Here is a 72,089-nt window from a genome sequence, read left to right on the forward strand (position 1 = left end):
ACGCCGAACAATACGATATAGTGTCGGATATTGTGTAGCCAAAGGCGCGTCACCCAGCCACGTATCCTCCCAGAATCGCGTATCATCACCATTACCGACAATACATCTCGTTCTGTTAAAGAAAGCGGCTTTAACCCTCATAAGCCCTTTCCAGAACGGCGAATCTGTAGGTCTCAGAGTGACCTGGGATAAAGTCTTTGAGTGCAGATATTTACTACGTAGAATCTGCGCCCAAGTTGCCTCTGTCTCAGAAGACAACTTAAACAGCCACTTACTAAGCAGGCATCTGTTCTTGACTTCAAGATTTTCAATACCAAGTCCCCCTTGGTCCTTTGGTCTGCAGATAATATCCCATTTGGCCAATCTGTACTTCCTCTTAGACTCATCACTCTGCCAAAAGAAGCGAGAACGATAGAAGTCTAGCCTTTTCCTCACCCCAACTGGGTCCTCGAAGAAAGATAAGAGAAATATAGGTAAACTCGTGAGCACCGAGTTAATCAGAATCAACCGGCCTCCATAAGACATGATTTTTCCTTTCCAACAACTTAGTTTCTTCTCAAATCGATCCTCGATACACTTTCACTCACCATTTGTTAGCTTACGATGGTGTATGGGAATACCAAGATACGTGAAAGGTAAAGCCCCAACTTCACAACCAAACAATTGTGTATATGCTTCTTGTTCGTCTTTGGCTCTACCGAAGCAGAACAACTCGCTTTTATGGAAATTAATCTTCAGCCCAGACAATTGTTCGAAAAGGCATAACACTAACTTCATGTTCCTCGCTTTGGCCAAATCGTGTTCCATGAAAATGATTGTATCATCAGCGTATTGCAGGATGGACAAACCACCATCAACCAGACGAGGCACCAATCCCTCCACCTGACCGGCCTCTTTGGCCCTCCCAATCAGGATCGCTAACATATCAACCACAATATTGAACAGGATAGGCGACATAGGGTCACCCTGTCTCAGACCCTTGTGCGTTTGGAAGTAATGACCTATGTCATCATTAACTTTAATGCCAACACTGCCTTTTTGCGTGAATGTTTCCACCTGATGTCGCCAGAGCTCATCAAATCCCTTCATCCGTAAAGCCTGCTGGAGGAACGGCCATTTGACTTTATCATAAGCCTTCTCGAAATCCACTTTGAAAATAACACCATCCAGTTTTTTCGTATGAATTTCATGAAGCGTTTCATGAAGGACCACAACCCCTTCTAGGATGTTCCTATCCGGCATGAAAGCCGTTTGAGAAGGTTGTACTACAGCGTGCGCAATCTGTGTGAGCCTGATCGTCCCAACCTTGGTAAAGATTTTGAAACTGACGTTGAGAAGGCAGATAGGCCGAAATTGCTCAATTCTCACGGCATCTGTTTTCTTAGGCAACAAAGTTATCGTTCCAAAATTAAGTTGGAACAGCTGCAAATGTCCCGAGAACAAATCATGGAACATCGGCATCAGGTCCCCTTTGATAATATGCCAACACTTCTTGTAAAACTCAGCCGGGAAACCATCCGGCCCCGGTGCCTTATTACACTTCATCTTGGCAATAGCCTCGAAAACTCCTTTTCCGAGAAAGGGGCAGTTAATACATCGTTCTCCACAGCAGTAAGTTGAGGGATATCGCTAACCCTAGACTCATCCAGGGATACACAGTTCACCTCTGGTGGTCCGAACAAACGTTTGTAGTACTCAGTAATGTAGAGCTTCAGGTTATCCTGGCCGACTATTGTACCCTCATCTTGTTCTAGCTGGAAGATTCTCTTCTTCCGGTGCTTGCCATTGGCTATCATGTGGAAGAACTGAGTGTTCGCATCCCCCTGGACAACTTTTCTCACCTTTGCCCGCAATGCCCACTTTAATTCTTCTTCACGGAGTAACTCCTTCAGCCTCATCTCAGCCTCATGCTTAATATGAAGCTCGGTGGGTAACAGAATCGTAGTTTCTGCTTTTATGTCTAAGGTTTGGATAAGGGAAAGGAGTCGTTCCTTCTCCACCTTATACACTCCACCTAGATGTTTAGCCCACCCACGAAGGAAACTTCTGAGATGCCTAATCTTGTTCTGCCAGCGTTCAAGGGCATTTCTACCTCCTACATCTTTAGCCCATTCTCTGGCAACAAGATCCAAAAATCCTTCTCTTTCAAACCACGCCAGCTCAAAAGAGAATAAATTCTTGTTACCCGAGTAGGTAGCCCCACCAGAATCGAGCAACAGAGGAGTGTGATCAGAAATCCCGCGAGATAGAGCCTGAACAGTTACAAAGGGAAACTTCTGTTCCCAAGCAACACTAGCCAGAACCCGATCCAACTTCTCGAAAGTTGGATTTGGCATCGCGTTAGCCCAGGTGAACTTCCTACCTGAAAGCTCAATTTCTCTCAAATCTAAGCTTTCAATAATAGTATTAAACATAAATGACCATCTCCCATCAAAATTGTCATTATTCTTTTCATCGCGTCTTCTAATAATATTAAAATCACCCCCAACCAGAATTGGAAGCTGCTCAGACCCGCAAACTCTAACAAGATCTGCCAAAAAGTCAGGTTTGAACTCTGCCTGCGCTGCCCCGTACACCGCCACCAAAGCCCAGTCGAAACCATCATCTTTGGACCGCACCCTGAACTTAACAGCAAAATCCCCCATGACCACACTGCGAACTTCGAGAGAGTCACATCTAACACCAAGTAAGATTCCACCCGACCTTCCTCTCGGCGGAAGACAATGCCAGTCAAACTCAATACCCCCCGACAACGTATTGAGAAATTGAGGTGAGAAATTTGCTCTACCCGTTTCCGACAAGGCAATAAAGTCCAATCTATGCTCAATGGATGCCTCCGCAAGGAACCTCCTTTTAGCCAAGTCCTTAAGACCTCTGCTATTCCAAAAGATTCCTCTCATATCTCATCATGAATTTTTTTAGCCGTGCGGATCCTAGCGCTCCTACGGACCGCGGACATCGGGTATATTTTGCGCTTCCACTTGCGCTTAGGGCTGGTCGGGCCCACCCGGTCCAAAATGCCCGTAACCGGGGAAGTATCTACTTCCAACCCGACATTCTCGTCCTCCTCCTCCGGCTCCTGGAGGGGCGGTGCGAGATCATCACAAAAATTATCAAGTATTCGTACTCCCAAGGCATCAATCTCAGAATCGTTCATCGGTTTGACGGCAGCTAAGTTACGAATCACTTCTAAAGCCCTCTCGGCTTCTAGATCAAGCAAATCGTTAACAGAATTAGTAACTTCACCCTCATTACTACCAAGTGAAATTCCTAATTGGTGTGCCTTATCCACAATTTGATCGTGTGAAAAATGCATAATAGTATTGGAAGTATTTACGGACATACCAGTAGTGACCTGGACGTCACGAAGCTTTGCCGCCCTCACGGCACAGCGCCGCTGCATGTCGTCAACCTCCGGATAGCCCTGAAGCCGACAACTCATGCGTCGGCCCTCAGCTGCCTGGTCCGGGATCCCGCCAAACAGAATAACCTCCTCCCGCGAGAATTTATCCGGAGAGCGACCGCCTGTCGCTCCCTGAACATCCACCCGGTCGCCATGACCAGGTGAGATCGCCGAGTCCACCACTAGGGAGGCAAAGGCCACCTGCCTCCGCCCCCCATCCACTCCGGACCGCCTGTCCGGAGTGCACGTTGGAGTCGCGAACGGGGCGCCCCCCTCGGGCACCGAAGGAGAAGAGAGCCTTGAGGCCGCCTGCCCCAAGCCCTCCCGCAGACCCTGTCCGGCCGCCTGCAGTGTCGCCCCGGCAACAGGCGTAGAGGGTGCGGAGGCCACCTGCCCCGGCCCCCCTACCGTGGTCCCGTCGTCTCTCCTGGTTACCTCAACAGGGAGAATAGGAGGTGGGGTCTCCAAAGCACCCTGGCCCGGACCCCCAGATGGGATCGGACCACCCTCCTGCAACACAGCCACGTCACCGCAAACCGAAGTAGGCGAGACCACGATATCCAGCCTCGCAACCCCACCAGAACCCTCCACACCCGTGTCCTCAAAATCCAACGCCGGTAAAGAGTACTCGAACTCCTCAATAGACTCCACCCGCTCACTCCACAGTCTCGGAGGTGCAGACGCAGGACCGAAGGAACCAAATCTCAAAGTGGTCGACGGCACAGACACATTAGGCGCCGTCCCTCCTCCTGCTGCCTTACTAGTCGGCTCCGGTCTCTTGGCCATCTCACACACAGAATCATCGGCCGGTTTTTCCTTATCGGCCGTATCATCATCACCCTCACTCATATCATCGCCAGTGGTAGCCGGAGCCTCGGCAAAGAGGCTATCATCCTCAAATTCAATCTCAAGGTTGTATACCTGACCACGATAAGCCCACTTAACCACGTCCGGCACGAAGTCAATGTCCAGAATGCTGACCAACAGACGGGCAATCCCATGAGCTCGAGTAAAGGCCATATCCACTCGCTCGGTCTTTCCCACCATGATACCGAGACTAGCAACAACCCTGGCATCCTGCAGAAGCGCAGACGGAGCTCCCGAAAAGCGCAACCAGGCCTGGATAAGGGGTTTACCCTGAGGCTCAACCAGCTTCCACTCCTGGAACTCAAGTATGGCCTCCGTACCTGGAACCTTACACATCCCAAAGATCAGCAACCTCTGTAAATCCTCCACAGTTGGGAACTGAACCCTGAATAAGTTGGTCTCCAGCCTGACAAGCTCCCAATGGAAGTCTCCTGGTGCCAGCTCCCGGAGGCGCTGAATAATCTGAGCCTCAGACACTTGACCTCTAGTCACTTTCACCACCCCAGTTGTCGTACTGTGCACCTCTTGAGGAACCTCCCTCTCAGTCGGTGACTCAAAAAACGTGAGCTCAGAACAGAAGACACCATATGTCATAAGGCTCGGTATCTGCTCCCGCAACAGCGGACAAGCTCCAGACTCGTGTGCAGGCTTACCACAAGTATCACATAGAATAGCCACACATTCAGCAATAAAATGGCCCTTATCGCCACATCGATAACAAAGCATTCTTTCCTTTTTCTTGGCAAACTTTGCAGCCCTGTCCATCTCAGTTCTGTCAGAAGCCTCCACCGACATAGGCTGGGCCTCGACCGCAACAGGAACCTCCACTGCCGCCAGTTCCGTCACCACGTCCATAGCCTGGCAAGACATGTCTGTCTCCTCAGAAATAGCGTCGACCACCGTCTCAACAGTGGTATGATGCTGCCTTGGACGGTACCGACCCCCTCGGCCTCCTCGGCCACCACGATTGCCACGGAAACCGCCTCAGTAACGATGAGTCGGTCCAGAAGCCCCTTCGACAAAACCGCCTGTCGGCCCCAAGAAAGTCCTCTCGGCTGAACCATCGCTCTGCCAGGCATACCCCCATCCACCACCCGTAGACGAGGATCCCCGGTGGTGTCCATCTCCGTACGCATTATAACCATCGTCACCCCACTGCCCTCTAGGTGCCGAGCGAACATCCGCATTAGCCGAGACCGGAGGTGCCTGTGCCTGCTGCAAAACCGGCGTCGTCGAGTCATTGGCCTGCCTTGCCACAAAGTGCGGCGGTCTAGCTCCCGCCTGAGTTGCCACCGGGCGCTGGCCCTGAGCAGCAGGAGGAGGCGGCCTTGGGTTCGGAGCACCCCGGCCCGCGTCAGCTCCATGGGTCGGCAATGGCGGCCTAGGACCACCCCGCCCCGCAGACGGCAACATCACCGGCGCGGCAGGTCGAAGTCCAGCAGCAGCAACACCGCGGCCAACCGGAGCGGCCATATTGGCGCCACCCACTGGCGCTCTTTGGCCGCCGACGACCGCTGCCGCGCGGCCGGCACCAAACCCAGGACGCGGAGGCGGAGGCGCACCGCCCCGGCCGGCACCAAGCGGCACACCCACGCCGCCGCCTCCCGTCCCCGTGAGCGCGGCGCCTCCGCCGCGGCCACCTGCCGGCGACTGCGTTGGCCCTCCACGGCCCGCAGTGCCCGGAGCAACGTCGCTGGCAGAGGGGACTCCACGTCCTGCCATAGTACTGAGAGGAGGGATACGCGTAGCGCGCCCCCCGCCGCGATCAGAGAAGCTCGGCCGGCGTCCTCCGTTGCGAACCCTAGTCGGAACCGATCGTCTCCAGATCGAATACTCGCTGCATGGGGGTGTAGTCGTACGAGCCGGATCGCTTCGGGCCTCATACCCTGCGATAACAAGCCCAACAGCCATCTGGGCCGGTTCACTCAGAACCGGCCCACCCGCAAACACACCGACATCGCGGCCCACTAACTCATTCAAACGAGCGATCCGCTGATCACGGATCACAGCGACACGGTCGATCGCCGGCGCCGGTGCCGGCGACGACCGCCGGTTTTTCTTTCTTTTCACTAACTTCCATGAACTCTCAGTAATATAATCTGACAAAGTCGGTTTTGGAAGACTAACCTGAGGTATCGGCCCCTTCCAAGGCCGGATCGCCGCGGTCGTAGTCCGGCGATGAACTATGCGCCGAACAACCTCGATTTTGTCTTCCGATCGTAGTCCTTGCCGCGCCGGATCGTCGAGTGGCACAACTCCATCCACAATCGCAGCGACTTCCTCTTCAGAGTAACCCGGATCGAACGCCTCGCAAATAATCGGCGACGGCGTCGGCGAGTACTCCGGCGAGTCTCCGGCGCTCGCCGCATCGTCTTCGTCCTCCGCGTCTGAATCCGCTAGGGCCCAGAACCTTCCACCGACGCCCCCGCACCAGAGGCAGACGCCGGCGACAAGGCCGCGATGGGCGCCGCGGGCGCCGCCCGAGTCGCCTGGGTCGTCCGCCTCCCCATCGCCTCAAAGGGACTGCCTTCTTAAAAATGGGGAGATTTTCACTTCCCGGCCTCTGCACCAACTAAGGATGCATACGGCCATTTTAGTATGAGTACCAAGATAAACATGGTCCTCGGAATTTTTCAAATGAGTATCAAGATATTTCTTGATGAGTGGTTGCACCATACACCAAGCTTGATTCCTCAATAAACGGGAAAAAACCCCTGTGCATCACCTGTCAATTCCGGGAATTGAACTCGGGTCGTTGGGCTGCACAACCACATACCCAACCACTGAGCCAAGGCTCTCTCTGCTCTGAATATATTTCTGCTCATCTGTAGCTCATGCTCTTCTTTTTCTGCTCGTTCTGCTGGCACACGTTCCATCTGGTAAGTCGGTCGATCTTGATTTGTTCTCCTCTTCCTTTCGGTAGAAATCAAAACTCTATGACCCGCAATGACTTCATCTTTACGTACCTCTATTCTTCCAGGAAAAGATTCAAGGATTATTCGACCTTTGAGGCCTGTGAATGTATTGAGATAACTTGTTTTTTTTAACATCATACTTATTAAGATAACTTTGTTGCTTACCCATGTTGTTGTTGTATTTAGCTTTCCCTAAAAAAAACATGTACCCCTGGCTCGCCGAGGTTGTGTTTATGTTGTCGTTCCAAGGCGTCTTGCCAAATACATAAAAGTGTACGAGTCTGTGCCTGTGAGAGCCTCCACTTTGTATATGGTACTCCCTTCGTCCAAAAATTCTTGTCTTAAATTTGTCTATATACGGATGTATCTAACAAGACAAGAATTTTGGGACGGAGGGACTATATGTCGTTGCTGCTGGTGATGACCTTGGTCCTTGTTTACATTGCAATTGCAGCCACATCACTTCTATCCGCTTCGAGTGCTGTAACAAGCTAGGGCATATGACTTGGATTGTCAATCTTTTATTCCTTGGGAGTGTGTAGCTGCAATTCGTGGATTTCTCTTATTTCGATGTTGGAAGTACTGCGAAGCAAGTTAAGGAGAGAGAGATAAGAGTCAGTACTGTGGTTATTACTACTGTTGCCGAAGGATCCTCAAATTTACTCAGATTGAACATGAACTCAATGAGTGTGTGTTTTCCACTCGTTGGAGATGCACTGCTATGCCAATAGCCTATATATACAGGTAGTATAACGAGAACATGAGGTGCTACGGCTTCCCGCTCCCCGCCCCCCGCCCCCTGCGTCGCCCCCGCTCGAGCGACTCCGGCGGGATCTGAAACCCTAGCCGCCGGGGGTCCCCATCCTTCCTCCCCTCCCTCCGCCGCCGCCGAAGGACGCCGCCGGGATAGCCCGGGGCTGACGGCGGTGGCGGGGGTCTTCCCTCTTGCCTGCGCCGTGGGGGCGGTGCGGAGCCCCGCGGCGTGGGTGGCACGGCCGATCTGGCCTGGCGGCGCGGCGGGCCCGCCTTCCGGCGGCGGCGCGGCGGCTGCCTCGGCCAAGGGCCGATCTCGCCTAGCGGCGCGGCGGGCCTGCCTTCCGGCGGCGGCGCGGCGGCTGCCTCGGCCAAGGGCGGCGATGGTGGGGGTGCGGCAGCCGGCTCTGCCTCGGGCAGCGTGGCGGCGTTCGGCGGCGGCGGCCGGGTCTGCGGCGACACACCATCTGACCTCGGATCGGTGGTGGCGGCATGGAGGGCCTGGTGGTTGGGTTGGCACCATGTGGGTTGTGCCCTCCGGACAAATCTGATCTGGCCGGTGCGGCCTGCTCGATGTGCGGCAGCTCAGATCGGCGGCGACCCGTGCACACAATACGTGATGGAGGTTCTTCGAGCGGACCCGGGTGAAAACCTTGTGCTCGGCTTGATGCCAAGACCGGCGATGGTGGCACCCTTTTGTGTCATTACCTTCTTGAAGGCATCGCCGTGGAGAAGCTCTAGACCTCTATCCGCTACCTCCAGGGGAAACCCTAGATCAGTTGATCGGGTGACGGCAGCGCGGTTGGTGTCGTTTCCTCCTTGGGGGCGTCATTCTTGGAAGCGTACACGGGATCGAGGGACCAGCGGGCGCCTTTTTGGTGGAGCGGTGCTTCATCCTTCACATTGATGACGGCGGATCTCGGCGGCGTGGTGCAGTGGAGACTCGGCGCCCGATGCGCGGTGATGGACTCGCGCAGGTGGAGGTAGTTGTCTGGCGTCAAGGTGGCGTCGATGACGGAGTGACCTGACAAGGTAGAAGCCTCAATATCTGCTCTGAAGACGGACCTGTGGAAGATGGCGGCGATGACACATGTGAGTACGTCAGACCAATTTATGCCCCAGACCCGGTATGTGGCTCTGCTGGGGCTTCTGGCTTTTGATGATATGATTAGGTGAGTAGTCTGGGTATGTGGCCCAGGTAGCCCCCTGCATCATTTGGATAGTAGTAGTGGCATATGTTGCCAAGATGACGGATTCAGGCATATTGTTGTAATACTTTGTAAGGTCCTCGAGAATAATCAATAAAGTGGCCGTATGCATCTCCCAGATGCAGAGGCCGTGGGTCATCCTCCTTTTCTAAAAAAAAATAAAAAATAAAAAGATATACGCTTGACTAAATAATTGAAATTAACCTTGATCGGCACTGCACTAACTGAGTGAATAAATAAATGAACAAAGGAATGTCTGAAAACACGTACACTGTGCCCATCAGGTTTACATGGTTTACAAGAGAGCTAACAACAAGAACAACACTCAATAAACAAGAGATGTTAAATAGCGAAGGGACGAGCGAGCTCTGGAAAAAGATGATCGAAAGACTAATTGCGGCCTGCTCTTGCTGCTAATTGATGCGAATGGAGTGATGGTTCGGGTGCCCTTGCAAGGCGTCCCTGAACGCAGACTCAGCACGACGATCCACTTCATCAATATCACTGCTGCCGCGGTAGGCGAATGCTAACTTGATTTGCTTGAGAGCTAACAGGTGCTCTACGCCAACTGGGGTAGCGCCGCCCCAGTGCCTCTCAGATAAATGTAGCTCGAGCCTTTGTAGCTTGGGCATTGACCCGACCTCAAAGCACAGGTGTGCCATAACATCGTCTTCTGCAGAGTGTACCTCATGACGCTGTTCTCGAAAGTCTGCCTGAAAGTACTCCAGAGCTGGAAATAATCCTGTTCTGATTACGATAACTCCATTGGCAGCGAAATGAAACAAGTATAATCTGAATTCCATCAGGGAGCGCAGCTCTCCAAGAAGACGAATGTCATCAGTTGATGTCTCCCTAACACGCAGGTCCAGGTAACGGAGATAATGGAGATCACCAATCCACCTTGGGATTCTGAAGGTCACGATTCCATTCATTCGAAGTGTCTCGATATGGAGGGGAGGATTTGATAATGATAACAGACTGTCATTTTCAAGATTCCCGTTATGAAAAAGCCTGAGATGTCTCAGTTTACGAAGCTTTTCAATGGAGGAGGCCAAAGCATCATCAATTTCAACTGTATCTTCTATTCTGAGAAAGAGCTCTCGCAAATTTGTTAGCTCGCCCAGGCCATTGATATCCTCCGAGGAGCAACCTGTCAACTGAAACCCATTCAGAGTTCGCAATAATTTCAAGTTCCCGATCCCACTAGGCAGCCTGTGACATAGAGCAGCCAGGTGGGACAAACGGGGCAACTGAACTACATCAGACGGGATTGAACGACAAGTCATTTCCAGTGTCTCCAAATGCACTAGTCCTTTCAATTCAGACGGAAGCTTTATGTTTTCTGCTGTAACCTTCAAATACCTCAGATGTAACAATTGGTTGATATCACTGAGATCTACTGTGTGTATCTTCCAGTTTCCAATGAACAGCACCCGGAGATATCTAGCTAAAAAATACGACTCTCCAAATGATACAATCGATCTAACCTTTGACAGACTAGTATCAGTGGTCCTTGATATTGTACCATCTATTGCATCATCAGAACTCGAGCTCAGGAACAATCGGCGGACCTTGAGCTTGCGTTTATGCAGTTTTGGCATGTCATCAGAATTGTATACCACACTCATGAAATTTTCCTCTTCACACTTGCTGATAATCACTTCATGAATCATATCATGCACTGTGCAAGAAACCACATCCCCAGCGATTGTCCTTTCAGGCTGAATCAAGCTTCTATTGATAAGCTCATTGAAATAACTCCTTGCAACATCCTCCAAATCTTGCCCAGGTAAATTCCTCACAAGGCCTTCAGCTATCCATTGTCGAAGAAGATCATCCCTCATGATCTCGTGGTCCTCTGGATGCATTCCAAGACGTAAGCAACATGCCCGAAGATCAACGGGAAGATGCATGTAGCTTAGGTTTAATATATGCCTCATTCCTTCCATGGTAACGTCTATGGCAGATTGCACTCCCAAGTAACTCCTTATGCTCTCCCAATCCTGCCTTAATATTCCTGGACGACTAGCTACTATGCCAGATATTGTAATAATAGCGAGTGGCAGTCCACCACACCTCTTCAAAATTTCAGTTGAAACTTCTTCATGATGGGATGGATTGGCATCCTCAGGCCCAAGCACTCTACTAAAGAATAACCTTTTGGAGTCTTGGTCGTTGAGAGGCTTCATTTTGTAAATGCGCTGCCGGTGATTACGACATGCCAGGAAGGCCACATCTTCCACTCGTGTAGTTACTATTATTCGACTCCCATTGCTATTATCTGGAAAAGCACCACTAATTTTTTCCCATGTTGGTCGATCCCACACGTCATCGACTACAATAAAGTACCTGTCACGGTTTGAGAATGTTAGTAAGTTACATATATTACAATCTAATGTATACTTATAGATTGTAGATGAAATCATTGAATGCTTTCAAAGAGAGGATAAACTAACACAATATAAGAAACTTGGTTAAAGAAAATCTGCTTTTTTAGGCTTAATCAGGAGATTCATATGACATTCACCCCTAAGTAAGACTAACATTACATGCACAAGTTAAAATTCAATTACAATGGATTTAATGTAGCTCTGAATTCCTATGCTACAAAATCATTACTATCTCTGCCAAGATATATAGAGGGTGTATTTTTTACCATGCAAGTTCAAATTTTGACGTAAGCATCTTGTGACATATTTTGTTTCCTAATAACAAAATCACAATCATAAGAATGTCCTTTGAAATACATATTCAGTAATATTAAATGTGTGCCACACAACCCCTACATGCTTTGATTAATAATTTGTTGGTGAACCAATAGGGAAAAAGGAAGAAAAATCCACTCAAAATTTCCGAATCCCTACATTTTAATTTTAATTAGCTTTAAAAAGCAAACACAAAATCCATACATTCCATTGTGTTTCAACTTAGTTACAAGAACTACACGGTTGGCCTATACTCTCTCCTCTTCTTTCAAGGTGATGGGACAAACAAAGGTCGAGCTATCCTCTAACGGTGTCTCCCCCACAGGCATTGCAAAAATACATCGTCCTAGTGCCTGCATGCCTCCATTTTGACCGCAAATATCATGCCAGTGCTCCAGGGGCAAGGATTATTTTCCAGGCGAATATGGAGACTTATGGAGCTCCTCGAGGACTATAGAATGAAGCAATATATAGTGATGGATAAAAGATAAGAAATGATGCACTGCCAAACAGGTTATAAGATAGAAACAAAAAGGTTGCGTACACTAAAATGGAAAAGGGCTTGGGTTCAAACAGCATGTACATAAAGTCATCAACAGGTTATAATGAGGTTGAGTGTCTCTAACACGCAGTATACCACCCATTTGACTAAAGTGGCATGTTTCAGTCTCCACCATCAATTATTTTAGGAACTACTCCCTCCATCCCATATTATAAGAGCGTTTTTCACTAGTGTGAAAAACGCTCTTATAATATGGGACGGAGGGAGTATATGGAAACAACGGCCCCTTATCTTTGTCCTACAACTTCGGTCTTAATTATCTGTTTTATGAGCTCAAAAGTTTCATTTTTTTAAAAGGGGCGCTTTATTACTTAAAAGGTTTAAGCATTATACCCGGCCTCTGCATAACTATGATGCACACAACCAAACAAGTTCTCTCACACAAACGAAAATTAAGAAGGCGAAATACAAAGAAACATGTAGAGTCGTATCTCTCGCCGTATCCTGCTCAAAAGTTTCATGGCCAAAAGCTGAAATATGATTTCTCCTACGCTCAAAAGAAGTCTCTATAACAGCTGCTTAAAAAAATGTTAAATATGCCAAAGCCCCCTCTCTAATAAGGCGCGGGCCACAAATGGGCATCAATTGAATCAAAAAATTAAATCATCCACTAGCTCTAATGTGAGAGTGTATTTGAAGTAAACAAGTACCTCTTGTGTGCGAGTTGCTCTCGAAGCTTGCCGATGATGTCTTGCACATCGTGATTGCCACGAGTGTTGTTTCCCCCAAGCTTCGATTTTAGCCCAGTCAAGAGCCCTGCCATGTCAGGTCTTTGGGAAACCGACACAAATGCCTTGCAGTCGAATTGTTCGCCAATCTTGTCAAACACCTGTTTGGCAAGTGTAGTTTTACCGAGACCGCCGAATCCCACAATAGACACCACCTTGAGTTCTTGCTCACTACCCGCCAGCCAATTGACAAGCTCTTCCCTTGGGCCATCAATACCCACAACGCAGGCCGCCTCTGTGTAGAGTGCCGACACCCGAGGATCGACGGGCACAAGGGCAGAGCTAGAGCTACTGCTATCATCAAGCTTGTACCTTTTGCGTCGATGATTCGCCTCTATAGCACGATCCTTGAGCTCCTGGATCTGGATTGTAAACTGATGACGCGCCCACAGGTCCTTGACAAGTTGAGTGGTCTTCTCAATAAAACCTGCATTGGCATTGGCACTTCCAACATTGAGCAGGAAGTCGCCGATGCAATCTTCCATGTCGTAGGCCATGTCCCTGACATGGTCCCGCCAGTCCTTGGTCAAGGGGTCGAGTTTATCCCTGAGATCCAGCGCCTCCAGGAGAGCTTTCATGGAGCTGAGCTCATCCCCGAGGTGCTGCACATGACGCTCCACCCCTTTGAGCTTCTGACACTCGTCGCTCAGCAGGTCGGCGAGTTTGCCGAGGAGGTTGTTGACGATTTCTGACATCTGGATCTTGGTCTCTCGTTTCTCTCTTGGCTGATAGCTAGTAGCTACGCTTGTGTGCTGCGAGTAAGCGCGGCGGCGCTGGCTCACAGGGAGCGACGGATCTGCGGCCGGAGGTGGATTGAGCGGTGGTGCGGCAGGACGGGAGCGCGGGGTTGAGAATGTGGTGCAGAGGAGAGGAGATGTGAATATGTGATGGGGATTTGGGGCCTCCGAGAGGGATGATAAATAGTGAAGAGGGGAGGGTGGAGTCAAGGTCAAGCCGCGTTTCCGCGTCTGGGACAGGAAATGGGAAGGAAACTCACGTGACTTTGCTATAGTTGTTTAGTAGCTGAGCTGGGCCGATCCTTTGTGTGCTTCTATGAAATTAACCTTCATTTTCACCATCCTTCTAAGAACTTTCTTGTCATCTCCATGTGTGATGAAATTGAAAAAAATAAATGTGACTTATAATCATTCACAAACAGGAAGAGGTATTTAGACTTTAGAATATATCACCCTTCCTCCCTTAAAATCCTTTAACTACATATCTTGGCGTCCATCCTTGCCGCTGCCGCACACCCGCCTCGAGTCGCGGCTCATGCGACACATCCTTCTCCATGCCAGCCGACTGGTCGCGGGCTCATGCCGACACCGCATCAAGACTTCGTGAACATCGAGCGGCACGCTGCGTTGAACGACTTCCGCCGCGCCGCTTGCCTGGCCACCTATCCTCCTTCGTGACGGTGGTCCACGACGATGAGGAGCCGTCGCCACTGTGGCCACTGAGGTAGTGGAGGAGGTGCCCGATCACGCCAGACGTGGAGCAACGGGGTTACCGGCTCCGCCTTGACTGGTCGGCTAGGCGGCATGCCGACTCCTCCTTTCACGTAGGCTGGCGGCGTCGAGGGTGGTGTTGGGCCACAGTCCCACAACTACAGTTTGATCATAAGCTCGATTTGCTGCTGGTACTCCTCGTCCGTCCTCGTCGGCTCCATGAGGAGGCGCGACTGCTACATTGGTTGCTCCTCCTCATCACTAGATGAGATCTTCACGAAGGAGCCGGTCACGGTGGATGTTAAGGGCACCAGAGAGCGACGGCGGCAGCGGCAAGTTCCGAACCCGGAAAGAGATCTGGAGCCGCTGCTTGTCGGCGCGGAGAACAACGATTTTGGCATCGTCCTGTGAGCGGAGATGACAGAATGTGCCGTGAGGGAAGATGGGGGATGGGCGGTGTAGTGTAGACGGCACCAGAGCAGTGCATAAATACGCACGACCAGGCGAATGGATGGGAAACCTTCTTCAATGTGGCTCACTGGCCGGAGTAGGCTTCTCGATCGCCGTGTCGGCATTAAAGTGGCGTCGCCCGCTCGTCCGGTCGCATCTGACTGGCATCAATGTCGTGGAGTCACATTCGCTCTGAAGCGGCGCTAACCGTCATGAATGTTGCGGCAACTGCTTTGTGTGAAGAGGGTCTTTTCGGCACGGACCAAGGCGTCGGGCGCGTACGCGGCTGCTGTCCGAATGCCTGCAAAGCTCCCATTGATTTACATCCAGTTTGCGGGGTTTCGGAGAACCCGACGAGTCCACGGACCGATGAGTGCAAAGTACTACCAGACACGTTGGAAATGCCCACAGAACATTATTGCATTTAGACAAAGCTGCTAGGTTGTCGGAAACAAGCAAGAAAATACATCATGCTCAGACCATTATTTTACTCTCCACCTGTGGAAAGCCCAATGGAGCCAGAGACGGCACATTCGAGGAAAATCAGTTCGTCCTATGGTCATTGGATTCCTGGAGAATCCATTTGATGCCCCAGCATCCTTTTCAGACCATCATTATCGACTCCACCTCTCCAAGCTCTCTGTGCTAGAGTTTTCTACTCTCTCCGGTCTTAAATATTTGTCTTTCTAGAGATTTCAACAAGTGACTATATACAGAGTAAAATAAATGAATTTATACTTTAAAATATGTTTATATACATTCGTATGTGATAGTCCATTTAAAATCTCTAAAAGGACAAATATTTAGGAACGGAGGGAGTAGCTTAATAGTACAGTCAGTACCTATGCTCAGAAGATGAACAGTGTTAAGCAACGTATCTTGTGTTAGCTATTCAGCTAGTGCTGTCTATCATGAGTTGTAACGTCTAGCATTATAGCTTAGTGCTAGAATGTACTAGAAGGTTTAGAGACCTTACTCTTAATTATCACCATCCATTGATCTGTAATTGAACATGTACGTGGTGTACATAAACTGAGCAATACTAGTGTAAACTAGCACAGCAATTTAACCTATATCTGACTATACTGAATGCTATGGCACATGTTTTAAGGACACACTAGTTAGTCCTCTGGTCATTGGACCTGTCCCTAAGCACCGTTAGGAGTTTCCGACCGTTGTCTGCTCATTTGCTTCCACATGTACTCCCTCCGTCCGGAAATACTTGTCATCAAAATGGATAAAAGGGATGTATCTAGATGGGATGTATCTAGATGTATTTTAGTTCTAGATACATCCCTTTTTGTCCATTTTGATGACAAGTATTTTCGGACGGAGGGAGTAAGTACTAGGCATTATTTCCCTCCGTGTTCCTCACAAGCAAGCCAACATATCTCTGCGCACACCATTATTGTCCTCTCCACCTTGTGCTTCTCCTTGTTCTTGTGACTTGCGAATACTTTAAAATTTTATTCCTGTCTTTTACATGCGTGCAAAATTTCACAAAGAAAAGACTGATTTTGTGCTCTAGGAGAAAACTAGAAGCATAAACCGATGCTCCAAAAAGGAATCTAGAGGAAAATAATCTGCATCCTATGTCTAGAGACATAGTCGATCCCCACACCCCCACAGGGCGCTGGAATATGGTTACAGGTAGCAAGCAGGCACATCCTGCTCAGATCATCATTGTACTCTCCACCTCTTCAAATTCAAATGGAGGCAGAAAAAAATACATTTGGGGGAGAAAGAGTTCGTCCTGTGGGGACAATGCTTCGGTGTCTTAAGGCACCTACCTTTGTGTCTATGACATGTGGGTCCAACAGGTGGCTGGCCCACATGTCAGTGACCCAAAGGCATGTGCCTTTAAGGCACCGAAGCTGTGTCCGTCCTGTGGTCATTGGATTCTTGGAGCTCAGACCATTATTGTCCTCTCCACCTTTGCATGTTGCCTGCACTGCAGTTATCCACCTTAATAATGTAGTTAGCACGGATAGCTTCTCCACCTCTCTCTCTCTCTCTCTCTCTCTCTCTAGAAGATGAACAGTGCTGACGACACATGTTATCACTTTGGGGGGAAAATGATAGTTGTGTGCCATTGGATTCCTGGGGATGCCATCTGCTGGAAGGCCCAGCTGAATTGATATTTCTCTGCGGAAGTCGGCCCAGCTGAATCGATATTTCTCTGCAAAAGTCAATAATAGTAGGCGTCTTTTTTGCTTCCGTTTTCCTCACGAGCAATCACATCCTGCTCAGAACATTATTGCATTTGAGACATATATAGCTGATGGCACAGGTTAAGGGTCCGGTTCTAATTGAGCACATTTGCGAAAAATGTAGGCCGCCTTTGGTTTATAGAAATTCTGTAGGAATCTAAAAGATAGAAATTTTGTAGAAAAAATTTCTTTGGAACCCTTTGGTTTATATGAATGGCTCCTACTACCATGTAGAATATGAACCAATCCTTCACATTTCAGAGGAAAAAAGTAGCATAGACACAATGAAAAAATTCCTATCATATGCAACAAACGACATCTCTTTTCCTATAGGAACTCAGATACATGTCATCTCACTCCAAACCCAAGAACAAAAAATTTGCATAAACGTCGGCGTAAAATTGTACAGCATCAATCAAGATTTAATTATTCCTCAATGGGCTGAGAATTAATGAATCTTTCTGGAAATAATTTTGCTAGTCCGGCAGTGTCAATAGATATAGCCTATTTTCTTTTTTGGATTTGGTGGATAGCCGATGCAATTAGCGCTCCTGACTGATGCTACTACAAAAAAAAATTGTGAACGTGCTACTACTACATTTTCTTAAGAAACACCTGTAACTTTATTCATACTCGTAACAATTACAGGGTACATTGATTTGGACATAAGATCCAAGAAAATACAAAGTAACTCCGATGACTAAGAATTACAATGAAATCTCTTGAAAACGCCTTCCTCGTGGTATCAATCTTTGCTCGAAGAAATACTCCAAAGACTTCGGTAAAGATGCTGTAATTGGACCGGGGCGACAATTTTGTCACCCTTTCACAGGTTTTTTTAAAGCATGTTGAGTCGCCCATCCAAAAAGATGGGAAGCCTTGATCGATGAATGTACTTGGGCAAAATTTTGAAAACAGGAACATTTCTTGAATTCTTGAACAAATTTCGAAAACAGAAACATTTTTTTGAAATTCCATTATTTTTGAAAACATGAGCATTTTTGTAAATTCCTGAACTTTTTATATTTTTTGAACAAAAAACAGGATTTTTTTTGCAATTCTGAATAATTATTTATGAAGGAAACAATTTTTGGAAACCGGAACATTTCTTGAATTCTTGAACAAATTTCGAAAACCGGAACATTTTTTGAAATTCCATTATTTTTGCAAACATGAGCATTGTTTGAAATTCCTGAACTTTTTAGAATTTTTGAAATAATTTAGGAAACAAGATATTTTTTGAAATCTCTTAATAATTTCTTATGATGGGAACAATTTTAAATTCAAAAGAAACAGAAATTTTGTTGAAAAATCTCTAACAAATTTGGAAAACGTGAATATTATTAGCACTTTGGAGAAAAAAAATGATAAAGGGAACATTTTGTGAAATTCTAAACAATTTGTGAAAACATAATTTTTTAAAATTTCCAAATATTTTTTGGAAAGCACAAGCATTTTGAGTTTATGAACAAAATATGTCAAACAAGAACGTTTATTAAGAAATTTCGCTCATTCTCTTGTAGTTTTTTTTGCGGGGTCATTTTGTTGTAGTTATGAGTAGCTGAGTGGGTGTTTCAAGTGATGGATATCTTTCTGAACATTCTCGTGATTACCGAAATAGGCTTTCGCCCCGCTTTATATATAAAGCAAACCGCCAGAGCACGACATCGAAACAAGGTTCAACCCACGCACACACAAACAGACACACACACAAGGTAGCACACGACACAAGTACGGGGGTACTGCTGAGGGCACAGCTCAACAAGCCCTAAAAGACACACACGCCCAGACCCGACACAGGGTGGGGCAGCCACAGCAGGCTCATCAGGCTCAGGAGGAGGCGGCGGTGACAGTCGAAGCGCCATCAAGCGAAGGTCGACGATGATGGTGTTGATGGTGTCCCGGTCGGAAGGGTGGCTAAGCGGCCGCCAGAGCTGCAGGAAACCACACATTTTAAAGACAGCGTCAGTTGCACGTCGAAGGGGAACGCGCTGGATCACAAGCTTATTGCGGACCGTCCAGAGCGTCCACACGAGCACTCCAACGGAGAGCCACCTAATGTGGCGGGCCGAAGGAGGTATGGCTTGAATTTCCGCGAGGAGGTCGGTGGGGGGGGGGGTTGGTGTGGCACCAATGACCGCCAATGACTTCGTGAAAACAACTCCAAAGGAATTGAGCCGTGACACACGCAAAGAATATGTGGTTCGAGTCCTCCACCGTACCGCAGCCCATCCCCAGGGCCTTTACGTTTGAGCACCTCCACCCCAGAAGGTACCCGACCCCTAATCCATTGCCACAAGAATATCCTGATCTTGAGCGGCAGCTTGATGGCCCAAACAGCAGTGAAAGCCGCCGGGGCCGTCGACGGGGCGATGGCCTGGTACAGGGACCTAGTGGAGAAACGGCCCGAGGGCTCCACGCGCCACGATATGCGATCCGAGACCCTGTCCACGTCGGAGGTGTGGAGGGCGATGCACTCGAGCATCTCATCCCACATTCCGGTGATTGCTAGTTGTTTTTCATAATCCTCAGCGAGAAAGCTCGATTACTGGGATGTATTTCATGATGGCCAGCTGATGAAGCATGGATCATGCTTACTATATGTGCAAGAGGAAGGTCTAGATCTTCATCATCATCCTGGGCGAACGGTCGATCAGGAATTTGAAGTGGTTAGCAACAACGCAACGCAACGCAATGTATACCAAAGTTCCTAAAATTACTTGAGAACAGTATGGTATTCCTAGTGCAGACTAGGGGTGGGCATAAAAACCGAGAACCGAAGAGCGGAGCCGAAAAAACCGAGACCAAAGCCGAAAAAACCGAGTACCGAAGCTTCGGTTATACGTTCGGTTAGCAAATGGCAAAGACCGAAATTAGTTCGGTGAATTCGGTCACTCAAGACCACTGACCGAATCACCCGAATGAACCGAAGTATTTTACTATATTAATTAAAGCCCATCAAGCTAGGTCGATTAGCCCATCAATCAAGTACTACACAACAACTTTTCTCAGCCTTTTCTTTTCATCACAGCCATAAACGAACGCACGCGTTGCTAAAATAAAACAGATGCAGGCCCCACGTTGCCACCCATCAGCTTTTTTAATTGCACGATGAGGAGAATGTCTCGCCCCCAGCTGCATGCACAAAAAAAAAGTCTGACAGGCGGCGGTGGTGGTCCCGCGGCCAGCTCCTAGTGGGGGCCTCAATCTGTGATGGAAAGTGGCAGCTTAGGCTGGTCATAGTGGGGAGTAATTTAGAGTAGTAACATGCATACGTTACTACTCTATGTTATTATCCATGAGATTTTTCAAAAATATAGAAAAAAGGTTTCTTACATAAATGTATGTATACATGAACACTTTGTTTCATATGCACGAACATTTTATATTTATATTTTTGCTTGTGTGAACACTTTTCCATTTTTCGATTGTCGAAGCTGATTCTTTTAGCAAAATTAGTTAAACCAAGGAAAACAATCCCATTTCCAGCTGCACGTGTAAAATAACTATCGGCCAAAGGACAAAAAGACAGAGAGACCGGGTTCAGACTTGATCAATTCAACGCCTGAAGACTCGTCAGGTGGAAGTTACCACAGAGCGTTCCATCACCACACTGGTTCGTTTATGGTTGGGGTGAGAGTATCTCCAACTGTAGACCTCGTCAGGATCACAATAAGGGCATCTACAGTATACAGTCAGCAGTCTGTAAGAGGTTGTTTTTTGAGAATCCAGTCTGTAAGAGGTGCCAAGTACTCCCTCCGTCCCAAAATTCTTGTCTTAGATTTTCCTAGATACGGGTGTATCTAATACTAAAACGCGACTTGATACATTTAGACAAATCTAAGACAAGAATTTTGGGACGGAGGGAGTAGGATTTTCAACCACGTGGAAGAGAGAGACAGAATAAAGACGGTCGGTTCCCATAAAATCCGCTGCTTACCAACACCTTTTTCACCGTTGCATGGATAGGTCATCTGTTACGCTCCTAGAAAATCTCATTTTCTATTTTCTTCAGCACAACCAATTTTTTTTTTTAGAACGAAGGCTTAAGGGGAGCCCGACTTTGAATTAACAAAGCCATCAACCGGCCAGGATTACACAAGGCCACCAAGTAAGAGCGACCGAAAGATACAAGGGAGCTGACAGAGCTGTTTACAACGCAACGTACACTACTGCACACATAGAAATACACATGAAAAACCTGCAAGTAATGTCGAAGCCCGCTGCACATCGGCACCAAGAGCAGGGGAGCAGAGTAGCGTCAAGGATCAGCCAAAGGCCTGTAAGAACTGTGCGCAGCCGGATCGTGGGATTGGGATCACGAAACCTGTCTTCCAACGCCGAAGAAGACCCCAATCCTCTCGCCAGTGGCGGAGCCAGGATTGGAGCAAGCCCCGGGCCCAAACAAAAATTTCGCCGCAAGAAAAAACTAAACGTCCGTAAGGCACTTAGCTACCACAAAAGATACCCCATACAAAATATGGCTCAAGTGCATGAAAAATTTAGAATTGAAATCCAATGCCCAACAATACAATAAAATAATTTAAAACATGTCAAAAAATACAAAGAACGGTACGTGATAAAAAAGAGTACCAAATCAAAAGAAGAGCCAACGCCTCCTGTTTGCTTCACCAGTGCCTCCCATAATCTCATCATCGGAGGAAGAAGAGCCAACACCTTCAAGACTTCAAAAAAAATTCATAAGAGAAGGCATAAACGACATCAAGTGGAAGGATTGTCCAAGAAACAAGCTGCAAAGACCCAAGGGCGAAGCTTGGGAAGCCTCTGCTTGGACTCGCAGCCGACGAGCGCTCTCCTCCCTCGGCACCACTCACCCGGAGAACCAGACAAACCCAAGGCGGAGCCTCCAAGGAGGGAACGACGTGCAGGACGCCGCCACTGCCCAACCCGAGACGAGTTTTGGGCTTTCACCCGGGATCTGGGACGGGGATGGATACGGGAGACCTCAGCGGTGCCTCGAAGGAGAAAAGGCGATGCGCGCACGCGCCCTCACCACCGTGGTCGGAGATCCGACCAAGGGTTTCCCCCGGACTCGAGATATGCCACCGGCACCCCGCCAGCACCGGAACTGGCAGCAAAAGCTGCAGATCGGACACAGCCGAAGGGAAAGAGTGAGCAGAGGAGGAGGAGCAGCTCAACCTTCAGATCTGGAGCGGAAAGACCGCGCCACAACCACCACCCGCCAGATCCGCACAGCCCGAGCAGCCGAGGACGCCGGCCGTCACATCCCACGCACGCCGCCTGTCGCAGAGGCTGCGCCGCCTCGCCGTCCGGGGTCGCCGCCCCGGTGTCCGGAGTCCTTCGCGTGGGAACGAAGCGGCGAGAGGCCTCGCCGCCACCTTCATCGGCGGCCACCGGGGCTTGCCAGGCGTCCCTCAGGTGGCGGCGAGGGGAGGAGATGTAGGAAGGGGTGGCGGCGGCGGGGGAAAACCCTAGTCGCCCCCGGGTCGCCCGCTGGGGACGACATGGGAGCCGGGGGGGGGGGGGGGGGGGGGGGGGAGGGGGGAGCACAACCAAAACTCCAGATCGTGGGTGGATGTGCCAGATCGCCTAATAGACAGCGTATTTTACCGGGTGTCTTTTGTACCGTCTATAAAGTGACGTGGAGGTAATCTATAGACAACAGCTATCTAAACTGATGTACATGCCCTAAGTGCTCAAGAGCTGGACTAGTGCGCCACCACCCCCCTTCTTATGTGATAAGGCAGCGAAACCACCTCTGTTGTTACCCGCGTGTACCGCACTTGTGTAGCCGTTTCCTCGTATGTTTGCTCGAGTAGAAAGTTGTAGAGGCTGCTGGGCTCGCTCGTCCGCGCGCTGGTGGTTCGGAGCCAGGTCAGCTCATCATCTGCAATTCAGCATGTTACAAGCGGCTTGATCCAAAGCTACTGTCTGAAACCAGTTACAACTACCATCTTGCTGCACTTGCCTGACAGTATCAGCAGACAATGTCTCTCTGTCCGGACAAAAACCAGATGAATGCAGTGGAGTCAATCGCAATTCAAAACCGAGGGCACCAACGGGCAACGGCGTGCCAGATCAGCATCCATCGACAAGCTGCCGGACCGAGGTCAGGATCACAGACGAGTTCAGTACAACCGGAGTGCCGTCCGTCCGTGCTGCTGGTCTCCACTGCGGACATGTCTCTCTGATTGAAACCCCGCATGATCTCTGAATCCCACATTCCCACTCTCCCTTAAAAGAATGAACTCTCTGCTTATGAACTGGTTATCACTGCACTATGTGTAATGTGAACATTCTGAATTTCCGTCCATTCATAATCTGTAGCTCATTCTGTAATAATCAAAACAGGCGATAATGGACGCGGATGTACAAGTCAAAATAGTACTGTTGTTATATGTAGTGTCAAAAACGCACTTATATTATGGGACGGAGGGAGTACATACAAAGCCTGACAGATATATATATGGACCGACCAACGGAAAGATCAGTTAATAAGTTGCTCTTTTGAGCATATATTACATCGTATATGCAGTGGTGCTACACTTCCTGCTACAGTTTCATATACGCACGGCGAGAACAGAGAGAACCTACCTATTCTTTGTCAGTCAATCTCGAAACAAACCAAAGCCTGTACTATAGCATTATAACTTAAGAAGCGCTTTCTGATTACTGGACTCGGCAATTCAACAGGGCAACAACTTCCTGTGGCCTGTGGGCATACACTTGGATCCTGGCGAGTCTCCAGTTGAACTTTATATGGCGATCAATTGAAATCTAAGCCTGGCCCTGCACTGACAATGTGTACCGAAGTTCCTAAACTCACTGCAGGACCAACATTATTACTAGTGCGGAGTGTATATAAAGGGCAATCAACAGCTTCAGATGTATATGATGATCACTAAATAACAGTGCATGTATTTACAAGTCAAAATGTATCGCAAACGTTGAGTTTCCAAGTTACACATAAGTCATACAGAGACCGACGGACAGACATACCTAAAATTGAGTCAACAAGTAACAGTTCTGGGCAAATCACCCAATGGAAATACTGGCATAATTTAGACCCAAAAAAAATGACAGTGCCAGGGCAGAGAGTCGCCTTGTCAGTTCAAAAAATAAATAGTAAAATGATCATAGCCCGCAGGTAAACAAGTGGAAAATACAATTGTTCAAACAAGATCTCTTCCCGGGGATAAAACAATAGTGTTTGAAGCACTTTCTGATTACTGACATTGCAACTCAACATGGCAACAACATTCATGTCGGCGTCTGGTCCAGGCAACATCACAAAACGAACATGGAGGCAACAGTTTCTGATCCTGGCAGGTCTTGCGAGACACTAGTTCTACTCCAAGGGATCTCTCTTTTCCACCCGTATGTACGTGCTGGAAGAATTCAAGAAAGAAACCATACACGGTCAACACCAGAAGAAAGCCAAATATATAATGATGTGGCATGTATTTTTTTCCTCAAAATATATCCGAGGGGTACAGTCAATGCCACCAACCTTTGCAGACAACACCTCTTCCAAGTCTTTGGGAACAGTAGTTCAACCTTTGCAGACATACTTCCATGTCTTCGGCTTCAGCAGCATAGGCTTATCTACACAGATTAGTCATGTAAAAGTTACAGTTAGAAGAACATCATTAAAGAAAGAAATGATGGATTTAGATGAAGGAATATCTAACTTGCTCCAGTTTTCTGTCGACCTACAAGTGATGCTATTATCATTATCTGACTAGCACATTTAACACTCGCTAGTAAGTAGAAATAGAGTAGGTAATTGCTGCGTGCTTACTTCCATAAAGATGGGCATCTACGTATGCATGCTGGATGCTGCCAAGGCGTTGCTGCAGGCTTGCAGGGAGCGTCTTCAGACCAGGGCAGACTGTAATGCAAAGATATTGGAGAGATGAGTATGCTTGCGCCACATCCGGTAGGGATTCCAGGGTCTTGCAATCCCAAAGCTCGAGGAACTCCAAGGATTGGAACTCAGTAGAGCAGGATTCCAGAGATGCCAACCCACCACAGTTAACAATGTGTAGTCCCTTGAGGGACCGGGGGAGATAGAGGACCCCTGTTAAGCCGTCACAGCTGTATAATGATAAATTTTCTATACTGGATGACCCTTGATGAATCGATGATACTGACTGTCCCTGCTGCTGCTTCCTGCCGAATGGAGACTCAAGCTTTCTGCAACTAGAAATGTACATTGTCCTGAGAGATGCAGGGACGTTGAAGAGCTCAACCAAGTTTTCACAATTACTAATCGTCAGATACTCTAGACGTGGCAGGAGCTGACTGATTTCGGATGATGTTGATGGCTCAACAGCAGCTTGTGCATATCCAGTCAAATTATTGCATTGCCTAATCAGAAGCTTCCTCAAGGATACCAATCCGTCAAACAGTTTTTCTGGCCAGTGGACGAGCGTATGGCACCTCACAATTGACAAATCTTGAAGGTATACAAAGCATGCACACAGCTCCGTTACACTTACACCTGACTTAAAGTCTATTAACACCAAAACTTCTAGAGGAAAGTCTTGAGCATTCCCATTCTCCTTGATGTTCACCACTTCCCTCAAACTATTCTCAACCCCCATCGAGGTTGTATCTGTACTATGTTCAATGCTAGTCAGTTCCAGATTGGTCAATGAAGTCATATGTCTCGCTACCCACAAGAACAACTCTACCTCGCGTCCTGCCATCTTCAATACACTGAGCTTTGGTGATTTAGCTTCAGTTCTCAATTCTGGACATCCCTTAATGCGAACGTCCTGGAGGTTAGGGAAGGTCGGATGTCCTGGCAATGCTGTCAACTTTCCACAGTGCCTAATAACCAACTTCTCAAGCTGAGGAAACATTATCTCTTCTTGCATCCCATCATTATCCGTTTCCCACCATCTCTCTAAAGAGACAAGAACTTGTAGTGTAAGCTCCTTCAAATTTGGAAATGTGAAGGATGTGTTACTGTCATGGCTGAACAACCACTGCAGTTTTTCACAACGGAAGAGATGCATATGAACAATATTTTGCAACATAGCCATCCATGTTGGAAAGGTAGTAGCTCCATAGGAGTGTATCCTTATAGCATGCAGCCCATCATGAGGTTTGAGATTCGCCAGCAGTACTCTTGCATCATTCCCTCCAGCAGACCATCTTAATGTCAGTTCTCTTAGTTCTTTCTTGTTCACAAGGTTAGCCCCCGTTGCATCTTCTTCTGTCGCATTCTCTAGATTACGTAGCTCTAGTTGACCACCAAGGTTTAAATTCCCAAGCTCTCCAACATTACTGCATTTAGAGCCACTACCTGCTACAAAACATGTAAGTGTCTGTAGGGATGTAAGTTCAGTGAGGTCTCTAGGCATGCTCTTCAGCTGTGGGCAACCATGAGTGTACAGGTGACGAAGGGCAGTCATATACTTCAGTTGTCTGGGAAGTCGAGCAAGATATTCGCAGCAAGAGAGGTTCAGCGTTTGCAGGTTATACAAAATGCTGAAATCGTCAGGAAGTGCTTTGATATAACTTCCTGAGAGATCTAGGTACCTCAGGTGATGTAGATGGTCTGGTTTTAGTGGAAATGAGCTTCTGTATGAACGGAACTGTAATACTTGCAAAGCATTGTATTTCAACGGATGCTGCAACGAATTTTCCATATAACTATCACACATAAGTGTTTGGATAGCTGGAGAGCTATTCTGCATAGAAATATTCAATTGTTTTCCTGGTTTCTTGCATGACAAAAATAAATGTTGAGCAGTGTTTGGAAGCCACTCACTCTGACTTGGTTCCTCAGTTGCCAAGGCACACTCCTTTTGCATTACAGACAGTGCAACATCATGCATAAGATCATGGATTTTACATGTAGTTCTGCAATAACACAAGCCAGTTTCTTCAATCTCCTTAACTGTGGCTCGGGCTTGTTTCACATCCTGAAAGAATGACCTTGAGGTCAGCTCCTTGAAAACATGTTTCCCGATGGTTTCAAGACGAACATGCTTTTCTTCAATAATAAAGCCATGTGCAATCCATTGTTGGATCAGCTTGTCCACATCAATCTCGTAATCTTTGGGAAATATAGCACAATAAGCAAAGCATTGCTTCATATGTGACGGCAAGTCGTTGTAACTAAGCTTGAGTATTGGTAAGATTCCAATCTCCTCGGTGCAAATGCTACTTCTTCTTGATATAGCCTTCCATTCTTCCTCACTAGTCTTGGTACGCAGTACGGAGCCCAGTGCTGTTGCAGCTAAAGGAGACCCAACACATCTCTTCACAATCTCACCAACCATATTCACCAATGTGATCGGCCTGTCCTCTTTCCTCTGAAAACAACTGAATGCTCTTGTCTCAATTATTTCCTTTATATATTTTTCTTCCAAGGCTTTGAGATTATAAGGTTCAACAGTGCCCATTATTTCAGCCACTCCTTGATCACGAGTAGTTGTCAAGACCACGCTACCCATGCCACCATGTTCAAGGCGTGCCTTGAGCTTTTCCCATTTATGAACCTCTCTTGTCCAGACATCATCCAATACAAGGAGGTACCTATGCCCACTCACAACATTTTGAAGGATATCCAGCGGTGTCTTCTTCTTGGAAGCTGCCGCTTCTGTACCATCATTCTTCTTCTTTGAAGCAAGTGCTTCTGTACCATCGTCTTTCTTCCCAGGAGCTGCATCAACTATACTTTTTGCCAGAGAATCCACATCAAAGACGTCAGAGACACACACCCATAGCAGCATATTGAAATGCTTCTGAATTTCAGGGTCATTGTAAACAAGTTGTGCTAACGTGGTCTTGCCCAGATCCCCCATTCCAACGATGGGAACAACCGTGAGATCTGCATTGTTGGCCTGACCAACTATAATATCAACAACATTCTTGTTATCATTCTCCCTCGATCTGCTTGTGATGTTCTTCACATCGAAGATATCGTTATCCATCTCCCGCCACTGGTTGGTTACTGGCTGTCGTTGCTGATTTTGAAAGCCAAAGGCATTCATTTCATTCACAAGGACATCAATGTCCCGAACAACCTTGCAGAGCTTTCTTCCCATCCTGTTACGGAATACAAAACGGTTGTGAGTGGGAAAGAGTTTTACCACATGGAAGCCAAGCTCCCTGTAGTGCCCGTTCCTTTTTGCTTGGCGACGAAGTGCCTCATACTTGAACTCATCAAAGACTTCATTCGCCTCATAAGCCACCTTCTTTGTGGCCTCGAGCCAGGCCGTAACTCCTGCTTTGCGGGCTGCTGCCTGCGCAGATTCGGCTGCCACTTGCTCGGCGTCGGTGATGATATCCAAGATGAGCAGCAGTTTGCGCTTCAAGATATCATGTTGCTCCTCCATGCCCTTCATCACCTTGTACTGGTCGAGGAGGTAGCTGGACGCCTTCTCCTTCACCATGGAGAGCAGTGGTCCGACCACCATGGTGGCCACAAGCTCCGCCATTGGAACGCCAAGGACAACAAACGCGAAGAACACAGAAGCACAATGTGGAGATGAGAATAATGGTCTGAGCAAGATGTGGTTGCTTGCTTGTGAGGAAAATGGAAGCAAATAATGCTAGTATTTTTTACTTTTGGGAAGACCGAAGACGTACATGTGGATGCGTTTGGTTTGGTCTCATTGGTTAGTTTCACCCACTACCACAATATAGAAACACAGTTGTAGAATCGTATTTTAGGACTAGTTTGTTTTCTCGGGGTCATGGTGCCCGCTGGCAGCTTTGCCAACACCTTCTGCTATAGTCTGAAGGAATCCACCAACCGTCTTCAGTCAGGGCGCGCCATCGATGTCTCTGCCAGGCACTTGCTTGGAGGCTTCATCCGCGTCTTCTGCGAGACTGCAATATATTGTTTGTACTTGTGCTAATTAGGCGAGTACGCTAGCTATAAGTTAACCAATTTTCATGTTCATTACTAACGCTGGTGTCGGAAGAGAATGTAAATTACCAACACGCAATGTGATGCTTACGAACTGCCAACTTAATAAACAATACAGTGAAAGGGGCGATGTGAGTAATATACAGTTCATGCTAGTGCTAATGAGGCCAGCCTGGTACCTACTCCCTCTGTCCCAAAATATAATAACGTTTTTAACACTAACATTCTTATATTATGGGACGGAGGGAGTATAAGATAACCATTTTTACCTGTTCAGTGCAAACGCTAATGCCAGAAGAGAAGACGAGACTCCATACTACTTCCTCTGTCCCAAAATATAAAAACGTTTTTAACACTAGACTAGTGTCATAAACGTTTTTATATCATGGGACGAAGGGAGTAGAAGATAACCATTGTTTCCTGTTCAACGCAGACGCTAATACTACTCAATGCCAGCATATTACGAAAGCGCAGTGTGATGCTTACAGCTAGCTTACCAATTTAATAAAAAGTACTGAGAAAGGGACGGCGTGGGTAATATATTGTTCATACTTGCGTGAATGAGGCCAGCCGGCTACCTGTAAGATAACCATTTCCCCTTGTCCATTACAAGCGCTAATGCCAGAAGACAAGACTCCATGCATGTATGACAAACCACACTCGTCAACACTTGATTCCAGCACAAATAATGGAGTGCTCACAGCACTACAAAGTTAGTAAAAAAGAAGTGTTTTCAATATGGATACGGGGAATGAACATTCTTTTATTTCAGTTTTCTCAGTATGGAATACTGATAAGCACAGAAAGGTTAAAAGTGTACCGATGCCTTGCCTGAGCCGCCGGAGGCTCCGTCCCGCTCTTGGTAGATCCACAGCGAGAAGCAAGAATGACGAAGGTGGCGACGGGACGGCCTCCGATGTGGAGGATGCTCGCTCGCTCGCTCCCTCCCTCCCTCCCTCCCTCCCTCCCTTCCCCGTCCGCTAAGTTCGCTAACTCAGCTCCTTACAGCTCCGGCGCCAACCTCGAAAGGCCCCGGCGTGATTGCTCAATCCTCCGTGGGAACAGTAGAATCGTTTCAAGGGTGCACGGCGGAGGCGGATCCCGGCCGGCGCTCTCTCGGATTTGGGGATCGACCATCGGGAGTATTTAACCAAAAACTACCACATTTGCCGGAAACGTGACAGAAAACTACCACTCTATGTTTTTGTGCGAAAAACTATCAAATTTGGACTAAACCGTGGCAAAAAACTACCAACTCGGGAAATCGCTCGCTTCGCCCGCGCTAACCCCGTTTCTGACCGGTTGGGCCCGCGAATCAGTTGCCACGCGGGCTAACTGACGCCCGGCGCGCGCGGACGGCCGTTAACGGCCCGTCCCCTGTCGGAACGGCCGCTGTCGGTCGGGTGCGGGTCAAGATCTGACCCTTTCCCCTCTCGCTGCACTCTCTCCGTCCTCTCCCTCTCTCTGAACTAGGTGGCGGCGGCGGCGGCAACGATGGCGGCGGTGGTTCCGGAGGGGGGCGTCGGAGACATGGGTGGTGGCGGCGGCGGCGGCGACGCAGGCGGCGGTGGCACAAGTTTGGACGCTGCGGGCTCAGTCGACAATTGGTTGGGGAGCACCAGCTTCTCGACGCAGCCGGCTCGCAGCAGCAGGAGGCACAGCTCGCCCAGTCATCGCCAATGGGTTGCAGGTATGGAAAATATCATCTGCTAGGTTAGCTGCTTCAATCTGCCAAACAGGTTAGCTGCTCATGAATTGGTTAGCTGCTTCAATCTGGCAAATTAGTAATATGTGTTTGTTAGAGCTTGTTGGACATGTGTAGTAAACTGTATTGCACTTGTAGCTCTGTCATTTTCAATTGAATTCATGAGCACCTATTTCTGCAGTTTTGCTGACAAGAAGTGGGAGATATGGTTTCATTTAGAAGGAAGAAACCCTGTGAAAAGGGTTATATATGAGTCAGATATATCTTTTGTTACTCTACAATCACTCATTGCTAGTGAAGGGTATGGGCAGAGTGATTACATGTACTATGTGAAGGAGGAGGAAATTGGATCTGAAAGAGTAAAGTATTTAGGTAATGAATCTAGTGTTCATGAAATGTTGGAGTTTTTTAATCATGTCAATGTTGTGAACATAAGGGTTGTGAGAGATGTTGAACCTGCAATAAGTACACAGGCTATTCAGAATTACATGAACACTCAAGAGAGTTGTTGTGTGCAAAAGGTTGTGGAGCAATCTGAGTTTCAGAATGAGATAGATGATAGAAAGGCTCAGCTTGAGAGGAGCAGGATTCAAAGAGAGGCAGATTTGAACCACTTTGAAGGAGACACTGAAGTGTCTGAATTTTGTTCTGATGATTCAGTTCATTCAGATGGTAGTGCTGAAGCTGTTCAACAAATGGAAATAGAGTGTGCCTCTGAAGAGGAAACACCATTGCAAAGTACTGCTATTGTGAAACATGTGAAGAACCCTGGGCCAACTAGCAGATGTCACAATGAGGTAGAGAAAAAATGTTTTGAAGATTGGTTTCCTGAAGCAGATGAGTTTTGTTTTGCTGGTGATCCAGGCATAAGTGATGAGGAAGAAGAAGATGAAGTTGAACTACCATACATCATGAAGAAGGCAAAGACAAAGAGTAGTAAGAAAAAGATGAAGGAAAGAGTATATTTTGACCCTTCAATTCCCAATTCACATTTACTCTTGTGCAAGAGCTTGTGTTTTGATTCTGTTTACCAGTTCAGAGAAGCATTAAGAGATTTTCATATAAGGACTCTGAGGTCTTTTCACTACCACAGGAACACTCCAACAAGAATTATTGTTTGGTGTTCACAGAGAGAGCATGGATGTGAATTTTACATCTGTGCCTCCAGGATAGCTCATGAAAGAACATTTTGCATTAAGAAGTGTAACATGGAGCACACTTGTCCAGCATCAGCAGAGAACACAAAAGTTACTACTAAGTGGCTTTCCAAAGAAGTTGAGCCATCTCTTAGAGCAGATCCTAGAGCACCTGTGGATTCACTTATTAAAAACAGCAAAGTCAAGTTTTCAGTTGATGTATCAAAGAGTGTGGCCTATAGGGCAAGGAGGAAGGCTATGAAGGTTGTACAAGGTGACCAGAAGGAGCAGTACTATAGACTGAGGGACTACCTACAAGAAGTTCTTGACACAAACCCTGGTAGCAGGTGTGTAGTTACAACATTTGAGGACCCAGAAAACCCTGCCCCAACACCTAGATTTAAGTACATGTTCTACTGCTTGCATGCATCAAAGCAAGGATTTCTTAATGGTTGCAGGCCCTTTATAGGTAAATCTATAACTGCAATTTGTTCAAAATATCTTGTTGTAAATATATGGTAGCTAATTTGGGTATGGATGCAGGGCTTGATGGTTGCTTCATCAAGCTAACCACTGGACAGCAAATACTTGCAGCCACAGGAAGAGATGGCAATAACAACATCTACCCCATAGCCTTTGGTGTGGTTGATAAGGAAGATTCAGATAGTTGGACATGGTTCCTAACCCAGCTAAGATGTTGCATTGGAAGTGGTAGCAAATTTGGAACCTACACCATTATTTCTGACAGGCAAAATGTATGCACCCTATCTTAGCCACTAGTTCAGATATATATTGTTATTAGTAGCTTTATTTCCTTTTGTTCATGACCATGGTTATAAATTTACAATCAGGGTCTTCTTAAGGCTATAAATGAGGTGTTCCCTGATTCCCCTCAGAGATACTGCCTCAGGCACATATATGCAAATTTTCAGTCAGCTGGTTTCAGAGGAGCAGAACTAAAGAAGCTAGTAGATCAGGCTAGCTACTCATTCACCAAACATGGCCATGAATTGGCAATGGCAGAGCTTAAAGCAGAGTGTGGGGATGCCTGGAAGTGGCTTAAAAAATTCCAAAGGAGACTTGGTGTAGGTCTGCAATGGATTACAATTGCAAAACTGATCTTGTTGTGAACAACCTTAGTGAGGTTTTCAACAAAATGATCCTTGATGTTAGGGCCAAACCAATTAGGACTATGTTTGAAGGAATTAGGACTAAGCAGATGATCAAAAGGCAGAAGACTAGGGAAAAAACAGAGAACAGCAGGTGGATGATCACACCCAACTATTCAGAGAAATTAGAGGAGAATAAGAAGTATGCCAAATTTTGTGATGCATATAAGGCAGGTCCTGACATTTGGCAAGTTAATAGTAAGGAAAATCAGTACTGTGTGAACCTAGCTACTCAATCATGTGACTGCAGGAGGTGGGACATGACAGGTGTGACATGCAGTCATGCAATAGCAGCAATGAGCAAGATTCACATGCACCCAGAGGACTATGTGCATGAATTTTTCAAAAAAGCACTATATATTGAAGCGTACAAAGACATAGTGTACCCTGTCCCTGGTCCTGAATTCTGGCCTGACACCCATACTCCTGATATTGAGCCCCCAGTGTTCAAAGAAAAAGCAGGCAAAAAACAGACAGCTAGGAGAAAGGGGGAGTTTGAGGTGCCTGCTCCAAAGGACACAAGCAGGATGGGAACAATTACATGCAGCAATTGTGGTCTACAAGGCCACAGATATACTAATTGTGGGAAAGCTCTAAAACCTAGTCTTGAGATGAGAAAGAACTTACACCAGGTCATTCAAAAATGATGCATTCTTTGTTTACTTTTTTTAGTTCTGGTATATTTACTAACTGATTTAATTTTGTCATGCAGGAGAATAGAGAAATTTTTAGTTCTAGTGCTACACATCCACCTCCACAACCACCACCTCAACACCAGACTACACAGATGCCAGCATCATCAGCTCCACCTCCTAAAGCAAATAAGAGAGGTTCAACATCAACAGTTTCAGCAGGAGCAGCCAGGTCTTCACCAGCACCTGCAACAGGATCTGCATCAACAAGAGCTGCAAGAACAAGAGGATCAGCATCTACAAGAACATTCAATGCACCAACAACATCCACTGGAGAACCAGGGATATTGGCAGGCAAGAGGAAGAGGAAACCTCCTAGCAAGTTTGCATCCTATTTCAATGCTAGTGGAAACTATTGAGTGTATGCTACTTATTTGTGTTCTGCTACTAAGTTTGTGTTCTGCTACTAAATATGTGTTGTGCTACTAATTTCTGGACAATGTGACATGTGAACTTATTTGTGCCCAATACAAATGGGCTAAGTGCTACTGAGTTGTTTTGATTTGTTTTTTTGTTTTACTTTGCCATTTCTACAGTACAGAACTTATTGGCAAATTCATTGTACAAAAAGAATCTGCACAAAAAAAGTCTGGCCTGGGGCTCGAACCCAGGACCAATTGGTTGTAACTATGCGTTCAATACCAATGGGCTAGTGCTGGTGATTTGTTTGACTAGTATCGGCCAAACTTATTATATGTTGTTAGCCACGTCCTCTTTTCAGCGTGCGTAGCAGCCGGCAGCGTGGTGAGCGTGCGTTGATTAAAACCAGTCGTTTCGGATTCTACTACTTTATTACGTGTCCACCCACCACGCCCTCTGCTCACTCGCCCACTCGTCGCTCGCACCGCCCACTCCACTTCCCCCTCTCTCCTGTCGAAATCACCGCCGACAACCACCGCCACCGCCGTCGCCATGGAATGGCAGCTCGCCATCGAAGCTCTCGCCGGAAACAACAAGGAGATCCGGGCGCAGTACAGGGAGATCGCGCGCTGGTTCCCCAGTATCGCGATGCTCAGGAACCACGCCCGCGGCCTCGTGAAGGTGATGACGGCTGCTGAAAAGCAGCGCGCCTTCCCTGTCGGCCGCACCATCCCGGCGCCGACCATTCTGCTCTGGGCGATGCGCGAGGTGCAGCGCTCCCCCGACCCCAGGCAGCGCGCCAGATGGTGGATGTACCGCTCATCCACCACGCCACCGGCCGCCGCGGACGACATCACCGAAGCCGTCCTCGCTGTCCCAGCCCCAATCAACAACGCCTACTGGGAGTGGCGCAATCCATGGGTCCTTGGGCCCTCTGACGACTCTGAGGGCGAGTCTTCTGACGACGAGTCCACTGACGACGAGTCCAGTGACGAGCCCTCTGACGACTCTGACGACGAGGTGGATGAGGTAGTCGTCCTCTCCGACGACGAGCCTGAACTGCAGATGCTGGCTCCCGTCCTCGACGCCGTGAAGGGGGATAGGAACCGCCCAATCCACGTGGATGCGCTGCCAGAGGTGGACGATCTCCCAGACGGCGTCGTCGTGAAGCAAGAACAAGATGGCGGTGAGGATGATGTGCTGGAGCCGGCGCCGGGCAAGAAGAAGAGGGCGGCCGTGACTGCGATGCGCCGCTCGCACCGCCTGAAGATGCTGAAGAAGGAGGAGTGAACTGCTGCACTAATATTCAGTTTCGTCAGTCCTGAACTTTCTTAAGTGCAGTAAGTTCCTAGGTTCAGTTTCGTCAGGCACTATCTACTAGTAGTTCATCTTTATGTCAGGCACTATCTAATAGTAGTTGCTATCTATGTCAGACTATGAATGGCAGTACTATCTATCTATGTCAGACTATCTATGTTAAGTTATTTGTCAGACTATCTAAGCTAATTGCTATATATGTTACTTGCTACTTCCAACTATGTCACTACTGTCAGTTATCACACATGATATAAGCAGAGTAAAACAACCTCATCATAGATAAAACATTCTTACTTACTTAACTTAGCATGAGTACTTAGCATAGTAGGTCTTAACATAATAGTCATTACATCATAGATAAAACCAAGTAGTTCTTAAACCATAGCAATACCTCCCTCCCTCATACCATTCTGAAAGCACATGAAACTTTCCCAAAATATACACCTAACATGCATGACATTCCAAGGCCAGTTATATATATAGGCCTACTAATTACTTAACCCACAAACCAACCACTTCACTCATTCATAATTGCCTTGATCCTCTCCAGCTTAGCTTTGCTGTCATGCCCAGCATTGAGCAGATCAGCAATAAGATACTCTAACTTCTTCTTCTCTTGCTTAAGTAGGTCCCTGTCCCCCTCCACTTCCTTCATGGCCTTCCTCATGTTCTGAATGATCTCTGCTTGGCTTTGAAGAATGCACCTTTGCTCCTTGGCAAGCTTCAGCTTTTCCATACTTAACTCAATCTTTGCCTGATCCTCAAGTTGTTTCTTCTTCTCAGCTAGTTCATTGATTGCCTGACTGGTATAGTCCATGTCATGAGACATCTTGCCATCTTGATAGTCAAATAGGTTGGATACATCTTCCACCAACTGGCTGTAGTTGTTTGACAGGAAATCAATTTCCTTCTGTAGCTTGGCCACCTCTTTCTCATGGGCTTGTTTGTCATTCACCCCGCCCAAGTTCTGCTCATGATACATGTCCCAAATCCTGGTTAGGCACCTTTGTAGAATCTCTGGCCAAGGACCATCCACCCACTCCACAACCCCACAGTTCACACCTTCATCCTACAGAAGCAATTATTTATAATTAAGCACAAAGCACTTAGTAACAAACTTAGTACAGAAACCAAAAGTCATAAAGTCATTTCATTTAACTGAAACCCTTTGTTTACATCAATATGCACCTGACTTAGCATCAGAGATAAATTCAGTTAACAGCTACATTTAGCAACAGAGATAAATTCAGTTAACAACTACATTTAGCAGTAGATATAAATTCATTTAACTCTGTTCTTTTTCAGTTAACACCTACTCTGTTCTTTTTCAGTTAACAACTATATTCTCAGGTTCATAATACACTAAAGATATCTGCTTGTAGGTGTTATCAGGTTCAGTCATGTATTGAATTCAGTTAACTAAAGATCTACTTTCATATATAGCTTCCACATGCTGCAGCACACATCTCTGCACCACATGCTGCACCACACATCTCACATCTCCAGCAGCAAAACACATCACACATCTCCACCAGCAAAACAAGTTAGCGTTCAAGATTTAATACCTGCTGCATAGGACAACCCAGGAAACGCCTGCCAGTCAAAGAACCTTCAAAAGCCACCATCTTCTTCGGCCTCTGATGATGCATCATGCACGTCGGCTCAGATTCAGTGTAAGAACCACAAAAAGATGGTTCCACCACAGTGTCAGGGGTTTCCTGCAAAAGAAACTTCGAATCAAACCAAAAGCAAATTGGAATCTCCAATTTGGATGAACTAACCCTAACCCTAACTCTGTTCCACCATTATGCACTTACAAATAGCTGTTGATCCAATGAAACCATGTTGATGTCCTCGTCCGAGCTGTCCTCGTCATACCAGGATGGCATCCTCACCTTCGACCGGTAGCAATGGCCGCGGCGGCGACGGCGATAGGCTGACCTAGGTCAGAGGACCAGGGAGAGGGAGAGGGAGAGGATGGAGTGAGGACGAGTGAGAGCGAGCGAGGAGGAGGAGAATGAGCGGCTGAGCTCGCTCTCACTTATTGGCCCACCGACAGGCGCCGTTCCAACAGCGGACGGGCCGTTAACGGCCGTCAACGCGCGGCGGCCGTCCGTTCACCAGCGTGGCGACTGATTCGCGGGCCCAACCGGTCAGAAACGGGGTTAGCGCGGGCGAAGCGAGCGATTTCCCGAGTTGGTAGTTTTTTGCCACGGTTTAGTCCAAATTTGGTAGTTTTTCGCACAAAAACGTAGAGTGGTAGTTTTCTGTCACGTTTCCGGCAAATGTGGTAGTTTTTGGTTAAATACTCGACCATCGAAGACGATATGCAGGCAGTGTTTTCTTTTTTTCTTTTTTGGATCGAGGGGAACGACGAGGCAGTGTGTGTATGGTTAGCGAATGCCCAGGCCTGCTAGGCCCAGGACTACCGAACAGCCGTAAGCCCATTAGAAGGTGATGCAGGGTCTGCATCCGACGAACAATACATTTAAAGAAAATAGTACCACTGAAAGAAATATATAAAAATGTACAAAAAAAAGTTTAGAGAATCTTCTAGGCACATGCAGAATTTCAAGGTGTTTGGACATTTTCTATACTACTATATAGTATACGAGTAAATTGTACTCCCTCCCTCTCAGTTTACAAGGCGTGCGCGTACCCCTAGGTTGTCAATTTGACCAAACTAATACAGGCCATATATTACAAAAAAATACCAATATAAACTTCAGATGTTCTATTTTCAAATGGTCTAATTTTTGTGTTATATAATTTATATTAGGGTGATAAAATTGACAACCTAGGTATACGCGTAGGACTTGTAAACTGAAATGGAGGAAGTAATATGGACCGTTGGGGGCAATCAATATCGTAGGTGCGGACTATGGGGGCAATCAATATCCTAATATAGAGATAGTAGTTAGCAGGTAGCAGTGCATGTACAAGTCAAAATAGCAGTGTTACTTATGCATACAGAGGAAGGCAGACAGACAAACAGACCAGAAGATTAGTTTACAAGAAAGAAACTCCTTCTGGGATTATTATTTCATATATGTGCCTGTGCCCTTTCCTGGAGCGCCGATCAGCAGCAGCTCAACAAAGAACAGAGAGCACCCCCACTGTGGTATTGATGGGGAAATGGGGATTAAAAGCCTCAAGAAGAACAGAGCTTCTGTCTGTTGCCTCTTCATCTCTTCTTCACATCATTGAGGTGATGATCTTGTTTGGGGCTACATACATATGCGATCCGTAAGGCACGAGCGAGTAGCTGCGCACGTGGTTAAAGCATGCCACCAATCAAATCCCTGTGTAGTCGTTACATGTTTTCCTTTCTGGTTGATCTGATTCATATATTCTGCAATTTTGTTCTTCTGCACAGGCTTCAGACTGATGTTCTCAACATGTCCACAGTTCTAGATTCAGAAACCACTATCGGTGCATTGTTTCCAAAACCCACTGTCCTAGATTCATAAACCACTATGCTTAATTGGAGTCGGTCGGGTGAAACTCTCGACGAACATGCCGAAATAGGGTTTTCCCCCGCTTGGTATTCCAAAGCAACCAACTGATACAACCAACCAACGATAGGTGCTGGGGCGGAAGCAGCACAATCACACCCAAAAGAAACAAAAGAGAAATAACAAGAGAAAAAATGCCGACAACGGCGGATCGACGGAAATGAAGAAGCTTCACCACCACTGCGCCCACCTAAAAACTCCCACCAAGCTCCAAGGCTCCGAAGCACCGGTACCAATCAACACCTCCAAGAAGGACCGCGACGATGACGACGCTGCTGCCAAGGGTCTCCCCCGGTACGCGACGAGGCGAGAGGAAGGGTCGCCCTCGAGGAAGGTCCGGCGGCACCCACCGGCGTCGCCGCGTCGGTGTCGAACAGGCCGACGGGGGTTTCCCCCTATCCCAACCTTCACCTCGGATGCTCCAGAGCCTGCCACCAAACCGACCACCATCTTGCGCCACCGCGGTCATGAAGCCTCCACGCCGTCTCACCACGTCACCACGAAGTGAGGCCTGCACAATGGGGAATAGGAGCCGGGGCTAGGGGTCGCAGCACCGTCGGCACATGGGAGGGCACAACCTCCACCGTCAACGACGGTAGCCGACCGGACACAATAGCAGGAGCATACCAGGCCCATGGGCCCACAGACCCGGCCAGGACCTCCACGCACGTAAAGATCCCGCCATCGTGCTGCAGCAGGCACGCCGTCAGCGTCGCCGCCCCCCATCCGAGCTGCTTCTCCTCCACCCCACACAGACGATGACGAAGCCACGCCGGGGGGCCGGCACGCTAGAACCCAGATGGGCCCGTAGGGCTCAGATCTGGGCCGGGGGCGCGCCGCCGGCCAACCTGCGCCACCACGCCGTCTCGTCGCCAAGGGGCCACGCCACCACCTCGCTTACCGCCGGCCACCGCCGCTTGGTCGTCGGGCCGTCGCTGAGCCAAGGAGCTGCGCACGGGGGGACAGGCAGTCCCGCCGCCGCCAATACCACCCGGCCAGGCGTCGGGGGTGACAGGGAGGGAAGGGGAAACGACGCGACCGAAGAGGGGAGGGGCTCGCGCCGCCCCGGCCACCTCCCGGGGAGGCGGCACGGGGGCGGATCCGGGAGAGGGGAGAGGGGGGAGGAGGGGTGGCGGGGGCGGCTGGCGGCCGCCAGTGGGGGCGGCCCTAGGAAGGCCGGCGGCGGCGGGGGGCGGGTGGGAGGAACACAAGTACTAATGCAGAAACTTCTCTGATCGCGATGACACAGTATTCTAGAACATCATAACATAAGAAACCAAAGTTCCACATCTTCAGTCACAACTGAAATTTGAAGTGGTTCGCGATGACACAGTATTCTAGAAAAAGTATTCCCGGTGCAGAGTATCAGGGTAACTTATTCATCAGCTTCAGGTACATATGATGGTTGTTAAATAACAGTAGCGCTATTATACGTGGCACACCGAATATTTGAATATAAATAGTAGCACTTCTACAGTCGACAGAATTTTGACAAAAGCTGGCGGTTGTCCAGGGCAGAACGTTGCCGTGCTTGATGGAAAATATATACTACAATGATTGTTTGAAAAAACCAATACTACAATGGTTTGGCCATAGGTAAAAAGAGGTGGCAAAATACAATCACTTATTGCACAAATGAGATTTTTTTCTGGGAACAGAATGATAGCTAATAGTATTATAGGAGAGCTTTCTGATTACTAATGTGGCAGTTCAACATGGCAACAACTCCACTCCAGGTGATCTCTTCCCCGTCTATTTGTGCTGCGAGAATTCTGCAAAGAATCATCAAATTTTATTAATCCACCAGCTCATTCTTGCATTAGAAAAGAACAATTAAAGGGTTCCAGCAGCATAGGCATGTTTTTAGATTACAAACCTGCATCACAACTTCCATACTGGTATTCCCATGATTCTTTTTGTAGCTCTCTAATCTCTATAGATGGCATATTTCCACATCTTCGGTTTCAGCAGCATAGGCTTATCTGCACAGATCAATAATGTAAAAATTAGAGGAGTGATATTAATAAATTGAGAAATGATGATTTATTAGGTTAAGTAACATCTAATTTGCTCCAATTTTCTGCTGTGCGACAAGCGATGCTATTATAATCACCTAACTACCACATTTAATACTCAGTTACTCGCTAGTAAGGGGAAATAGAGAAGGCAAATTTCTGGTGTGCTTACCTTTATGATATTTGGCATCTATGTAGACATATCGTATGCTGCCCAGCCTTTGCTGCAGGCTTTCAGGGAGGGTCTTCAGCTCAGGGCAGCTCCTAGTCTTAAGACAGTTGACAGATGAGTATGCTTGTGGCCCATCCGGTAGGGATAACAGAGTATTGCATTTCAAAAGCTCGAGATGCTCCAACAGTGGGAGCCCTCTCGAGCAAGATTCCAGAGATGTCAACCCATGACATCAGTCAATTTTTAGTTGCTTGAGGGACGGGGGAAGATGGAGAACCCCTGTTAAGAAATCACAGCTCTGTAATACTCATAAATATTAGTTCTCCTAAATGCTGTGCCAGGCCTCCTAATGATGATGATGACACCTCCAGTATATTAGATGATCCTTGATGATTGGACGATGCTAATTGTGCCTGCTGCACACTCCTGCCAGAGATGGACTCAAGCTTACTGCAGTCATCAATTTCAATTGTCCTGAGAGAGGCAGGGACGTAGAAGACCTCAACCAGCAGAAGCGGGATTGGGTCAGGTTGGATCGATCTGCAAAAATGGAGAGAGGAAGTCGCGGATCCGATCTGGCTGAGGGGAATCAACGCGAAGTGGATCTGCATGCATGCGTGTATGGTGATCCCGTCTGTGTGAACTCACGCTGATTCCACGCGTGTGTGCATTTGATTCTGATTTGAAGTAAAAAGGAAAAAAAACACCCTCCGATCCGCTAATCACGCGCGGCCGTCAAGCATGCTAGCTAGCTAATTCTGCCGTTGTACGTTTCGGTACGTGCGCTTAGCTAACTTTTTTTCCCTTTTTTTCTTTTTTCTTTTTTTTGCGGGTGAAAGAAATTTTTATTTCTCACACATAAAGTGCCTGGGCATTACATAAGTCTGGTACCTCATCCGGTCCAGATCCCAACCACACAACCGTACGTTTATGAACTCTACCAAAGTTTGCAAGATAATGGCTCACACCGTTCTGCTCTCTACGGATATGAACTAGCTTAACCTCCCTTCCTCCTAGCATCAAACGCCGAATCCGATCGACAAGCATGGCAAAACGAGATCTATCCCTCGTCGGCGCTAGTATCGCATGTGCCGCCACCGCAAAGTCCGTCTCCATCTCAATAGGCAAGGGGGTCCATTGAAGTACCAAGTTGAGCCCCTCCATGCAGGCCTGCAGCTCGGCCTCCAGAGGATCCGAACACATCCGGAGTTCTCTGCACGAAGAAAAAATGATATCGCCCATGTCGCTCCGGAGGACCATGCCCGTACCAGCCTCTCCATTGTTGGCATTAAATGAGCCGTCGACGTTGAGCTTCGCCCACCCCGTAGCCGATCGAGACCAGCGCAGCGACGTGGTTGGTGCAGGAGCCTCGTGCTGCATGGGCCGGGTATGGCCAACAACATCCACCACCTGCTTCCCCTTGATCGGATCCGCATGAGGAGAATTCTGAACGCCCACCAATGAATCAACGTAGCTGATGAGGAAGTTCTTGGACACTTCGACTGGTGGTGGCTTCTTGTGGTGCACCATCTCATTTCGCACATACCAGCAGCGCCATAATGTCATCATGAGCTCCATCCTCTCCGTGTCCGGCAGCTCGCATAGGGCTTGGGCTAGCCACTCCGTCCCCTCCCGACGGAAGGAGGTGATAGCAGGTATTCCCCATTGGTCCGCCATAGCTTGCCAGAGTGCAACCGCCATTGGGCACCTGCAAAAAACATGGAACGTGTCCTCCGGCTCCAAGGCACAGAGAGGGCATACATGCACTACCAAGCTGATTATTTAGCTGACTACTAGGGATCAAGCCCTAACAAATTGACGCAATTACATGACAAATCTCATCCAACTCCATCACCGTATCGCAAGCTTACGAAGTAATTACTCACTCCCGGTGATGAACATCATGAAATTGTTGATAAAGAAGGGTTGATGATGACGACAACGGCGAATTCCCTTCTCCGGAGCCCCGAACGAACTACAGATCAGCCCTCCCAATGATGAACGGGAAGTGACAGCGGCTCCATATCGTAAAAACGTGATGGAACTTTTTCTCTAATTTTTTCTCCGCGAGACGGTATTTATTCAGTTGGAATTAGGGTTAACGAATGTCTTTGGGACCCACGAGCTCACAGGGCGCCCACTCATGGTTCCTTGGTGGCCCCTTTCCAGTAGGTCTATTCGCCAATAATTTTAATATATTCTGAAAATATTCTCCATAAACTTTCAACCCAAACTGAGAAGTTCTATTTCTGCATAAAAATAACACCATGGAATTCTGCTGAGAACAACGTCAGTCCGGGCTAGTTTCATTCAAATCATCCAAATTAGAGTCTAAAAAGAGACACGAGACACAAGAGACAAATAGAAAAGTGTTTGGGATGTATCAGCACACGAGACACAAGGTTTACCCAGGTTCAGACCATCCTACAAGGTAACATGCTTCGAGGCATACTAAAGGTGTGCTCGCGCCACCTCTTTGGACTGGACCACACCGTACTCCACATTGCTAGCTTTGCCTTGTCACCTAAGTAGGTGCGACACCTCCTTTATTTTTGGCGGGGGGGGGGGGGGGGGGGGGGGGGGGGGGAGGCGGAGTTGGCATGTGAAGGGGATGCCAAGGCATGAATTCTGGTGCCCAAATGTCATATCCTCATCAGCCATCAATCATGACTTAGAAGATTTGGAATTTATCAAAGGCTTGGGACAATTGGGGGTGGAAAGGTTGAGAAGACCCCGACACTAGGGCTTGGGTAACTAAAATGTTATCATCCATAAAAAAGGAGTGGAACCACGCGTACTTCTATTTGAAGTATAGAGCAACATTTTTCTATTTGTCATGCCGAAGACAGAGAGTGTTCCCTTTACCACGAAAACATGAGGCGGTCGTGGAGGGAGATGACATGGTTGTTCCTGCCGATTGGGAGGGAGATGTGATGAATCACATGGCTTTGGATGATCGTTGGATTGGTTTGATAAGGTTGTCCTTTCTAAAGGTGGTCAAGGAGGGAGATTAGCTGGTAGTTGTGTGGGATTATTTTCTACTCGAATTTTGTAGGGATTTCCTTGTGTGTGTTTTAACTTGGAGGATAGGATGTTAGCGCTACTCTTTGGCAGCGGCTCTTATTTTTTCACTCTTCTATCTCCATCCCATCCCTCGTAACCATGCAGGAGTTACAAGTCACATACCTTGTTGAGTATGAGATCTTCATAGTGCCCCACCCCGGAGAGAGGATGACACGGCTGAAGGAGCAACACAATAGACGACCGCCGTGAACGGCCCCAGATTCTGTCCTGGTAGAGTTGGCTCGACTCTATGAATTCGCAACCAGGATCAGTCATATGCCATTGCAAAAGGTGCGGCGGTCAGACCAACACATATACATACCTAAAGGGGGCATTGCCCTCCCCCGTCCTGCACTTCACCACATTGTATTTATTCAATAGTTGTTTATGGCGAAGTTCATGTATATAGAATCTCTATACTCTAATACAACATTGAGTAAACGAATATAGTTCTAAACTGTCAATAAATTCTCCATTACCTCATATAAAGATTTGGCTCTCCCACAAATGAAGTCTATCATCCGTCGGATGTAGATTCGATTGAAGAGATGAACACCTTCGTTGTCAAACAAGGTGTCCTAGAACCCGAGTATTCCGCATTTGTATATCACCGCCTTTTCGCCAGCAAGCAGTAGACCCACCGCTTGCTTCATTTCCTCTCTTGGCTGCGGCGAAGGTGCCGAGTTCTGCACAGAATATAACCACACAGAGAGTCTGAATCTTTATAGGGTAGGTAAGTATGCAAACAACTATGTGATAACATTTGTACCGAGGCATCTAAAGATATCTAGACTATTAAGAGTTTGAGACAATATTGCGAGTCAAAACTGGGATGCCACTTAATCTGGGAGCTGCCATCCCACACCAAGAAGATTATGCTAGCACTAAAGATGTAAATGATGCTGAATTTGTAGACAGTGACAATAAAGGTTGAAATGGTTTGTGGGGAGGATGGTCGAGGATGAGTTAATGGTTGTCAAGATGGTCACGCTAATTTCAGGGTGAAATTTGTAATGGAGTCCTATAGTAAGAAAATGTAGAGTTGACGAAGGTAATGTTGTAGGTGCAGATAAAGACTGCTTTGATATATATGGGGGCAGGGGGCACCCCAAAGAAAATGTAGTAGGACTCCCCCCTTGGTGCGCCTCCTCCATAGGCCGGCCGCCTCCCCACTTGCTCCTATATATATGGGGGCAGGGGGACACCCCAAAGATACAACAACAATTGATCCTTGAGATCTATTAGCCGTGTGTGGTGCCCCCCTCCACCATAGTCCTCCTCGATAATATTGTAGCGGTGCTTAGGCGAAGCCCTACGACAGTAGAACATCAAGATCGTCACCACGCCGTCGTGCTGACGGAACTCTCCCTCGACACTCGGCTGGATCGGAGTTCGAGGGACGTCATCGAGCTGAACGTGTGCTAGAACTCGAAGGTGCCGTAGTTTCGGTGCTTGATCGGTCGGGCCGTGAAGACGTACGACTACATCAACTGCGTTGTTCTAACGCTTCCGCTTTCGGTCTACAAGGGTATGTAGATTACACTCTCCCGTCTCGTTGCTATGCATCACCATGATCTTGCGTGTGCGTAGGAATTTTTTTGAAATTACTACGTTCCCCAACAGTGGCATCCGAGCCTAGGTTTTATGCGTTGATGTTATTTGCACGAGTAGAACACAAGTGAGTTGTGGGCGATACAAGTCATATTGCTTACCAGCATGTCATACTTTGGTTCAGCGGTATTGTTGGATGAAGCGGCCCGGGCCGACATTACGCGTACACTTACGCGAGACTGGTTTTACCGCCGTGCTTCGCACACAGGTGACTAGCGGGTGTCTGTTTCTCCAACTTTAGTTGAACCGAGTGTGGCTACGCCCGGTCCTTAAGAAGGTTAAAACAGCACTAACTTGATGAACTATCGTTGTGGTTTTGATGCGTAGGTAAGAACGGTTCTTACTCAGCCTGTAGCAGCCACGTAAAATTTGCAACAACAAAGTAGAGGACGTCTAACTTGTTTTTGCAGGGCATGTTGTGATGTGATATGGTCAAGACGTGATGAGATATAAGTTGTTGTATGAGATGATCATGTTTTGTTGAAGTTATCGGCAACTGGCAGAAGCCCTATGGTTGTCTCTTTGTTGCATAAGATGCAAGTGCCAAATAATTGCTTTACTTTATCGCTATACGATAGCAATAGTTGGCGAGACGACCATGTGACGACACATTGATATAGATCAAGATGATGAAGATCATGGTGTCGTGCCGGTAACGATAGAGATCATGATAGTACTTTGGAGATGGAGATCACAAGCACAAGATGATGATGGCCATATCATATCACTTATATTGATTGCATGTGATGTTTATCTTTTATACATCTTATTTTGCTTAGTTTGACGGTAGCATTTTAAGATGATCTCTCACTAAAATTTTCAAGAAGTGTTCTCCCTGAGTATGCACCCTTGTGAAAGTTCTTCATGTTGAGACACCACGTGATGATCGGGTATGATAGGCTCTACGTTCAAATACAACGGGTGCAAAACAGTTGCACACTCGAAATACTCAGGTTAAAACTTGACGAGCCTAGCATATACAGATATGGCCTCGGAACACGGAGACCGAAAGGTCGAGCGTGAATCATATAGTAGATATGATCAACATATTGATGTTCACTATTGAAACTACTCCATCTCACGTGACGATCGGACATGGTGTAGTTGATATGGATCACATAATCACTTAGAGGATTAGAGGGATGTCTATCTAAGTGGGAGTTCTTAAGTAATATGATTAATTGAACTTTAACTTATCATGAACTTAGTCCTGGTAGTATTTTGCAAATTATGTTGTAGATTAATAGCTTGCGTTGTTGCTTTCATATTTTTATTTTGATATGTTCCTAAAGAAAATTGTATTGAAAGATGTTAGTAGCAATGATGCGGATTGGATCCGTGATCTGAGGTTTATCCTCATTGCTGCACAGAAGAATTATGTCCTTAATGCACCGCTAGGTGACAGACCTATTGCAGGAGCAGATGCAGACGTTATGAACGTTTGGCTAGCTCAATATGATGACTACTTGATAGTTTAGTGCACCATGCTTAATGGCTTAGAATCGGGACTTCAAAGACGTTTTGAACGTCATGGATCATATGAGATGTTCCAGGAGTTGAAGTTAATATTTCAAGCAAATACCCGAGTTGAGAGATATGAAGTCTCCAACAAGTTCTATGGCTAAAAGATGGAGGAGAATCGCTCAACTAGTGAGCATGTGCTCAGATTGTCTGGGTACTACAATCGTTTGAATCAATTGGGAGTTAATCTTCCAGATAAGATAGTGATTGACAGAATTTTCTAGTCACCATCACCAAGTTAGTAGAACTTTGTGATGAACTATAGTATGCAAGGGATGACGAAAATGATTCCCGAGCTCTTCGTGATGTTGAAATCAACGAAGGTAGAAATCAAGAAAGAGCATCAAGTGTTGATGGTTGACAAGATCACTAGTTTCAAGAAAAGGGCAAAGGGAAAGAAAGGGGAACTTCAAGTAGAATGACAAGCAAGTTGTCACTCCCACGAAGAAGCCCAAAGCTGAACCAGAGCCTGAAACTGAGTGCTTACACTGCAAAGGAAATGGTCACTGGAAACGGAAATGCCCTGAATATTTGGTGGATAAGAAGGATGGCAAAGTGAACAAGGGTATATTTGATATACAGGTTATTGATGTGTACCTTACTAGTGTTTATAGTAGCCCCTGAATATTTGATACATGTTCGGTTGCTAAATATTAGTAACTCGAAACAGGAGTTACAGAATAAACAGAGACTAGTTGAGGGTGAAGTGACGATGTGTGTTGGAAGTGGTTCCAAGATTGATATGATCATCATCGCACACTCCCTATACTTTCGGGATTAGTGTTAAACCTAAATAAATGTTATTTGGCGTTTGCGTTGAGCGTGAATATGATTTGATCATGTTTATTGCAATACGGTTATTCATTTAAAATCAGAGAATAATTGTTGTTCTGTTTACATGAATAAAACCTTCAAATGGTCATACACCCAATGAAAATAGTTTGTTGGATCTCGATCGTAGTGATACACATATTCATAATATTGATGCCAAAAGATGCAAAGTTAATAATGATAGTGCAATTTATTTGTGGCACTGCCGTTTGGGTCATATCGATGTAAAGCGCATGAAGAAACTCCATAAAGATGGATTTTCGGAATCACTTGGTTATGAATCATTTGATGCTTGCGAACCGTGCCTTTTGGGCAAGATGACTAAAACCCCGTTCTCCGGAACAATAGAATGAGTTATTGACTTATTGGAAATAATACATACCGATGTATGCAATCCGATGAGTGTTAAGGCTTGCGGCGTGTATCATTATTTTCTGACCTTCACAGATGATTTGAGCAGATATGGGTATATCTACTTAATGAAACATAAGTCTGAAATAGTTGAAAAATTCAAAGAATTTTAGAGTGAAGTGGAAAATCATCGTAACAAGAAAATAAAGTTTCTACGATCTGATCGTGGAGAAGAATATTTGAGTTACGAGTTTGGTCTTCAATTAAAACAATGTGGAATAGTTTCACAAACTCATGCCACCTGGAACACCACAGCTTAATGGTGTGTCCGAACGTCATAAACGTACTTTATTGGATATAGTACGATCTATGATGTCTCTTATCGGTTTACCACTATCATTTTGGGGTTATGCATTAGAGACAGTTGCATTCACTTTTAAAAAGGGCACCATCAAAATTCATTGAGACAACACCTTATGAACTCTGGTTTGGCGAGAAATCAAAGTTGTCGTTTCTTAAAGTTTGGGGTTGCGATGCTTATGTGAAAAAAGTTTTCACCTGATAAGCTTGAACCCAAATCGGAGAAGTGTGTCTTCATAGAATACCCAAAGGAAACTGTTGGGTACACCTTCTATCACAGATTCGAAGGCAAAAACATTCGTTGCTAAGAATGGATCCTTTCTAGAGAAGGAGTTTCTCTCGAAAGAAGTGAGTGGGAGGAAAGTAGAACTTGATGAGGTAACTATACCAGCTCCCTTATTGGAAAGTAGTTCATCACAGAAATCAGTTTCTGTGAATCCTACATCAATTAGTGAGGAAGCTAATGACGATGATCATGAAGCTTCAGATCAAGTTACTACCAAACCTTGTAGGTCTTCCAGAATAAGATCCACACCAAAGTGGTATGGTAATCCTGTTCTAGAAGTCATGTTACTAGACCATGATGAACCTATGAACTATGAGGAAGCGATGATGAGCCCAGATTCCGCGAAATGGCTTGAGGCCATAAAATCTAAGATATGATCCATATATGAGAACAAAGTATGGACTTTGATTGACTTGCTCGATGATCAGCAAGCCATGTTAAATAAATGGATCTTCAAGAGGAAGATGGACACTGATAGTAGTGTTACTATCTACTAAGCTCGACTTGTTGCGAAAGGTTTTCGACAAGTTCAAGGTGTTGAATACGATGAGATTTTCTCACTCGTATCGATGCTTAAGTCTGTCCGAATCATGTTAGCAATTGCCACATTTTATGAAATCTGGCAAATGGATGTCAAAACTGCATTCTTTAATGGATTTATTAAAGAAGAGTTGTATATGATGCAACCAGAAGGTTTTGTTAATCCTAAAGGTACTAACAAAATGTGCAAGCTCCAACGATCCATCAATGGACTGGTGCAAGCATCTCGGAGTTGGAATATACGCTTTGATGAGTTGATCAAAGCATATGGTTTTATACAGCTTTTGGAAAGGCCTGTATTTACAAGAAAGTGAGTGGGAGCTCTATAACATTTTTGATATTATATGTGCAAGACATATTGTTGATTGGAAATGATATAGAATTTCTGGATAGCATAAAAGGATACTTGAATAAAAGGTTTTTTCAATGAAAGACCTCGGTGAAGCTGCTTACATATTGAGCATCAAGATCTATTGAGATAGATCAAGACGCTTGATAAGTTTTTCAATAAGTACATACCTTGTCAAGATTTTGAAATAGTTCAAAATGGAACAGTCAAAGAAAGAGTTCTTGCCTTTGTTGAAAGGTGTGAAATTGAGTAAGACTCAAGACCCGACCACGGCAGAAAATAGAAAGAGAATGAAAGTCATTTCCTATGCATCAGTCATAGGTTCTATAAAAGTATGCCATGCTATGGACCAGACCTATTGTATACTCTGCCCTGGTTTGGCAAGGGAGTACAATAGTGATCTAGGAGTAGATCACTAAACATTGGTCAAAATTATCCTTAGTAGAATAAGGATATATTTCTTGATTGTGGAGGTGATAAAAGAGTTCATCGTAAAGAGTTACATCGATAGCTTTTACACCGATCCAGATGACTCTAAGTCTCAATCTGGATACATATTAAAAGTGGGAGCAATTAGCTAGAGTAGCTCCGTGCAAAGCATTGTAGACATAGAATATTTGTAAAATACATACGACTCTGTAATATGACAGACCCGTTGACTAAACTTCTCTCACGAGCAAAACATGATCATACCTTAGTACTCTTTGGGTGTTAATCACATAGCGACGTGAACTAGATTATTGACTCTAGTAAACCTTTTGGGTGTTGATCACATGACGATGTGAACTATGGGTATTAATCACATACAGATGTGAATATTGGTGTTAAATCACATGACGATGTGAACTAGATTATTGACTCTAGTGCAAGTGGGAGACTGAAGGTAATATGCCCTAGAGGCAATAATAAAGTTATTATTTATTTCCTTATATCATGATAAATGTTTATTATTCATGCTAGAATTGTATTAACCGGAAACATAATACATGTGTGAATACATAGACAAACATAGTGTCACTAGTATGCCTCTACTTGACTAGCTCGTTTATCAAAGATGGTTATGTTTCCTAACCATGGACAAAAGAGTTGTCATTTGATTAATGGGATCACATCATTAGGAGAATGATGTGATTGACTTGACCCATTTCGTTAGCTTAGCACTTGATCGTTTAGTATGTTGCTGTTGCTTTCTTCATGACTTATACATGTTCCTGTAACTATGAGATTATGCAACTCCCGTTTACCGGAGGAACACTTTGGGTGCTACCAAACGTCACAACGTAACTGGGTGATTATAAAGGAGTACTACAGGTGTCTCCAAAGGTACATGTTGGGTTGGCGTATTTCGAGATTAGGTTTTGTCACTTCGATTGTCGGAGAGGTATCTCTGGGCCCTCTCGGTAATGCACATCACTATAAGCCTTGCAAGCAATGTAGCTAATGAGTTAGTTACGGAATGATTCATTACGTAACGAGTAAAGAGACTTGCCAGTAACGAGATTGAACTAGGTATTGGATACCGACGATCGAATCTCGGGCAAGTAACATACCGATGACAAAGGGAACAACGTATGTTGTTATGCGGTTTGACCGATAAAGATCTTCGTAGAATATGTGGGAGCCAATATGAGCATCCAGGTTCCGCTATTGGTTATTGACCGAGAATAGTTCTAGGCCATGTCTACATTGTTCTCGAACCCGTAGGGTCCGCACGCTTAAGGTTTCGATGACAGTTATATTATGAGTTTATGAGTTTTGATGTACCTAAGGAGTTCAGAGTCCCGGATGAGATCGGGGACATGACGAGGAGTCTCGAAATGGTCGAGACGTAAAGATCGATATATTGGACGACTATATTCGGACTTCGGAAAGGTTCCGAGTGATTCGGGTATTTTTTGGAGTACCGGAGAGTTACGGGAATTCGCCGGGGAGTATATGGGCCTTATTGGGCCATACGGGAATAGAGGAGAGAGGCCAAAAGGAAGGAGGTGTGCGCCCCCCCCCCTTTGGTCCGAATTGGACAAGGGGAGCAGCCCCCTTTTCCTTCTCCCTCTCCTCCTCTTTTCTTCTCCAACAAGGAAAGGAGGAGTCCTACTCCCGGTGGGAGTAGGACTCCCCCCTTGGTGCGCCTCCTCCATAGGCCGGCGCCTTCCCCCTTGCTCCTATATATATGGGGGCAGGGGGGGACCCCAAAGATACAACAACAATTGATCCTTGAGATCTATTAGCCGTGTGCGGTGCCCCCCTCCACCATAGTCCTCCTCGATAATATTGTAGCGGTGCTTAGGCGAAGCCCTGCGACGTAGAACATCAAGATCATCACCACGCCGTCGTGCTGATGGAACTCTCCCTCGACACTCGGCTGGATCGAAGTTCGAGGGACGTCATCGAGCTGAACGTGTGCTAGAACTCGGAGGTGACGTAGTTTCGGTGCTTGATCGGTCGGGCCGTGAAGACGTACGACTACATCAACCGCGTTGTTCTAACGCTTCCGCTTTCGGTCTACAAGGGTATGTAGATTACACTCTCCCCTCTCGTTGTTATGCATCACCATGATCTTGCGTGTGCGTAGGAATTTTTTTGAAATTACTATGTTCCCCAACAGCTCTTACACAAGAGTCAGACTAGATAGAGCTTTGTGCACTCCCGAGTGGGGAGCACGCTTTCCACTAGCGGCTGTGGAGCATCTAACAGCTGCTACTTCTGATCATTCGCCCATTAGAATGATGCGTGAGCCACCAGAAAGTATGCAAGTGCAGCGGCAGTTCCGGTACGAGTGCATGTGGGACGCGCATCCCGAGCTAATCCCCACCGTCTAACATGCATGGGAGGTGAACGGCCCTAATCTTACGGCTGCGGAAGTTCGAGCGAACTTGCAATCTCTGTCTAACAACTTGGGCGAGTGGAGTAAGTCAACTTTCGGCAGTGTCAAGGCAGAGATAAAGAGGTTGAAGAGATATTTGGAAAGATTGAGGAATGATCCGCTGAGGGCTGCACCGAGCCATATTGAGATTAAAACGAACGATCGCTTGATCGAGCTTTATCTTCGCGAAGAGATAATGTGGCGCCAAAGATCAAGAGTGGCATGGCTGTCAGAAGGGGATAGGAATACACACTTTTTCCATCTCCGGGCGTCCAGCAGAAGGCGCAAAAATCTGATCAAAGAGCTGCAGAAGTAGGAAGGGCAATTAACGAATGACTTATTCGAAATTCAGCAACTAGCTCTAGATTTCTACAAAACTCTGTACACATCAGAGGGGGTGGAGGGATTAGATGATGTTATCCAACATGTACCCTCAAAAGTCACCGCGGCTATGAATGACACTTTGTTGGCGCCCTATAAAGAAGAACAAGTGAAGAAAGCCCTTTTTCAGATGTTCCCAACAAAGGCTCCTGGGCCTGACGGGTTCCCCGCGCACTTCTTCCAACGGCATTGGGACATATGTGGAGCTGCGGTAACTCGTGCGGTATTGAGTATAGTGCGCGGAGAAGAAAGCCCAGAGTGTGTCAATGACACGATTCTGGTTCTAATCCCTAAGGTATCAAAACCTACTCTTTTATCTCAATTTCGACCGATCAGCCTATGCAATGTCTTCTACAAAATTGCTTCAAAGGTTTTGGCTAACCGGTTGAAGGTTTTATTGCTCGAGATTATTTCTGAAGAGCAGTCAGCCTTCGTGCCTGGCAGGCTTATAACTGATAACATAATTTCAGCATATGAGTGTTTGCACTTTATGAAGAGGAATAAGTCCAAGAACTACAATTATTGTGCTCTCAAGCTTGACATGATGAAAGCATATGATAGAGTGGAGTGGAATTATCTAGAAGCTATCATGAGGAAACTTGGTTTTGTAGCACCATGGATCAATACGGTAATGAGGATGGTTAGCACGGTATCCTTCCCAGTTCTGTTTAATGGAAGTAAATTGGAGGAATTCAAACCATCTAGAGGTATTCGTCAGGGAGACCCAATCTCTCCATACATTTTCTTGTTGGCAGTAGAGAACCTTTCGTGCCTGTTAAAATCTCAGAGTCAGTCATCCCAGCTCAGCGGCATCAAGGTGGCTCCATCGGCACCGTCGGTGAACCACCTTTTATCGCGGATGATAGCCTGTTGTTCTTCATGGCGAGTGTTGATGGAGCGGAGGGTGTGTCACACCTTTTGGATACTTACTGCAGGGCCTCAGGCCAAAGGATAAATAGGGACAAATCGTCTATCTTTTTTAGTAAGGGATGCCCTCAGATCGTGAGAGATGCAGTCAAGGGGTGCCTTCAGGTGCCTAACGAGTCATTAAGTGACAGATACCTGGGTATGCCTACAGACGTTGGACACTCAAAAAGGCACTTTCAAACATCTGAGTGATCGTGTATGGGACAAGGTGAAAGGTTGGACGGGCAAGTGTTTGTCCACGGGAGGAAGAGGTGTTGATCAAGGCAGTTGCACAAGCCATTCCGGTATACTCCATGTCCTGTTTCAAGCTACCTAGAGGTTTATGCGAGCACATAAATTCCATCATCCGAAAATTTTGGTGGGGCTGCAAGGAGGGACAACGGAAGCCGGCTTGGGTCTCGTGGGAAGTAATGACAAGACCAAAGTACTTGGGAGGAATGGGTTTCAGAGATCTGGAGCTTTTTAACCTTGCACTTTTGGCTAGGCAGACCTGGAGGGTGCTGCAAGAGCCGTCATCGTTGAGTGCGAGAATTTTGAAAGCCTTCTATTTTCCCAACACTGATTTCCTCGTGGCAGAATTAGGGTCACGGCCATCGCAGATTTGGCGTGCGATTTTGGAAGGACGAGACATACTAAAGCAAGGCATCATCCGAAGGATTGGCAATGGACAGTCGACAAGCATATGGGACCATAACTGGATTCCCAAGGAGGGATCGTTGCGGCCAATTGTGTCATTGGTCCAGAACCCTTCGGAGTTGGTCTCTGAGCTCCTTCTACCAGCAACGAGTTCCTGGAATAATGATCTTGTTAGGTCGATTTTCTTGCCAACAGATGCCGAGGCAATCTTGAGGATTCCAGTATGCACCAGCAACATTGATGATTTTTGGGCTTGGCATCCAGAGAAGAAGGGAAGGTTCTCGGTGAGCTTGGCTTACAAGTTTATGATCAAGACGAAGATTACCAGAGAGAACTGGCTTGAAGGGAGGAGCGGATCTTCGAGCAATGAAAGAGAAGAAAATGACTGGACCTCTCTTTGGTCCGTGAAAGTTCCATCAAAAGTTAAGGTCTTCTTGTGGCGTCTTGCCCGGCACTCGCTACCCACAACCGACGTCCTCAGTCGAAGAAACATGGCCACTCGAGACGCGTGCCCACTGTGTGGCTCCCCTGATTCCTGGAGGCACGCGCTCGTATCATGCTCCATGGCGCGCTGCACCTGGGCGTTGAGTGATCCAGAGCTGGTAGCGAAGATGGCGGACACCGGCGAGGCAAGTGCTAAGCACTGGATATTTCGCATGAGTGAGGAGGTGGATCACAGATTATTCACAAAACTTGTTGTCACACTATGGGCTATATGGTACGCCAGGAGGAAGGCCATCCACGAGGGGATTTTCCAGTCACCAATGCAAACCTCCAAGTTTGTTATCTCTTATATTGATGAGCTGCAACAGCTAGAGAAACCTGTCAATTTACAGATGAGGAATGTAGCGGCAAGTGGAGGGACAAGAAGCTGGCTAGCTCCACCAGAGGGGATGGTGAAAATCAATGTGGACGGAGCAGTTGCAAGACACAAGCGTGGAGGAGTTGTTTCTGCGGGGTGCCGAGACCAGACGGGACTTTATCTGGGTTCGGCGGCGGCAGTCTTTCGAGGTATTACTGATCCTACGACGCTGGAGACCTTCGCGTGCAGGGAGGCGTTGGCACTGGCGCTGGATCTTCAGGTGTCTAATATTAAGGTTGCTTCAGACTGCAAGGGCGTGGTACTGGACATAAACGAAGGGACGGCTGGTCCACACTCAGCTGAAATAGTACAACGTAGGAGCTCTTTTGAGTTAGTGTCTTTTATTTTTGAGAGTAGAAAAAACAACTTCGAGGCTCACAATCTCATCAAGTTCGCATGTAACATAGATGTAGGTCAGACATGTTTGATTGGGACTCCCCCATGACCAGACTATTGTACCTATGAACATTTCTATCATCTAATAAAGTGGCGAGATTTTCTCAAAAAAAAAAGCAGGCTACCGGACTTGTCTCAAAAAAAAGCAGGCTACCGGATTTACCTCAAAAAAAAAGGAGGCTACCGGATTGGATGCGACAACCGACAATCCCCTGTCAAACCCTCCAGGAGATCTAAATCCTCCGGCGACCACGCTGCAGCGGCGGCTTTGGGTCTCTTATTTTCCTCTCTTCCTCCGCGGAGTCGATCGATTCATCAGTCAGGACGACACCACCGAAAACTTTCTCTTCTTCCTCGACCACGCGACGATGGTATCCCAAAGATCACAATTTTTTTATTCTACTAGGTTTGTTCCTTTTTCTCCCGACTCTCCATCTGATTCCATAGTATGGCTCCTTTAGTTTTCCCCTAATCTCCATATTCAATACGTTTGAGAGAGAGTTCCAGAAGGTTGGCAGCGGAAAGGGATTGTTGGCAGCCACATCCTTCGGGCACGCGAAATCCAAAATCCTATTTGATGCACGCAGGCGTAAAAAGGAGGAGCCTTCGCTGAAGCAAGTCGCCACTTGGGCCGGCCCAGGTACGGATTTCGTTCGCTGCTGTTTTCCCTGTTTCTTGTGTTTTTTTTCGTTTTTCTTCTATGTTTTTTTTTTGCTTCCAGTTTTTTCACGGTTTTGGCCAGTTTCAGTTGTTTTGTTCCGTTTTTTATTTTTCTGTTTTGATTCCTTTTTGTCATTTCATTTTCTTTCATTTACGTTTCCTTTTTTATTTTCTGTTTCTGTTCTTCTTCTCATTATTGTGTATTTGTATAAAAAGTTCACCGTGTGTTACAAAAATCTTCAATGTATTAAGAAAATGCTCATCGTATATTATGACATAGTTCACCTTGCACTGTAAAATTGTTCATTGTGTATTACAAAAATGTTCATTGTATATTAGTAAATTGTTCAATGTATATTAGAAAATGTTCATTATGTATTACAAAAATGTTCATTATGTATTATTAAATTGTTCAACTTATATTAGAAAATGTTCATTGTGTATTACAAAAATGGTCATTGTATATTATGAAATTGTTCAACATATAATTAGTAAATGTTCATTGTGTATTTAAGTTTTGTTCATCATATATTAAAAAATTGTTTAGCGTATACCCATCAAATGTCCATTTTAGTATTTTAAGTTTTGTTCATCATATATTAAAAAATTTCTTCAACGTATATTATAAAAATGTTGAACGTTTTTTTTAAGGATTTTCCCCTGTACATTCTACTTTACGATTGGCGCTGCATGTAAAATTGTCGTCGTAGCTAGCTCGGCTGGTTAGCCTCACTTGATTCGAGCATGTGGTCGTCTGTTCGATCCCACGCATTTGGTTTTTCTTTTTTCGTTTTTTCGCTCACAACCAGATGATTGGGCCGGCCCGTGTGCGCGTTGCTTCAGCGAAGTCGCAACGATCGGACGCACACGGGCGGCGTACAGACGCTTCCCCAATTTAACACCCGGAACTGCTCATGGCACAAGGACCTGATCCCATCTGACCCCGGAATAGGGATGAAAACGGAGCGAAAACAGACGGAATTGAGTGCTACCACATTTGTTTTCATATTTTTTTTACGAAAGCAGAAACGAATACATAAACCCCGGAAATGAATACAGAAATAGATACTACCGAAAACGAACACAGAGCGAATACAAAGCAGACACGGAAACAAAAGTGGGTGTTGACCGGAACTTAAAAATCCCTTGAATCATAGAGAAATACACACAAACAGAAACAAATTTAATGAATTGTTAATTAACATGGTTACAAAATAATATCATTATGTTAGCAACTTATCGTAGTATTGTAGTAGTACTAAACAACTGCATATAGGGTCAAGCTGAGTATATGTGTGGTAGTAGAAGATGGGCCTCAAATGATTCATTCTACTAATTATGTCATTGTGTGTTGTTTGGTGTGGTTGGGCTACAAAGCAGCCATAGGTCTATGGTCAAAACGGAAATTCCGTATTAACGGAAACGAAAAGTTCCTTTTCCATGCTCGTTCCACTGGGAAACACTGTTCCGTTTTTGTTTCCATTTCCGCATAAATAAATTCCATTTCCACTTCCATTTTGCAAATTTCCATTTTCGTTTCCATATTTCCCCTCCGTTTCCATTTTTTCTTCGGAAAAACGAAAAGTTTCCACTCCATTTTCATCCCTACCCCAGAACGCCTCCAATCTCTCTTTCGCCATATTTTTAGCCGTCTCTCTTTTGTCATTATCTTACTTAGTCCATCTGTTCATGACTTAGTTGCAGAATTAGACTAATTTGTGCGTTTTCGTTAGGAGCAGTTTTTACATTGTTTATCCCTTCTATAGGAGAAATATTTAGTTCACAGATGTGAGTTGCTTTCGCATTAGATTTGTGGAAACTTTTTAAATTGTTCATAGGAAACGCCAATTTTCTTCGATTCATTTAGTTCATCAACCTAGGCTACTGTTGTTGCATGATTTTTTGCCAGTCTCCACACTAGGCAAAATCTTGCCCCCCCCCCTCTACGTTAGAATCCTGGCTCCGTCCCTGCTCATTCTTGACCTTCTCAAGCCTAGCCTTGGCCCCTGCTCTGAGATGCCACCTCCTTAGTGTTAGTGACGACGTCTAAGATGGCTAATAGCTTGTGCTCCAGAATCTCACGTCGTTCCTCCATGCCCTCCATCAACTTGTACTGGTTGAGGAGGCTGTCGGATGCCTTCTCCATCACGATTCTGACCAGTGTTCCTACCACCATGGTGGCCACCACCACCGCTACCATTGGAATACCAAGGACTCACGACAACAGAGGGAAGCACCAATATAGTGCAGGGTGGAGAAGAAGATTGCTTTCTTGCGAGGAAGATGGAAGTAAATGCTAGATAATTGACTCCAGCCCTGCCATGCCTTGTACACTTCACTTGCTACATGTTCTAGAATCCTCTAGTGTCAACACCTCTTGGTTTTCCTCCTTTATCTGCAGCATAGACCAGCTTAGCCTTGGGAGATGCTCAATGGTCAGTGAACTATTGTTTTTGTCCGTGTTAGTTCATTGGACACATAGTTTCTTAGCCCGGGGCCAAATGAGTCATACGCCAGACAAGGGGCTGGCCCATAGGTTGGGAAAAAAGTGAAATCACCGCCGTCCTTGACAAGAGAAGAGCCCCCAAATAACTGTGCTAGTAATTTCTATACTATTATATTGCGTTCAAAAAATTATTGAATACGTAAACAAAAAGCCTCAATATATAGAAGTGCAAGTTCACACCACAGAATAATAGTTTATGCATGTGGAAACAAACCAATCTAGTCGGCAAAGCCAAATTTAATTAGGTTGCCAGTCTTTTGATGGCAGTTGTGCATGTCATAATGAAATCTGTGAACTAGATATATATGTTTAAATTAATTCAGCCTTTTGGTTTGGGAAATTGGCACAAGGTCTGATATACATGAAATTTAAATTAAGAACATTATAGACGAGCACATAAAATAATCAAATCGATGATTACAACATTTTATATGTTCTGTGAAGATTACGACAATGATGATATACAAGAAAATACATGCTTATGTTGGCAACTTATTAGTTAACCAATTTAAAAGACACATTTTCCATACACTAGAAATTTCTGTAAATATACTTATCTAATACACTAGAAACCACTATTAACTTATTTGTTATAGTGTATGATTTACAAATCTATGTCATGATATTTAAAGATATTAAAATGTATATAAACAAACACACATATATTTGTATACACTACATAGCTAAGACAATTTTCAAAAATATTTTTGATTTTGTTACATTATTCAATTTAAATGTAGCATGGGCAAAATTTTCAACGATAAAAAAACATTATAAACATTATTTAGGAACCTTTTTATGTGGTTAGCTATGCTAGCTAAGTAATAATTAATTATAGTTGTTAAAACTATATTATGGTACAATTATTTGAAATAAGTATAAAAGTTTAATATAAATATAGTAACTTTGCCTTGGGTCCAAAAAATTATTCAGTTCCTCCCAACTCCAGTAATTATCAATGCACCTTTTTATATGATGTGTATCTATTTAATGTTCGTGCAAATGCCATTAACGATGTTTAAATATGGCCAACATATTCATTTTTCTTGAAAATGCCGAATGAGATCTTATTAAAGAGTCCGATGAATGAAGAATAATATAATCTAGTTGTTGATCTGGTAAGTGTTCTATAATTTTTAGAATTAACCATTTTCCAAATAATAATAGTATTTTGAAGTCAAGTTAAAAATGTCGATGTCCGGATTTCGAAACTATCATGCACAAGATGTTTTGATTTGAAAGATTTATCATTGCAGGCCAGGTCTACGTAACTATTTCAGCTTGTTGCATAATATTTTTATCCCATCTGTCCTAATTTCTACCTTTTTGTTCACTGCAAAAACCCGACTGAGTGGTGCATTACCGCTACACTAATTTACTTCAAAAGACTATGAACTACATGAGTAATTTAATTAAAAAGACTCAAAACAGATTATGACATTCGTTAGATTAGAGACATTTTGGGAATTGTCGATGAACTTTATGTAGGAAAGGCCATTTTTTAATGTTCCTATGTAAAACAACGTTGTCAAAAAGTCAGTACATTATTTTAATTTTCTCGTTACTGAATCATCAGTTTAATTTTGAATGATCTTGACCATTTTTTATGTTAACACTAATGTTTTTTTGATCACTTTATTTTTATATCAAAAGGGCCCTGCATTGCAAAGGGACAAAAAAATAGCACACACCCTTAACCCAATAACCATCACTCAAGACCATAATAGGTCCACATCCTTTATTTTAACGAGGCATCACATTTGTGTTGCCGCTTATCCTCATTCTCACCCTCGTCGGCGATGAACTCAGTGTTCATAGAAACCTAAACGTGTTTGAATGTGGCTAATCCTAAGGCGTCTCTCCCCCCCCCCCTCGCTCTCGTGATGAGAAGTCTGTTACTTTTTCTAGGTGCGCATATGTGGTTATCGATGTTTTCTTTCATTCCTATATGATTTCAGTGGTTGTTTATTTGCAATCCGGACCACCGCCGGCACGAAAGAAAAACAGACCATGCGCTATACATTATAAGGTTGCTTCAAAAATAATATTTCAAAAATATTTAATAGGTCAAAATAACATCCTATCCTGATTCTACATATTTTTATAATCAAATTACATATATAACATGTTAAAATTGAAGTTATTGTTTAGAAGATATGGATAATTTAGAAAAACATTTGATTGACTTAAATATCTTCCAAAATAATATTTAAAAAATATTTAGCAAGTAAACATAACACCATATTCAGATTCTACATATTTTTCTAATCAAATTTCATATATGACATGTTAAAATCGGGGTTACGGTTTAAAAGATATGGATAATTTAGAAAAACATTTGTTTGACTTAAATATCTACTGAATTGAAAACTATTTAGTAGTTAAAAATAACATCATATTCAGATTCTACACATTTTCTTAATCAAAATTTATAGATAACATATTAAAATCGGAGTAGTAGTTTAAAACATATGAATAACTTAGAAAAGCATTTGTTTGACTTAAATATGACCCATGGGTGAATTACCTAAAAATGTCAGGTTTTTTTTTGAAAAAATGTAAAATTAAGGTTCGGCTCCGACTTAAGTGTGTATTGCAGGTTAATTCACAGAAAGTGCAAGGGGTATTCTGTAAAATTGCATGACAGACCGCCAGAAGCATTCTTTAGTTTATTATTAGGTAACAGATGTAATGGTTGAATAATGCATTATGCATCCTCGTGGCTAGCCTTGCTGGGCCAGGTTAGCCAAAGGATTTAAACATGCTTGTAGTTTCATAATAGTGGTAATAAAAATTCAGTCTATGCATTGGTTTAATTATATTATTTTATTTTTCGCAAGAAAACTTCCGATCTATTCATCAACTGTTAAGGTAGTACAAAAAACACTAGAAGTAAAATTTACATGCAGGTCCGTAGACCACCTAGCGATGGCTACAAGAACTGGAGCGAGCCGAAGGCGTGTCGCTATCATCACCCCTTCATTGTGGGAGCCGGGCAAACATTGTAGTAGAAGTGAGTCAGGAAGTCGTCGTGCTAAGGCCCCATAGGACCAACGTACGAGAATAATAACCATCGCCGATAAAGAGAAGCGTATATCGGAAGGATCCAACCTGCAGAAACACATACATAAACGAAAGAAGACCGGATCTAGGCGGATCCACCGAAGATAATCGCCGACGGGATCCTACAAGATCTGCCGGAGACACACCTCTACACGCCCTGCGACAACGCTTGAAGCATCATCGGGACATGGCTAGGCAGGGAGAATCTTATTCCATCTTCAAGAAGCCGCCGCCTCGTCTTCTTGAGCATGACACTGAAAGAAATATGCCCTAGAGGCAATAATAAAATTGTTACTTTATATTTCCTTATCCATGATAAAGGTTTATTATTCATGTTAGAATTGTCTTGATCGGAAACCTTAATACATGTGTGAATACATAAACAAATAACGTGTCCCTAGTGAGCCTCTACTAGACTACACTGGTATAGCGACGTGCTATACAAACGATTTTTTACCCCTTTCCGCGACGGCGTTTGGAACCGTCACCAAGTGAGTGTGGGCGATTGGGGGGTCCTTCCCACATGACCCAGAAACCGTCGGGGATAGGCCCTCCTGGCACACTAGCTGTGGAAAAATGAGTTCGTATGCGATCTGGCGGGGCATCGAAACCCAATTGTTTCCGTTCGTATGTACATCCCACATGGTGAATCCCAGAAAAACATTTCCGCTCGTATGTATATCACACACAGTTTTTTTGAGTGGAAACGTTTGTGCAAGGTGGTCTAACGCAAACAGTTCTCTGCCGGAAGCCGTGTGTGATTGTTAGTTGATCGAACACGCCTACTTTCTAGAAACCGTTCGTGTTGTTTGAGTTCATCGCCCATGGTGCTGTCTGAGTAAACTTCTGCAATAGAAAACCCCAATAAGCAGGGTAATTTGCCTATTATTGATAATCCATGTACTAATCAAATTTATATTTTTTTATAAAAGCACACCAGATATTTCATATCCGTATAACAGCAACCAGGATTTCATAATCGAATTGCATCAGATAGCTTCAGCACTCAGTTCCGCCATTACACAACAACACCAAGTTTCACATGCAACATCAAAAACCTTTGGAAAGTAGCATCATACACGGTAAATAAACAAATGAATCTCATCTGGGAAACTATAGAAGCGGCAGGAAAATGTTAAGCCTTCAGTGATGTTGAATGTCCTTGCAACTTTAGGCCAGTGGCTATGGATAATTGCCTGCCCAACCTTCGTCCTCTTTAGCAAGACTTGAATATTGTACCGTGGGTGTTGAATGAATACCTTCCTCGCATCTTGACCATGCAGGTGGTTTGAGAGGTAATCATCGGTGAACTGCTTTGAAAAGTACTGAGAACAAAGATATGCAAACAAGGTAAAAGAGTTAGTACCATCCTATAGTTGACTAATGGCGCAAGTGGTAAAAACAAAGTAAAAGAGTTAGTACCATCCTATAGTTGACTGATGTCTTCTTCATTGTGCAAACGAAGATCTTGCTGTTATTCTTCGCAAGTTTCTTCATCCTAACAATCTTTCTGAGTTTCTTAACTTCACTGATATTCATGGACATCTCATTTTCCCATATGAAAAATGGGTCGAACAGTGGACCTACATGTGCAAGACCAAATTGTAAGAAACCTAAATATTAGAATGATTCCTGCAACTGCATAATAATGTTCTATTAGCCAAAGGACCATGCTTGAACAAACCTTGATGGTAAACCACAATGTCTCCCATTGTTTCCCTGCAACACACATCGGGAAGATCTTGATCAGGTTAACTGAGAGTTGTCATACTATCAGTAGAATATGTATTGAGTACAGCCAAATTCGATTTATTTCACATGCGTAACAATACAAAATTGTACCCACAGCAAATGAAAATCAAATTGCAGAACTGAACCAAACAGTTAAATGGATAGCAGACCAAATGAACCAAAATAGTTAACTAAGAACAACATTGCAGAATAGAAACATGTACTAGAAGGTAAGACAGTTAACAAAACAAAGAATGCTTGAGAACGCTACTACAAAATGTAGCAATTGTTGGACCAAACTGTTAACTGGACATTACATTTCAAAGGACTAAAGTGTTAATGAACATTACATTTTAGAGGACCAAACTGTAAACTGAACATTAGATTGCATATTAACATTACAGAGTACAAATCACTAGAAGGCATTGGCGGTGGCCTCGAGAAAACAACATGAACTTTATTTCAAAGTAGAAAACCGCGCGGCGGCGTCGACGGTGGCCTCGAAGACGAGGTTCTCCTCCAAGATCTGGCGGTCGGCACGCATGGCAGCCATAGCAACTTTGTGCGCGCGTGCGGCCGCGATTTGCTTCTCGGCTGCCTTATGCTACTGAGCTCCACGTTATACTGCATGCATAATGGTTGTGGGCGGTGCTTAATTGGAGGAGGAGGACAGTGATTTCGGCGGAAGGTGTCGCGCCGTCGGTCGGGGCATGTGGGACGGGAAGGGGGGAGGTTGGTGTGGGTGGGGTGTGTATTACCTGACCATATCAACGAGGCCACACAGCAAGAAGAAGGGTCGGTGGCGAGGAGGCTGCGCGGCAAGAAGAAGGTCCGCCAGCGAGGAGGCGGCGCTGCAAGAAGAAGGGTGGCCGGCGAGGTTGCGGCGCTGCAAGAAGAAGGGTAGCCGGCGAGGAGGTGGCGTGCTACCTCTTGAGCATGCGTTGGTTTTTCCCTTGAAGAGGAAAGGGTGATGTAGCAAAGTAATGTAAGTATTTCCCTCAGTTTTGAGAACCAAGGTATCAATCCAGTAGGAGGCTACAATCCAAGTCCCTCGTACCTACACAAACAAACAAGAACCTCGCAACCAACGCGATAAAGGGGTTGGCAATCCCTTCACGGCCACTTGCGAAAGTGAGATCTGATAGAGATAATAAGATAAGATAAATATTTTTGGTATTTTTACGATGTAGATTGAAAAGTAAAGATTGCAAAATAATGTAGATCGAAAACTTATATGATAGAAAATAGACCCGGGGGCCATAGGTTTCACTAGTGGCTTCTCTCAAGATAGCATAAGTATTATGGTGGGTAAAAAAATTACTGTCGAGCAATTGATAGAAAAGTGCATAGTTATGAGAATATCTAGGCATGATCATGTATATAGGCATCACATCCGCAACAAATAGATCGACTCCTGCCTGCATCTACTACTATTACTCCACACATCGACCGCTATCCAGCATGCATCTAGAGTATTAAGTTCATAATAACATAGTAACACATTAGGCAAGATGACATGATGTAGAGGGATAAACTCAAGCAATATGATATAAACCCCATCTTTTTATCCTCGATGGCAACAATACAATACGTGCCTTGCCGCCCCTGCTATCACTGGGAAAGGACACCGCAAGATTGAACCCAGAGCTAAGCACTTCTCCCATTGCAAGAAAGATCAATCTAGTAGGCCAAACCAAACTGATAATTCAAAGAGACTTGCAGATATAACCAATCATACATAAAAGAATTCAAAGGAGATTCAAATATTTCTCATAGATAAATTTGATCATAAACCCACAAATCATCGGATCACGACAAACACACCGCAAAAAGAGCTATATCAAATAGATCTCCAAGAAGATTGAGGAGAACATTGCTTTGAGATTCAAAGAGAGAGAAGAAGCCATCTAGCTAATAACTATAGACCCGAAGGTCTGTGGTAAACTACTCACAACTAATTGGGGAGGCTATGGCGTTGATATACAAGCCCTCCATGATCGATTCCACCGCCGGTAGAGCGCCGGAAAAGGCTCCAAGATGGGATCTCCCGGGAACGGAAGGTTACGGCGGTGGAAATAGGGTTTCATGGTGCTCCTGGATGTTTTCGGGGTACGTAGATATATATAGGCAAAGGAAGTCGGTCAACAGAGCCAAGAGGAGCCCAAGAGGGTGGTTGGGGGGGTGTCCACCCCCCTAGCGCACACCTCCCTGCCTCATGGCTTACTCGCTTGCTTCTTAACGTCCACTCCAAGTCTCCTGGATTACTTTTGTTCCAAAAATAACTCCCCCGAAGGTTTTGTTCCGTTTGGACTCCGTTTGATATTCCTTTTCTGCGAAACACTGAAACAGGCAAAAAATTAACAATTTGGGCTGGGCCTCCGGTTAATAGATTAGTCCCAAAAATGATATAAAAGTGTTTAGTTAAGCCCATAAACATCCAAAACAGGTAATATAATAGCATGGAACAATAAAAAATTATAGATACATTGGAGACGTATCAAGCATCCCCAAGCTTAATTCCTTCTCGTCCTCGAGTAGGTAAATGATAAAAAACAGAATTTTTGATGTGGAATGCTACCTAGCATATTTCTCAATATAATTTTCTTTATTGTGGAATGAATGTTCATATCCAAATGATTCAAAATAAAAGTTCATAATGACATAAACATAGTAATACTTCAAGCATACTAACAAGTAAGCATGTCTTATCAAAATAACATAGCCAAAGAAAGCTTATCCCTACAAAATCATATAGTTACGCTATGCTTCATTTTCATCACACAAAATACTCCCATCATGCACAACCCCGGTTTCACCAAAGCAATTGGTTCATACTTTTTAACGCGCTTAAGATTTTTTTAAACTCTCACGCAATACATGAGCGTAAGCCATGGATATAGCACTTATGGGTGGAATAGAATATGATGATGGAGGTTGTGTGGAGAAGACAAAAAAGAGAAGAAGGTCTCACATTGACGCGACTAATCAACGAGCTAGGGAGATGCTGATACGTCTCCGTCGTATCTACTTTTCCAAACACTTTTGCCCTTGTTTTGACTCTAACTTGCATGATTTGAATGGAACTAACCCAAACTGACGTTGTTTTCAGCAGAACTGCCATGGTGTTATTTTTGTGCAGAAATAAAAGTTCTCGGAATGACCTGAAACTCCACGGAAGTTATTTTTGGATTTAATAAAAAATACTGGCGAAAGAATCAAGGCCAGGGGGCACACCCTATCCACGAGGGCGGGGGGCTCTCCCCCTAGGGCGCGCCCCCTGCCTCATGGGCCCCCTGGTGCTCCACCGACCTCAACTCCAACTCCATATATTCACGTTCAGGGAGAAGAAAAATCAGAGAGAAAGATTCTTCGCGTTTTACGATACGGAGCCACCGCCAAGCCCTAAACTCTCTCATGAGGGCTGATCTGGAGTCCGTTCGGGGCTCCGGAGAGGGGAATCCATCGCCGTCGTCATCATCAACCATCCTCCTTCACCAATTTCATGATGCTCACCGCCGTGCGTGAGTATTCCGTCATAGGCTTGCTGGACGGTGATGGGTTGGATGAGATTTACCATGTAATCGAGTTAGTTTTGTTTGGGTTTGATCCCTAGTATCCACTATGTTCTGAGATTGATGTTGCTATGACTTTGCTATGCTTAATGCTTGTCACTAGGGCTCGAGTGCCATGATTTCAGATATGAACCTATTATGTTTTTATGAATATATGTGAGTTCTTGATCCTATCTTGCAAGTCTATAGTCACTTATTATCTGATATGATCCGACAACCCCGAAGTGACAATAATCGGGATACTTCTCGGTGATGACCGTAGTTTGAGGAGTTCATGTATTCACTAAGTGCTAATGCTTTGGTTCGGTACTGTATTAAAAGGAGGCCTTAATATCCCTTAGTTTCCATTAGGAACCCGCTGCCACGGGAGGGTAGGACAAAAGATGTCATGCAAGTTCTTTCCCATAAGCACGTATGACTATATTCGGAATACATGCCTACATTACATTGATGAACTGGAGCTAGTTCTGTGTCACCCTATGTTGTAACTATTACATGAGGAATCACATCTGACATAATTATCCATCACCTATCCAATGCCTACGAGCTTTTCACATATTGTGATTTTCTTAGTTACTTTGCCGTTGCTACTGTTACAATTACTACAAAACTGCTACTGTTACTTTTTCTACTATTACCGTTACTTCCATACTACTTTGCTACTAAATACTTTGCTGTAGATACTAAGTTATCCAGGTGTGGTTTAATTGACAACTCAACTGCTAATACTTGAGAATATTCTTTGGCTCCCCTTGTGTCGAATCAATAAATTTGGGTTGAATACTCTACCCTCGAAAACTATTGCCATCCCCTATACTTGTGGGTTATCAAGACTATTTTCTGGCGCCGTTGCCGGGGAGCATAGCTCTATTCTTTGAGTCACTTGGGATTTATATCTACTGATCACTATGAAGAACTTGAAAGACGAAAGAACTAAGATTTATCCCTCGACTACGAGGGGAGGTAAGGAACTGCCGTCTAGCTCTGCACTTGATTCTCCTTATGTTATGAGTAAACTTGCGACACCTAAACCTGCTTCTGCTATTAATTCTGATATGTCGCTTATTGATGATGCCACTTCTGCTGTGCATGATACTTATGATGAAACTACCACTACTAGGGAAAACCCTAGTAGTAGCGCGGGTTTAAAGCCCACTAGTAGCGCGTGCTACTGCGCTACTAATAAGGTGCTACAGCTATTACTTAGCAGTAGCGCATGTGACACGCGCTACTGCTAAGACACATAGCGCCAACGCTTCTTCTCTCCCGAGCTGCTGCTAATCTAGCTAGTTGCAGCGTGTTTACTATCCATCGCTACTAGTATTCTTTCTTCCTTTTTTTTCTTTTTAGTGTATTTATACGCCGTTATACAAATTTTGGTACAATACCAATTATGAGGTTTATATCATTATGTCCATAATAGTGTGTCAAATGTAGGTGGATTAGGTTCAAGTGGAGGCAATATGTGGTGCATGTCAAAAGTATACTACTAATCCAAACTTGATCTAGTTTGGACTAGTAGTACTTTCGATGTGCACCACATGTTGCCTCCACTTGAATCTAATCCGCCAGCACAAGCTATTTAATCATTACCATAGTCATTACCACCAACAGTATTTATTTAATCACCATAGTCATAGTGTTGCACATAATCATCTTCAAACTCATTCTAGCTAGCTAATCACCACCAACACTAAATTCGGTAGCTATCTAATCACCACTAACGCTATCTAATAATAATCATCATAGTCATTACCACCAACACTAGCTATTTAATCATCATAGTCATAGTGTAGCACATCATCATCTTCAAACTCATTTCTAGCTAGCTAATCACTCCTGCCGCTCTCTCTCAGGTAAAATAACATAAAACATGTGTAGCTATCCTCTTTCATCAAGTTGGAGCATGCAGATGAACCTGTCTCCTAATCGTGGGCTGCGCTTATGATTGCTGCCCCCAAGTACTTCTCTGCGCTCCTCCATCACAAATTTGGTCTAGTCTTTCACTATTAAGAATTCGTCGCTAATCCGAAATTCACTAAAGTGCATTGTAGGATATCTTGGCCATAAGCTAACAATACTCATGGTACCTTTAGTCTCGATCCCATGAGGCACAACATTCATTGGGAGTCCCTATTGAAGAACTTCGTATGATAACATACTTAGCAATGAAGTTTAGCTTAAAAAATAATGTATGGAAAAGATGCACTATGGACATATAGTAAAAATCTTACAATCTTTCCAAAATAGATGTGACCGTAGTTCATTACGAACACTATTGGTCGCACGTTTTTAGTACTAGCATTTCTAAGTGCAGGAAGAAAATTTGTCTTGACAGTATCAAGATCCGCAAGCCATGAAACATAATGACTTAGCTCCTCGCAGTTTAGTTCAGCCCCGGGACAGTAGTAGGTCCTTTCTACCAAGCGATGGACATGTTTGCTTGAACGGAAATAAGCTGACAATAGGAATTAGTTGTCAACTACTTTTGAATAAATAATATCAGAGACATAAATATGGTTGAGAAACTCACATAATGGTATAACTGGAGGTGTCTTCACATCGACCCAGATGTCGGTATTACCTTCAATATCATCTTCCAGACGAATATCAAAGGTGATAACCATATCAGGCCCAAATGCATAAGTCTTGCATAGTGCTCTCCATGTTTTGCATCCAAAATAGGTGTAGTCGTCTGCGTTGTATAATTTTGCGTGGAAAATATAACCTTGCTCAGTTTTCAAGTGAACTTTCTTTACCTCCATAGTACGACTGAAACCTATCTTATCCAATACAAAAATTCTTGCATGGCAGGGGATATGCTAGTAGAATAGTAAAAAAAATTATAAGTTGAAGCAAATGAAGCAGATGTCATGTTTAATTACGAAAAAAGACTTGTCGTTGTGACTTACTGTATCCACTTCGAAGTTCTCGTCCAGCTTGATGCTGAAGTGCCTATCATCATCTAGGAAGATTCCGTCACACAGGCCGCGCTCGTCTTCGAAGTATTTGCAAATACCGAAATCCTTTTCGTCGTTAGACATTTCCTATGTTCATAGTTGAAACATTAATTGAAAATCGACCGAAGACAACTACCAGGATACTCAACACACAAATCCGGGGCACTCGATATTTTCTACATATTCTAGCACAAGTCATGCCAAAATTCACGGAAAAATCCGGCATGACCTTTGCTAAAATAGGACATATTGAGTGCCTGAAATTTGCCGGAACGGAAATGAATCAACACTCCGGCAAAACATAGGCTACTCGAAGGTGCAACTTGCAAACATGACCGACCACTTGGGCAAGCACATATCCTATTTGAGCAACACAATATATACATTTCAAAATATCTTATAGGACTCAAATTAGCATGCATTCAATAAGCAAAAGTAAATCATCTCATGCATCCGTACATCGTCGAATATTATCACTAATACATCCCAAATAATATCATACATATAACATCACTAATTACCATCTAATTTGATGAACCTAGGGGTGGAAAGTGGTAGTGGATATTCCAATTATCCAACTTAAAAGTGAAATAAGTGGTCAAATTTTACTCGTTTTATGATTCATCTTAGAAATTTGATTCGTTTCCACCCTTACATGAACCCTAACTAATTTGAGCCGCATCCGCATCCGATTCGTTTCCACCCTTACATGAGCCCTAACTAATTTGATGCAACTAAAATATGAAGAAACCCTAGGCAGAGGTAGGGAAGAGGGAGGAGCAGGCGTGCTCACCTTGGGTGCCTGCAACGAGGGAGGGGCAGGCGGCGTCGAGGTCGGGGTCGGGGCTCGGGGACGCGGCGGAGGGCGGCGTCGAGGTCGAGGTCGGGGCGGCGTCCGGGGCGGCATTGAGGTCAGGGGCGGGGGCGGCGTTGAATCCGAGGTCGGGGCAGCGTAGAAGGTGTGCAGAGAGCATGCGACGGCCAACGGGTGACGGCGGCGGTGAGAGCGGAGGAGTTGGATTTGCGGGAAGTGGCCGTGGGCAAGGACGAACCCCGTGGTTAAGTCAAAAGTAGCAGTAGTGCGTTCCGGAAAGCGCGCTACTGATACGTTAGCTACAGCGCTTTCTAGGATACGCGCTACTGCTACTCCTTTCTCTTTTTCCCCTTTTTCATTTATTTTTCTTCACGTTTTATTTTTTTCCTTTCACCTTCTTCTATTTGTGTCATTTTCAATTACCTTTCTATTTGCTTTCCATTTAATTTTATATCCTTTAGCAGTAGCGAGTTTAGAATAAAATGTGCTGGTACAAAGAAAGTAGCGGTAGCGCGGTTCGTTATAGATCACTACTACTATGTGTAGCCTATCGGTTAAGCCGTGGGAATTTTAGTAGTAATGTGTTTAGAATGAGGCGCGCTAC

At 45.3% G+C, this 72,089-nt stretch overlaps 2 protein-coding genes across 2 annotated transcripts; both read right to left on the reverse strand.

The window, feature by feature from the left end:
• Nucleotides 1-9,339: 9,339 nt before the first annotated feature.
• Nucleotides 9,340-14,046, reverse strand: LOC123163048 (disease resistance protein RGA5). The gene is made up of 2 exons (XM_044580806.1): nt 13,064-14,046; nt 9,340-11,495 (listed from the first exon to the last, which is right to left on the reverse strand). Exons 1-2 carry the CDS (start codon nt 13,834-13,836, stop codon nt 9,560-9,562), a joined length of 2,709 nt encoding a protein of 902 aa, XP_044436741.1. The 5' UTR covers nt 13,837-14,046; the 3' UTR covers nt 9,340-9,559.
• Nucleotides 14,047-24,123: 10,077 nt separating this feature from the next.
• On the reverse strand, nt 24,124-28,865 carry LOC123163047 (putative disease resistance protein RGA4). The gene is made up of 3 exons (XM_044580805.1): nt 25,033-28,865; nt 24,742-24,836; nt 24,124-24,619 (listed from the first exon to the last, which is right to left on the reverse strand). Exons 1-2 carry the CDS (start codon nt 28,685-28,687, stop codon nt 24,784-24,786), a joined length of 3,708 nt encoding a protein of 1,235 aa, XP_044436740.1. The 5' UTR covers nt 28,688-28,865; the 3' UTR covers nt 24,124-24,619; nt 24,742-24,783.
• Between the last annotated feature and the right edge of the window lie 43,224 nt (nt 28,866-72,089).

The sequence above is a fragment of the Triticum aestivum genome, chromosome 7B (assembly GCF_018294505.1).
Source record: "Triticum aestivum cultivar Chinese Spring chromosome 7B, IWGSC CS RefSeq v2.1, whole genome shotgun sequence".
Lineage (NCBI taxonomy): Eukaryota > Viridiplantae > Streptophyta > Magnoliopsida > Poales > Poaceae > Triticum > Triticum aestivum.

Bases quoted from the DNA above. Each gene is read 5' to 3' on its own strand.
- LOC123163047 (XM_044580805.1), bottom strand. From the start codon at position 28,687: ATGGCGGAGCTTGTGGCCACCATGGTGGTCGGACCACTGCTCTCCATG. The intron at 24,837-25,032 runs GTAAGCACGCAG...TAATCTGTGTAG, and splicing joins AGATGCCCATCTTTATGGAA to ATAAGCCTATGCTGCTGAAG.
- LOC123163048 (XM_044580806.1), bottom strand. From the start codon at position 13,836: ATGTCAGAAATCGTCAACAACCTCCTCGGCAAACTCGCCGACCTGCTG. The intron at 11,496-13,063 runs GTACTTGTTTAC...AAACCGTGACAG, and splicing joins GAGCAACTCGCACACAAGAG to GTACTTTATTGTAGTCGATG.